Source organism: Vipera ursinii (genome assembly GCF_947247035.1).
Source record: "Vipera ursinii genome assembly, chromosome: Z".
NCBI classification, from domain to species: domain Eukaryota; kingdom Metazoa; phylum Chordata; class Lepidosauria; order Squamata; family Viperidae; genus Vipera; species Vipera ursinii.
The window spans coordinates 28,336,182-28,405,610 of NC_139517.1; the positions used below are offsets into that span (position 1 = coordinate 28,336,182).

Here is a 69,429-nt window from a genome sequence, read left to right on the forward strand (position 1 = left end):
GCGTTCACTCTGTTACGCGGCACTCGGGATTCGACCCGCCAAACTGCCAACCTTCTGATCGACAAACTCAGCGTTCTAGCCCACTGAGGCACCGCGTCCCTTTTAATTGTGATCATACATCGATTCAAAATTTGTTGCAATATCCTCCATGGCAAGATTAGATGGCAAATAATTTAACAAACAAACAAACAAATAATATTTTGTCCGATTGAAGGTTAAACGGGTTCTAGTAGCATATAAATAAATAATAACAACTTCACTATTTCACTCACAGGCTGAACGAAAAGATGGCAGACCAGGAGGAAAAATTCTATTGTCAGGCCATGATGACACCATGGTCACTTGCAACTGCGGGCAAGTTGTCTTTTCTTAAAGCCAGCACACTCTCATTCTTTCAGCACTGAATTTAATTCCCAGATTTTGGATTCTACTAGTGTGAACTGACCTAAGTCCTTTTGCTACTTCAGATGGAGCAGTAATTGACCAGTAAGTTTCAAACCGAGGTGCTCTAGGATCAATCTTACCAAGCAAACTGGACACACAAGGGAGAAAATTCAACAAGTATTTCACCTCACTAGCAAAAACCAGTACAATAATGATCCATTTTATTTCACTGTTACAACTCTTGAAATCAAGGCCTCCCAATGACTAATGACAGGATAAAGTCAGCTTACTGGCGGATACTTTAACCATGATTTACTTAATCCTGATGGTGTTTTATTTATTTATTTTGCACAACACACAAAATGATAAAACCACACAGGCCACATTTACATATGGTAAGATGTGATTAAAACACATCAAAAAACGTGTGAGAAAATCGGTGAGTCAAACTCTCCTGAGTCCCTTAAGGAAGCCAGTGTTCCTCGGATATGATGGAAGAACTTCAAATGCTCCACAGTTGCTTGACTGTGGATAGGAGAGAAGGATGTCACATCTCCTTTCCCTTAAACAGCAACATTATTTGAGCACCTTCACGGAAATATAAACACTGGGAGGCAATTGAAACGATGGAAGGCAATTCCCGTGTCTAAAATCCCGAATCAAAATTAATGAAATACTTCATACAGAATCAGGATCCCCTTTCCCTTTTCACAATCCTGGGAGGCCACGAGGTTTTTTTGGCAGCCATGCATTTCATTTAATTCTAGCATGACTGCCAAAAAAGGGGTGGAGGTAGATTATTGAAGCACGCCGGGGTGGAAGCAGACAGAGGTGTCCTTCTGTAGTTGGCCGATGCGAAGAGGGGAACATGGACGACCCCAAAACGAGCCCGCCCCGCTGGCCTCGCCTTCAAGCTGCTGAGGGAAAACGTGGGAAGAAGGGAGCTTTGTGTCAACGTGGCGCAGACGGACCAGTCTACGAGCGCTCGGCCACGCCCATCATCCCACCACAGACCCGGATTGGATATTGCAGAGATGAGGGGCGTGCCCTGGGGGGGGTGAAGATACTACAGGAGTGAAGAGATGTACTGGGGAAGCATTCCGAGAGTGGTTTTCGTGGTCGCTGCAGCTCCTTTCGGAAAGAGGTAAACGGCGGGAAGAATCAGCAGGAAGAATCGATACTGGCCTGGGGAGAATTAATGGAAAGGGGTTATGGATGGGCAGAATAGAGATGAGGTGAACGAAATGAGGTCCTCGGGGGAGTCGGCTGGCCGTGGAGAACTTAATCGGGAAAGGAAACCTTTTCCTTTGTTAAGCATTGCAATTGGGGCCAAGTCGGGATGCTCTTGATTCGCCTTGCAAGAAATATGAATGGTGAGCGGACCCGATTGTCGGGAGCCACAGAGTAGATCAAAGCATTCAAGAGGGGTGCTGAAGTATCTGGCGCATTGTGGATGGAGCAGAGTGTTGTGGTTAAGAATTGGGAGGAGGGCATCTAAAAAACGGAGCAACGTGGCCACATGCGAGATTTTAGGGGCAAACTCCCGGGGAACATTAAAACCCTCTTTGAAACGGATAGCAGTAACTACCTCCTGCTGAGAAAGTTATTAATTCATCCCCGAGTTCTGCATCCTGCCCTGGTTTTTATTTAATTTGTGTCATCTAGCAGTTTTTTTTATTCCTACCTACTGCCGTCAGATTTTCTCCATGATATTTTATGATATGGAATATCAGTTCTTCCCCGCCCCCCCCTTTCTTTTTTCATTTGATTCCTGAATGAAAGATGCATTTTCCACCATAAGCAATTATAGAGATAATGTTTAAGCTTTGAATTCCACAGATTGTGTCTTCCTGGAGTAGGAACTCCTGTGCTTCCTTCTATCTTGAACCAGGTTCATTTGTCTTGCATCCTTTGCTCTTTCCACCGTGATCTGAAAACCTACTTATTTGAACAGGCCGGCCTGGTCTAAGGGTTTGGGGTATTTTTAATTATTTATTGTTAGGGCTTAATTAATTTAATCTTACTTTTAGCTTTTGTTGTAGCTTTTATTGCCCTGTACACCGCCCTGAGTCCTTCAGGAGAAGGGCGGTATAGAAATTCAATTAAATAAATAAATAAAAATAAATAAATTTGGAGACAATCATATGGGGAGAGGAGATGAAATATGCATTATTTTTTTCTTGAGAGTAAATATATCAGTTTGTTTCACCACAATCCAGTATAAAGTCAGTAGATGTCTATAGGCAAAGACTTCCTAGCTCTAGTTTTCTGTTTCAGCAATTTAACATTATTATTCTGAGTAAAGAAAGAGGCTAAAGGAAAATGAAATGCAGAAAGTGCAGTTATCTGAATAACACTGACCATTCACAAAACAATAGTTGGGTGGTAGTGAATGGTCAGTGTTAATGAGATTGTTATCACTATCTCCACTGTTTCTTCTCAACCTCTTTGTCCCTTTGCCTCTTCACCTTTCTACTGAGGAAATTAATAAATGAAGACTTGCATTTTGGGGGGAGGGATAGGCACCAGTATGGAAGTGCTTCTTCCAGAATGTTTTTTTTCTTTTAAAACTCTGTGATCTTGTCTATGCCTCTAGGAATTCTTGTGTTTTCTTTATCCAAAGTTCAGACAGGTTAACCAAACCTGGCCCTATCTGGCCTTAGCCATCACTTAAGCTGTGCCACTTGCCATAACTGAGCAGAAAGGTTTCCACCATAATAGTTTTGATATTCTTTAAGATGTGGAATTCTTAATCTCTGAGCTTGGTTATTTGCTTGCAGACATTTCATTATCCAAGTAGGAAACATCATCAGAGTAAGTACCCAATCCAAACGAGAGTTGCATTGATGATGTTACCTAATCGGGTACTGAAACATCTGCAAGCTCAGGGAACACCAAGAACTCCCCACATTCAACCTTGGGCTACACATATTCTCTTCTGTCGGTATTCTTCAAAATGCCACAAGACCTAATTGGTTTTTCAGTTTTTATTGTAGTGAAATTACTTGTTAAGCTGACTTTGTGCAATGGCAGAAGGCTGTTGGGTTTCATTCAGTCCAGGATCTGCCATAGTACAAAGAAGTTGGCAATGGAAGTGTCCTTGTTTTACTACAGTCTCAGATGCAAAGCTGTGTTCCCTTTCTGTGTCACTTTGTTCTTCAGTGGCTTTGTTCTGGACAGAGCAGGAACAGTGTTCATTGCTTCAGGAATTGAGCATTTTGTATTCTGGGCTGCAAACTGAGAACTGGCCTAATTTGTTTCTGCTGCTGTGATCTGCTGATGTTTTCCCCCCTTGAAAGCTGCAGCCCTTTTTCCTAATGCCCACCTCCAACAAAGCCTTAGAGCAGTGTTTTTCAACCACTGTTCCGCGGCACACTAGTGTGCCGCGAGATGTTGCCTGGTGTGCCGTGGGAAAAATTGAAAAGTAATTATAAAATACTTTCTTTGTGTTTATTTGATTCCTATTCAAGAGAATTACTTTATATATAGTCAATATAGGCACAGAGTTAAATTTTTTAACATTTTCTAATGGTGGAGTGCCTCGTGATTTTTTTCATGAAACAAGTGTGCCTTTGCCCAAAAAAGGTTGAAAAACACTGCCTTAGAGAATGGTAGAGCTTTATGTCTGAATTAATGGAGTAGGATGAAAGGAAGTAGAATGATTAAATAGAGAATATAGCTGAGAATGGGGACGATGATCTTTGGTAGGGAGAGAGGCCCCAGGACAAAATCAGGTGATTGGCAACTTATCTGTAGCATGTTACTTCAATCCTACATGGCAAGACTATGATTGGAAGGTAAAAAAAATCAGTCAGAACGGGAAAAATTCCAGTGCTGAGAACAAGTAACAAGTTGCCGGATTATATGAGACTTGGAGACCCTGCATCCAACTTCTTGCTCAGACATGGAGTTCATTTGATAACTGGGCCAATCTTTTTAAAATCAGTTGTTTTACAGAAAGATAGTCATGATTCCCTAGAATGGAGTAGAGAACTACCATATAGGTAAAGCATAAAATGGGAGAAAACAGGCTTCGACTCAACCCGGCCAAGACTGAGTGGCTGTACATACTGTCATCTCGTTTAGTCCAAGAGGTTCCATCTCTGACTATAGGAGGAGAGATGTTACCTTCCATTGATAAAGCACGCAATCTGGGCGTCCTCCTAGATTCACGACTCAGTTTTGAAGATCACATTGGAACCGTGGCTAGGGGGGCATTTACACAGGTTCGTCTTATATACCAATTGCGCCCCTTTTTGGACCGAGATGCCCTACGTACAGTCACCCACGCACTCGTTACCTCCTGTATTGATTACTGTAATGCTCTCTACATGGGGCTGCCCTTGAAGACCACCCGGAGGCTTCAGCTGGTGCATAATGCAGCTGCACGGGTTGTGATGGGAGCTCCCCGATACTCCCATATTACACCCCTCCTGCGTGAGCTGCATTGGCTACCAGTTGCCCTCCGGGTGAGATTTAAGGTGCTGGTACTTACCTTTAAAGCCCTACATGGCTTAGGTCCGGGATACTTGCAGGACCATCTGCTGCCGGGAACAAATTCCCATCGTCCAGTACGCTCACACAGAGAAGGCCTCCTCAGGGTACCGTCAGCTAGGCAATGTCGGCTGGCCACCCCCAGGGGGAGGGCCTTCTCTGTGGGAGCGCCAACCCTATGGAATCAGCTCCCCCCTGAGCTTCGGATAGCCCAAAACCTCCAATCCTTTCGCCGCGGCCTCAAAACACACCTGTTCCACCAGGCTGACCTAGACTGACAGGCATTTTAATTAATTTATATTTAGTATTTTTAATTCATTTTTAAATTCTCTAATTTTTTTATTGCACTGATGTTCTCAATTTCATTTTATCTTGATTTATGTACTTATTATATGTTTTGTTGTTAGCCGCCCTGAGTCCTTCGGGAGATAGGGCGGGATATAAATCCCATCAATAAATAAATAAAAATAAATAAACATAATATACAATTTTTAAAAATGGGGGGAAAGCAAATAAAAATATGGAAGCAAGATATTGGACTCTGGTATCTTGGCAAAGAGAAGAACAAAATTATCATGTTAATAGCATCATTAGAATTTGTAGAACTTTACCAAGTACAAAAGATCAAGTACAACTCCAAGGATCTCACAATGTAAAATGTGATAAAAAGAATGGTGGGGAGGAGGAAGGTTTGGCAAAAAGGATAAGCAGAGCATGATGATATGGACCGAGTTATAGCAGGTTAGCTCTCTTGATGTTTAGAGATCCATAATTTCAGATCATGGTAAGACATCTATCTTCAGATCATGTCTAAGACATCTAAAGGGCACCAGTTTGGATATGGACATGATGGGGTATAATCCACAGAATGGTGGATTATACCTTACTCTAAGGTAGCCTTAGAAGAAGGATTTGAAGGAAATTAGGTAGTATTCTCTAAACTCTGGGCAGCATAGGAAAATGGATGTCATATTTTTTGAAAGCAGGAGTTCTCAAAAACAGTAAAGATGGATGGGTATGAGGAGCAAATTTTTCAAAGCCTGATATATCAGGATATGTATATAATGTATGTATTATGTGTTTTCCTTATTCATCATTTATTTATTTTTCCAAGAGGTGTACAATGGCTTGGCACAATACACTTTGCTACTATTATCTGTTGACCGTATGCCTCGTCTGGGCCCAGGCCAAGCCACCCCCTGACAAGAAGGATCGTGTCCACCATGGTCAAGACCTCAGTGATCACCCCCATGATGACAGTCAAGACTTCCGTTATGATCATGAAGCTTTTTTAGGCAAAGAAGACGCCAAGACATTTGACCAACTAACTCCTGAAGAGAGCAAAGAGAGGCTGGGGTAAAGATGCATTGGTGAAACTGAACAAAAAATTTTGCATTCCAAAACTGGGAGAGGAAAATCAAATGTCTAGTTCTGTAGGGTGCAGGTTTCTTAGAAGACAAAGGGTAGATTGTAGCGACTTGCCTGTCCCTACAACTTATAGCAAAACTATAAATTTTTGCAAAAATAATACAATATATACTGTAGATTTGTTTAATGTATTTGAGCATAGGCAGATTACAGAAATCAGTTATTTCTTTTAGTGAGCTAATTGAATATCACATCAAAGAATAAAAAAACAAGTTGCCTAATTTGCAGAGCTAAATGAATCAAGAAACGTGTTTTCCTGATTCCCACTGGCTAATGAAACCACCTGAGAATAGTGATATATTAAGGACAAGAATTGTAAGGTTGTTTCTCTAAGGGGGGATTCTAAGTATGCTGGCTTATTGTGTGCAAATCTGATTAAGGTTTGGTGAAAATGGTTACAAGCATATTTGAAACAGCTGAATTCCCTGTCCTCTAAGCTTTATATCCATTCTTGACATGGCGTTTAGCCATTTCAACTATATCACCAAAAGAAAACCTAACTAAAAAAACAAACCTCATCATAAAGGTTTTTTTCTTCAGGAAGCTATTCTTTTGGTCAAACGCAAAGAAAGAGTGCTATGAATCCAGATAGTATAATCCATCCATTTGATAATTATTTCTCTAAAATGATGTTTCTCAACCCTCATAAAATGTACAGAGTTCAATTTCCAGAATTCTCAGGCACCATTTTGTCAAGGTTGAAAAACACTGCTTAACAGCATCAAGTTCTCATTAGAAAACTGCTCAAGGAAAGAGGCTTTTTTTCTGGAACTATTAAATACTAATAAGGTATAGAAGGAAGTTTTCTATTTTCTGCTTTAAGTCACCCTTTATAAAATGGTGACTGCCTAGAGCAGGGGTGTAAAACTGCCGGCCTGCGGGCCAGACACATGACATGGAAGCCACACCCACCCCATTGCCAGCCATGGCAAAACTGTCCTGATACGTCGTGCGACATCACGTGACATCTCGAGTTTGACATGTCTGACCTAGAGGATACCAAGAAATAAGGCATCATTGATAGTAACTAACCAGACCTTGACTAAAGATCTCTAGTGAGAGAGAGAGACCCTTGTTCTCGTATTACTTCTAGGTAATTGGTTTTTTTGTTCTAACTTCATCTTTACTAAGGAAATACACCTGTGTGGTTCAATTTTTTTTACATATGTTCCAGAATCAAGTGCATAATTAAGATAGAGCTCTAAACCAGTCTTTAAATCATTGGTCTATCGGATCTTAATACCACCCCAAATAATATACTATAGATCACAGGTGTCAAACTCGATCGCATCACATGACATATCACGTTTTTTGCCTTTGTGGAGTCAGGGCGGGCATGGCCGCGGGCCACCAATTTGACACCCCAGCTAGAGATCCTCCATAATTCTCAGTGGTTCTCTCCAGTAACATTAGCACTTCACTTCTCAGAAATCTTAGCCTCCACTCCCAATGTGTTCCACAAATGGGTTATGGGTGGTTTGTTTCTTTATAGCATAGACTAGAGTTGAGCAGTCCTGACAGTTTCTGTAAGCCACTTTCCTGAGTTTTTAGGCTTATTTTTGCAGGAAGATTGTGGACCGAATTGACCGAGATGGGGATGGTTTTGTGACTCAGCCTGAATTGAAGGATTGGATCAAGCATACTCAGAACCGCTATATCTATGAGAGTGTGAACAAGAACTGGAAGGACTATGACAAGGATAATGATGGCCAAATCACTTGGAATGAGTTGAAAAGCACTGCTTATGGGCACTATGAAGGTAAAAGGGTGGGGGAGAAAGGGAAAAATCATGTTTATGTGGGAGAGAGAGAGAGAGATGTTATGCTGGAGGACAGGAGAGCAGAAGGTACTGTAGCCACCTAGCCTGAAAAAAAGCAGATTAAAAGGATAGACAGTATTTTGAGAAGTCAATAAGACTAATCAATAACATTTACTTCCTCATGATGTGCACTTTGCTGTAGATTGCTCAAATTAGTTTCCTCTGTTACAGCAGTTGCTCCAGAAAGGGCCCCAAAGTCAGCATTCTAATACATATTTTAATTTCCTAATGACTACTTCACATGATGAAGACCTCACCTTGCACTTAATATAGAGAGAGGTTTGGTTATTAATCAAGATGTAAGCTCATTCTGAGTAACTGTTTCACGGGCATCAGCTTTTTTCTGTGAGTGATTATGGTCAACCAAACCTGGAAATCCTTTTCTTGTAGAAAAATAAGTGTTAATTATATGCTCAGGTATATTGGGGGCTTCACTGATGCTCATGCTTTTGCTTTCTTCAGGAGAAGAGTTTGGTGATCTTGAGGACAAGAATTCGTACCGAAAAATGTTGGCCAGGGATGAGCGACGATTCAAAGCTGCTGACAAAAATGGAGACATGAGTATGACAAAAGAGGAATTCACAGCCTTCCTTCATCCTGAAGAGTTTGACCACATGAGGGACATTATAGTGATGGTGAGGCTGGATATACTAACATTAAACAGTGCAAATTGCACTGGTTTATCAGGCTGTATGAATCTAATCATTGTGGCTTAGTCAGCAACAGAGCTCAGGATAGCATGTCACAGCAGATTGTGTGGATTTTTCCTAGTCAAGGGAGATTTCTACTTCCTACCTAAATTGCTTTCCCATAACTGTATTTGCATAGAATTAGAATTTCAAATTCAAATAGAATCATCTCCATTTGTTTATTTATCACATTTATATGGCTGTCCATCTCATAAGAAGCAGTTCTGGGCAGCATGCAACAATCGGTAAAAATAAAATGATTATAAAAATCAAAAAAAGTGAAAATACTAAAATTCATAGGTTATGGATCTTATATACACCTACAATGAATGAATTGGAAATTCTATTGAAAACGGAGGATTTATACATATAATAAAAGCAACACTAAATGGTTGCTTAGTGAATCCATGTCTGGATCCACATTCTGTTTTTTTGCCATAGGTGATTTTAATATAGTTTAACCACAGTGTTCTCATTCACGTGATATTCTCTTTTTTGCCAGTTGATTTTAATATAGTTTAACCACCAAGTGTTCTCATTCACGTGATATTTCAGCCATAAACCATGATTTACGAACTCTATTACTCCCAGCATGCTAAGCCAAAACCAAGCAAATTGCAGCTTTTAATATAAAGATCAACAACTTTTTCACTTGGTGGGTATCACTGTTTTTTTATAGTGTATCAGGTAGGCCAAAATATTTTAATATATAAATAATGTGTGTATTTTAAAGACTTAAAAATGTCCACAATGTGAGCATGTAGAGATGTTGTGAGATTTACTTTATCTTATTTTTTTATTATTCAGTGGATGCCATCTACTGGTATTATGGGTTCATCTTCAACTTAACATGTAAATCCAAATACCATATAAAAAGCAATGCTTAGTCAGGTGAGTTTTTCTCAACCATAGCAACCAGAAGATGTGTAGACTTCAGTTCCTAGTCAGCAAACTGGCTGAAGAATTCTGGGAGTTGAATTTTACAAATCTTCAAATTACTATGTTTGAGAAACACTAGCCTAGATTCTTGCCAACCTGACTAGCGGCAAGGGATCAGAGAAACTTTGTTTCAAAACCTCTCAAAAATATAAAGTAGACAATTATACCAAGACTTTCAAATAGTACTTAGACTTATAAAATTTAGGGGGTTGGGATTTATCAAGTTGAAGCAAAGTTCAAAGACCAAGAATTATCTGAATCAGAATAATCTAATTGCGTGCTTCAGAACAGGATTGTCTTGATCTTCCCAGCTCATAGCAGCTATATTTGTGACAGCCCCTTAAGATACTTTGCCATTAAAAAAATCCTGTTTTTTGTGATGGATGGTGTATATATATCGGTTGGGTGGAAAACAAACTTATTAGTTAGCAGATAGATGTCACTTGGGTGACTCATAAAAGAAAGGAGCTGAAACTGCTGCAAGAAATTTTGTGCCAGCTTCAGCAGCTGTTCTTCAAAGTTTATTTTATTAAAACTTCTATTCCTGCCTTTTAGTTTCCATTTATACTGTATTCTCTTTTTCCCCTTTCCTTTAACTGTACCTTACCTCTCTTGTGAAATATTAGATTTTTCCTCTAGAAAGTATTTCAGATGGTGTAAAGGATCTTTCTCTAAAGGATTTCGTAATTACCAAATGAAGATGTAACACTATTCTAGCATCCTATTTTTGAATCCTGAAAAATCTGGAGCTCATTTTTTACATGGTAAAAGGTAGCAATAATCTGCTTTATGCTTGTAATATGATAAGCAAGAATGAAATGTGGCTACTGCTTACCTCAAAAGCTGAAGTGAGATGCTGATTTAAAATGCTCCCTATGTTGTTTTTTTTTTAAAAAAGGAACAAAAAAAATCCTTCTAATATTCTGTCTGCTGTCTAAACTATGTTTATGAGTTTCAGGTAAAAAACTGAGTATTTTCTCCTCAATGTTTAAGAAAGTAGTCCAGTATATTGTATTGCATTCAGCATCTCCTTTCTCCCAGATGCAAAGCTGACTATAAGAGAAGTCCTTCCCAATTTTCTCCAAGATGATAGCACACATGGGAACAGCTGTGTGTTACAGTAGCTGCTTTGCAAGTAGAAGGGATCATACTCAATTCAGACAAATCTGGGGAAAATCTCATCTGAGACCCTGGAGAACCATTGTTGATTAAGAGTACAGGTGCTCCTTTGAGTAATCAAGGCCCAAGCTTAGAAAGCAATTATGACCCACCCATATTTTCCAACAGACATATACTACCAAGCATCTAGGAACAGAAATTGCCTTTTATTACAGGCACGATTTCTTGAGGTTTTGGTATCTTTTTGGCACATCTCTCTGTGGGAAGATGTACTCTCTGTACCATTAAGAGTTACCCTTCTCACTTTTTCAGGAAACCCTGGAGGACATAGATAAGAATGGTGATGGCTTTGTAGAAGTTGATGAATATCTTGGTAAGAATATAAGAATTTCTGCCTGAATGGCAATGGATTACCCCCTATTAAGATGTAGGCTGGTTTGGGGCAGAGCCACAAGCCTTTTTTGAGTGCAGAGGGAGGAGATACTGAAGACTCAATACCCCTCCTATCCCATTCCTTCATTGACTTGGCTTGATTAGAAGATACGTTCTACTTTAGTCCAGCACCTGGGGTTAAAGGGGACTTTTGGTATCTTACTTATTCTTATTGATCAGGTGACATATATGCCCCTGAAACTGGGGAGCCAGAACCTAGCTGGGTGACAAGTGAACGTCAACAATTCTTGGAACACCGAGATATCAACAAAGATGGGAAAATGGATCGGCAGGAAATCGGGCACTGGATCCTACCCACAGATTATGATCATGCTGAAGTGGAATCCAAGCATCTCCTTGTTCAGTCGGACAAAGATCTGGTAAGAACGATCCAGGCATAGGGAAGGAGCTGCAATGCCAGGGGAAGGCAGGAGTTGAGATATGTGGACTGTGTGTGACCCACTAGCACTTTTTTTTTGGACAGAGCCCAGATTGGGTGAGTCCCCAGGAATTAAACTTGATTTGAAGATTTTACTTTAGGTAATTTTAGCTCCAGGCTTCTTGACCTGGATATTAAAGTAGAAGTAAAAGATTTTGATTCTCCCTCAAATCATGCTGGGTATCAATGCATTCCTTAAAGACTTCTGTCCTAGTTTGCTTGTAATTGGAAATTATTACCGAGTCCAATGCAAATTCATGAAATGAAGAAATAGGTCATTTTTTAATTATGAAAGAAAACTATTTTTGGGAAAGGAATATAATTTAAAACAGAGCCGATTCTTTCCTTACTTTTTCCTCACTATCTGTTTCGAAAACTCTGCTTATACTCTACTTTCAAAAAGCTAGTGCAATCCGGTCAAATCTCTGGCAGAAGCTACTTTAGTTAACCTACAAATGGAGGAAGAAAAAAAAGCATGTAGCTCACCAAGCTTTCATTACAGGATTGTCTACTAATATTAGGCAGGATCTGACCAGTACTACCACAGTCACCGTAAAATTTAATACTTGAAGCTCATCTTTATTTATTCATTTGTTCATCCATCTTTTTGTTTATTAAATTTATATGCAGCCATCTCTTAGTCTGAGGTGACTCTGGGTGGCAGCTGCACCTCTAATCTATCCACATATTCAGTTTTAACACAATTTCAAATGAATACTTGAAAACTTGCCCTTGACCATCTCATCTCAATTAAGTGGCACAAGGCTATAAACACATCCGGCTTCTAGGACACTAAATGTATTTTCAGCTCCGCAATATCAGTCAAGACCCAAATTTCATCCTCAGGGAAGCTTTTCTAAAATATTGGTCATTAATGAGAGCATTAGCCTAAGGATTAACCTTGTCTGTCCTCTAATGAAAAACTTCCTTTCCTGTCCCTGAGAATAGAAAGCTGAGTTTCCAAGGTATGCTTTGTTACTGCTAAATTTCTTAAAAGAAAGCAAACTTAAAATTAAAGCAAAATACTCTCTCATTTAAAGGAAGGAGTATGTGTACAATGTCAAGATCCCATAGACATTTGGTTCAGGATGGTGACTTGTGGGTGGCTTTGTGTCACACACTGCCAATTTCTAAGATATGCAACTTCCACTATTTGGCTCCAGTTGTCTATCTTTGTGTTTTGAAATAGCAAAATAGAAAGCGAGCAATTCAGAATGTACTACTGTAGATCTTTTTTTCTTTTTTAAAAATCATTCTGGGGGGAAAGATGGAGCAATCTCTGTAGTGCCACTAAGAACTGTAGCCCTCAAAATGAGGGAAAATAATATTTAATAATATTTAAACCAACTGCCTCCTCTAATGATCTATTGCCGCATGAACTGTTCTAAGAAGCTGGAAACACTCATATTTTAAAACAGTTTTCCTTCTCCCTGAAAAATTAATATAAGTGGCTTTTAAGTTTTATATATAATTCACTAATAAGAATGTTAAAAAATAAATGATTGGGATGTAATTGGGTTGTAATTATGCTCTTCTCTCCTTGCTTTTCTATCTCTTCTCCTACTGCTTCTCCTCCTCCCCATATCGCAGGACGATAAAATAACCAAGCAAGAGATTTTGGACAATTGGAACATGTTTGTGGGGAGCCAGGCTACCAACTATGGTGAAGATTTAACAAAGAAGCATGATGAACTGTGATTGGAGTGGGAGGGGGATATACAATAGCGGGTTCTCCCTTATATGGGAGTGGGAGAAGCACACTCCAGAAGGAATTGCTGTCTATTTATTGTTGGAAGGGCCTGCTTAAACTTTCTTCAAAAAATAGTGTAGCTGGCATACTTGGGTGGTTTTCCCTAGGATCCATTCCTGTTCTTCTGCAGCCTCTATCTCCCCCAAAGCACACTTGAGCCCTTGTCATGTTATGAAGATCTCCATGTTACAGAGGCATTTGGGAAGAAGGAGATTAAATACACCTACACCTTTTTTCATCAGTGCATCTAATCTCTTCTGTAATGTTTTTAATGCATTTCAATTCTTCCCTTCCCTTCCCTTCCACACTCTAGCTCCTTCAAATGTTTCCCTTGTTTTAAGAAGACAAATACAGCTGTTTTCTTTTCAAACACTTGTCTGGGACCAGTTGGGAATAATGAAAAAAATCACTTGGGTTCAAAATTACCTCCAATGTCTGTTTTATATAGATTTTAAAAAAGTTGAATGCAAGTTGAATATATTTTTAAGCATCTTAATGGTAACCAGTACCTTGGATAAATATTGCTTATCTAGGCTTGTAGTTCCTTCTCTGTACCCCTTCCTTCTCCAGGATAACAGGCTTTCCCGGGATGAAGTCATAGAGATGATGAAGCACAGCATTCAAAGCGCCAAAGAGTATAAAAACACAGTTGATCATCTGGGGGGCCGCCAGGAGTTGTGACCTCTTAAATTGTAAAATTTTGGATTACTAATAAAACCATTTCCCAACCTCTAAAAGATATTGTGCCATAGATTGGAAAACAGAAGAAGCAGCAAAATTTTAGGGGGGGGGAGTTGATCCAACAGAACAACATGTCACTTTTTTTAATAGCAATCAATTTAAATGATACACTGAGCCTTTGACTGCATGAACTGCACCCTCTATTTTCCTTTCCAAGGTAGAAAAACTTGACAATTAAAAACTTAACTCCTAAAAATAAGCTACTGATCACATATAACCCAAGTTAACAAATTCTTTCAAAAAATTTTAAGCAAGCCTGGTTCACAAAATTACAGGATACTTCTGTCTTTCTTTATATGCAATATTAGCTTTTTTTTAAGCTAGCAGATGGCAGTTTGCATCAGGTGGAGAATCATCTCTTTCTTTTCCACCTGAATGTATTAAGCTTGCATCACAGGGCGAGATTTCTTGGCTTCCAGCTCCACGCCTGACCCTGCAAATCCTGTGCCACCCTGGAAAAAAGAGAAAGCCCAAGTAAGGGAAGAGGAATGGCATGATGAAGTAAAGGACCACATCTATCATGTCCTTGATGGTTAGGGAGTTTATGTTCTGCTCAGCACTTGGGCTGGGCAACGTTATAATTGAAGCCCAAACTGCTTTGCTTGATAGCTAATCTCAGGGCATGTGATTGTCCTGGGAGGAGGAAATTTTCTGCAAGTGTTCAGAGTCAGTATGTAGTTCCCTGCCCTCAAATTTGCATATCATACTTTGCTCTAAATGTGGGTTAATGAAACATGACTGATGCATTCATGAGACTTGCTATTTTAAAACCACCTGTATCATAGTGATGTACATAAGATATGCTTTATAGAACATGCTAATAGTTTTCTACAACCACAAACTTCAATAGGTGACCAAGAGGTAACATTCACAATCCAAACAATCCCAGAGAAATTATTTCTATATATATCTGTACAGATCTTTGAAGCACTAGAATGTTTCCAAACATCACACGATACAGAAATTACTTCAAAACATAACTGAAGAACTGCAGGATGGTTATCTTTTACAACAAAATGATAGGGAGTCATTGCTTAGAAGGCTAAAGGGAAGCCATCTACCTTACTGAGAAACTTCCCAATAATTAGATCAACGTAAAGATGTTAAGATTGATTTCAGATCAACTCTCCCTCCACCCTTCAGATGTATTGGACCTATACCTGCTAAAACTGCCTATTCTGGAAGCCCAAAGGACATGTGCTTTAATAGTCAATCTCACCCGTTGTAAAACTATGATGTCTTTGTCAGTCAACTTCTCTCCATTCATTGGATCAACCATATCCTTCTTGATAAGTTTTTCCACACATTCCAGAGTCACAACAGAGCCTCTTGAAGAAGAAGAAAAAAAGAGTGTCTCTTTTACATATTAAATGTAAGACAGATTCCCATGCTTGGATCCAACTAGAGATTTCATCTAGTAAATCCCTTTCCTCACTCCAGAAAAGCCCCATCTCATTACTCACGATGGACGGAGCACAGCACAAGGGACAGAGTTTCCAAGCATGTCTCGTGTGACAGCACACACATAGCGGTCCTGCCGGTTGATTAGTCCAACACGATCTACACTAGGATCTACAGGGGTGAAGTGCACTGGGATCAAATCTTTCAGCTTCAGTGGATTCCTACTCATGGGGCAGTACACGCACTTGTCCTAGAAAAAATGACATGAATAAGATAAACTGGGATAAGATAAAATCATCCTAGAAACTGCAGGACTGGGAATTCTAGCCCTACCTTAGGTACAAAGGTAGGTACATCATAAATAAATTTTAAGAGTATCTTCCAGGTAACCTGACATTCTATTCCCCCCATAGGTAATCTTTAATCAGCAAATAAGGAACTTTAAATATCCAGATCATTTAAACATGGATACAATTTTTAAAACATTAGGTGAGCAGTCATTCTGACTAGTTATGGGATTTATGGTTCAATAGTTCTGGACTGGACCAGTTTGGAAAAGACAGCATAAGCTTTTTCAACCAACAGCCATGAACAAAGAAAAACCAGACTAACAGAACAGCCATTAAGTAAATGAATTAAGTAAATTTAAATCATTAGGACTGCTAAGAACTATGAAACTAAAAAAACTTTACTTTTTAGTTTCACAAAAGCTTTGTGAATACAGCACCATATTAATCCAAGATTAAGAGGTTTTATAGTTCTTTATAGACATGGCAGTTAAGCTAGTTTAGTTTTATGTTGTACACAAACTGCACAATGTACATATCCTTACAGAAGGCAATAGAATCTTGAAAAGGAATGACAAAATAAAAACCATATTGATTCAAGCTTAAGAGTTTTTGTTCTTTATAGAAACCATGGCAGTTAAGCTGATTTAGCTTTATAATGTAGCCAAACTGTAAGACAGTTTGGTGAATCTTGAAAAGGAATGACAAAACTGCTCACTGGTTTTGGAATGGCTTTGGTCTTGGCCTCAGGTGTCAGCGAAGGGATCCAAAAACTTGGTAACTGTTTGGCCTTTTCTCCACTGCTGGGCCCAGGTTGAGAGTCTCCTATAATACAGAGAAGAACACTTTAATAAGAAAAAAGGACAATAATAATTAAATTTGATAATTCCATAATTAATATATTAATTAATAATACATTTCTTTGATCTTCCCTTCTTCCATTTGTATTTTCCTTCTTCAACCTTAGCCAAAATATAATTCTTGATATTTTCAATAAATAAATGATAAAGTATAGGCATTTTTTATATTTATACAAATAATAATCTTTATATATCATTTTTTCAGCTTATATTGTCATAACCATCATCTCATTAGTTCAGCATACATCCTATTTTTATAATTTTTGTTCACAGATTCCCTTATATTCAAATCTTATCAGTCATAATTTCTTCATATTAGTCATCTCATTGTCCAAATTTTCCCATTTAGGTACATCATCCCAATATTTTATGTCATGCATTATAAAAATACTATACATTTTATCTGTTTACAGTATCTAGATATAACATCCTTTTTAATCAGTTTATATTTTACTTATATATTAATAAAAGTTACATCAACCTATTATTTTAACATTTAATACATTATAAAAGATACTATATTACTTAAATCTCATTATCCTTCTTGTTATAAAGACCCTTTATGTTCAAAATTCTCTGTTCTTTTAGCCATATTCAAACAAATGTTTATTCACATAATAGTCCATCTGGTAGGGCGAGTCAAATCTCTTGTATCTGTCTCTGATCTTCTTTTGCCAAGTAATTTTACAAATTGATGTAATCCTCTTGCCCAACAGTTCTTGTATTTTTACAAATGTTGTTGGGAATACAAAAGATGAAATAAGTAAGATAAATTCTTTCTGCCCCCAACTTTAATAGTTCTCCTAATAATTCCATTTTCTTGTTGTATCAGAATCTTGTAGGTTTTTTTCCTGTTTGTGTCAAATTGTAATTCTTTTCCTTTGTTATTTCATCAATTTGATCATACTCTTCTAGTTTGTAATCAGCTGTCTGATTTGTTTGTTCCTTTATTGTGATTTCCTGGATATTTTTTAATTGTAGATTTAAAATGGAAATATGCTTATTTAAATCCTCAAAGTTGTTTCGAATTTCGTCATGGTTTGAATCTATTGTCATTTGTATTTCTCCTAATATTACGTATTTTTCCTCCAAGAAAGTATTTACCTTGCCTTGAAGTATTGCTTCTGGAGGCCCTTCATTTTCCAAGCTAAGTCCTTCAGAAGAAAATATTGAACGTGGCATCCTGTCATTTTTTTATTACGTATGTGATATCCATGTTGTCTCCCCGCTTCAAATAATCTTTCATCAGTGTTTTAATTTAAAAGTCAATTTATCAGTCAATCAAAATTACAGATTCAGTATATTAAGCCACTTTAAATCCTTCCAGCAAATTCTCCTCTAATAGATTAGCCAAAAAGCCAAGGTTTTTTCCCCCCCATAAACAGTTCTTAGTTTAAGCAACAGTCCAGGTGTGTTTTTTTCTTTTCTTTAAAACACTTTTTAATCTTATAGCTGGCTCTTCCTTTGTTCCCAGCTATCTTCAAGGTTATTTGCAATTCAAAGGAACAACTTTTGCTTTGTTTCTGGGCATTCGGCCAATTTCTGGGTCCTTATTGTTAGTGCTCTATTCTCTGATTCTCCACAAGATGTCAGCAGTTATTTCTTTTTTCAGTTTTTCTTTCTATCAAAAAGTTATTTTTGTTATATATTTTTATAATTCCATCAGAAATTTTTTAGGGTATAATCTTGACAGTTTTTTAGTTCCTAGATTTGTCCAGACTGAAATATTTTAAATCAATTTTTAGTATATCTCTTTGCACCTTTTATGTTAATTCACCGCTTTCGTCTGTAAGGGAATGGGAATATAGTCCCCTCCCTTCACTTCTGGAGGTTTTCTTGCTTTGGGGATCTTTCCAAGGATTTAAATAGTAGATAGAAGAAAGAAGATCAGTACTCTCACCAATTCTAAGCACACTTTTAACTGATGTTTAGATTCATGCTCTGGAATTTCGGCTCCAAGCAGCTTGTGCTGGATGCTGATCTCACACTATCCTTTCTCCTGTTGGGTTTGGAGGGCTTTCCCCGGATCAAACAAAGCAATTGCCGCCGCTTCGTGATTGACAGGGTGCCCCTCCTTCACAGTCACCTCTCCGGGGCAACTTTGGACCCATCTAGGGTCCCACAAGCAGGAAGAAACTAGCCATGGGGAGCGGAGGACCGCACTCACGCGGCCATGCACTGCAGACGCAAAAACCGGAAGTCCCAGATTTCCAAACATTCATTGTATGTGGGTGGGTGAGCTGGGAAAACACTGTACATCTAGCAGCACTGAAATTAATCTACGTGCTCAGGGATGCAGCTGTAATACCTAGTGTCCTTGTGCATAATTTTATATGCACTCATGTGCTGCTAAAAACATTTTTTAAAATATTCCAGAAGCATGCATACACATTCACACACCGTTAAAAACAATTTTTACCTTACAATTGGTGACATAATCGCCCCCTCCCTTACACGGTGCTTTTGTTTGACATACCATTTGCACACTGGATTACAGTGGCCCTGTGCATGCTTAAGTCTAGAACATGTAAAAGGATCCAAAAGTATTTTCTTGTGCATTCCAAAATGTGTCCCTCATCATTACTGTAGTGCCATCAAGCTCAACAAAGATGGGAATAATACAGGCATTGTTACTCCATGCTCGAAGAGAAGGTTCACTTCTTGTAGCAACTGCTCACATTTCTCCTGGGTAATTCGATTTCAGATTGATGCAAAGAGAATAGTACCAGGAGAGCTAACTTGAAAAGAGGTGATGGTGAGTAGGCAATGAAAGTGAAAACTGAAATGAGGGTAGGAAAAAGCTTTAAGAGAAAGAGACAGAAACTTGATGGTAAGCTAAAGGCCTATTTACAGAATGGAACGGCTGATAAAAAATAATGCCTCACCTCCCCAGGTTTAGTTTATATAGGGATATTTAAATAAATATCTAGATATTTAAATGATCTCTGGCGGGCTTGGGACAGGGGTTGTTTCTCTGTCCTAGTCCTATTAGACCTCTCAGTGGCTTTTGATACCATCGACCATGGTATCCTACTGCGGCGTCTCAGGGAGTTGGGAGTGGGAGGCACCATTTTACGGTGGTTCTCCTCCTATCTCCTGGGCCACTCGCAGTTGGTGTTGATGGAGGGCAGAGATCCGCCCCGAGGCCTCTCGTTTGTGGAGTTCCTCAGGGGTCGGTTCTCTCTCCCCTCCTGTTCAACATCTATATGAAGCCGCTGGGCGAGATCATTCGTGGTTTCGGGGTGGGATATCATCAGTATGCTGATGATACCCAACTTTTTTTCTCCACCCCGAACCAACCCAGTGATGCCCTCGCCGTGATGTCCCATTGCCTGGAGGCAGTCCAGGTCTGGATGGGAAGAAACAGGCTTCATCTCAATCCTGCCAAGACTGAGTGGCTATGCATACCGGCATCTCGGGTTAACCAGACTATTTCATCTTTAACGATGGGGGGGTGAGGTGTTACCCCCCATTGATAGGGCTCGCAACTTGGGCATCCTCCTGGATTCACGACTCAATTTTGAAGATCACATAGGATCCGTGACCAGAGGGGCTTTTGCCCAGGTCCGCCTGGTGCGCCAGTTGCGACCCTATCTGGACCGAGATACCCTATGCACAGTCACCCATGCGCTCATGACCTCCCGGTTAGACTACTGCAACGCTCTCTACATGGGGCTGCCCTCGAGAACCACTCAGAGGCTTCAGCTGGTGCAGAATGCTGCTGCGCAAGTTGTGATGGGGGTTTCCCGATACTCCCATGTAACACCTCTACTCCGCGAGCTGCATTGGCTTCCGGTTGCCCTTCAGGTGAGATTCAAGGTGCTGGTGATGACCTATAAAGCCCTAAATGGCTTGGGTCCGGGATATTTGAGGGAACACCTGCTGCCAGCATCAAGTTCCCTTCGTCCTGTGCGCTCCCACATGGAGGGCCTTCTCAGGGTGCCGGCGGTAAAAGACTGCCGGCGGATAACACCCAGGGGGAGGGCCTTCTCAGTGGGTGCGCCTGCCCTTTGGAACCAGCTGCCCATGGAGCTTAGGATTGCCCCTGACCTTCGGTCATTCCGCCGGGACCTGAAGACCTGGCTCTTTGAGCTTTCTGGCCCAGGCTGAGAATTTTTAATTGGGGTTTTATATTTTTCAGGGATCAAATTTAATTATTTTAACTGTTTTTAACTTTTGTATTGTACTGACGTTTTTAAATACTTTGTAAACCGCCCTGAGTCATACAGGAAAAGGGCAGTATATAAATTCAATAAAATTAAACTTAAATAAACCAGAAAATAATCCTTGAGATCAGCCCTTTTATTACCTATATTTACTTCTCTACATAATTTTCATTTGAAACACACTTCTTCCAACCAAGGATAAGCTTCTTAAAGCTGTTGTGAAAGAACTCCATACTTTATCTCTTCAACTTCACAACCTCTTGAGTGGCTCACAAGGTGTGACGCCCAGGCTTGTCATGTTGCAGCAAATATCTTTCTTGTGCTTTCAAACTTATCTTAATTATTTGTTGACTGTTGCAATTAAGTATTGCAAAAAACAAAACAAAACTCAAGGTTCATCTGGAGACATCACTTTTTATTCAACCCTTGTAAGAAGAGACTGCTCCCCTAACTCTGGTTTCCAACGTTGCTCAAGCCACTGCACCATGAATTACAAACATTGCCAAAAGGCAAAGAAAATTATTGAATGAATAGGAGCTTTGTGAATACTTTGCTTCTGCAGGAGAAGCAGCACCAGAACAGGGAAAATGGGAGCAATTCTTATTAAATCTGGTAGCATCTTTAAAATTTACACAAGACAATGCATAGCAGTAAGACGAATCCATTCTTGTTATTCCTGTCCAGAGATGGCAAATTAGATATTTCCCCCTTTCACCACCAGTTGCTTAGTATTGCTTGCCTTCCTGATTTACCTGACTGACGATCAAAGGGATTGAGGGGTTTGCTCACAATGCTCAGCTCTTTGTCAAGGAAACTCTTCACCTGGGACTCTTTGGCAGCCTTGCTCAACTCTGCCATTTCTGCTTTCTTTTCATTCTTCTGTTTTTCATAGGCCTGCAGGTGCCAAAAAGAAGGCATTTACTAAGGAACCATTCTACTGTTGTTCTACTTTTCAGCATTTCAATTGTAAAGCAAATGCAGGGCAAATAAGAGGTGGAGATAAATTTATTTATTTATTATTGGGACTTATATGCCACCCTATCTCCGAAAGGACTCAGGGCGGCTAACAACAATAAAACACAATAATACAAATGTTAAAAAAAAGATTAAACTAACAAGCCCCAGTGATAAAATATTAAAAACATTTTAATAAATGTGCTCATTAAAGGCAAAAGAGTAGTCTAAAGTAAAAAAAAAGCAATTGGCTTCATGATTTCTTTTAAATAGAAAAGAGCTTGAGCAAAAAATGAAAAGTTTGATGACAATTAGACGAAGAAACTAGACTGCAGCTATGGAATGCCCAGCCAACAGCAAAACAAATACATTTAATGGATCCCAATAACCCAGCCTTATAACAGCAGCACTGAGGAGACAAGATACTAGATTCCCAAACAATACATAAACATAAACCAAAGATTGATTTCTAGGTTAGTAGAGATGTAGTCTTGCTAAAAAGTGCTGATTTTTTTTGCCTACATTCCTGTAATGTAGCACTATCACCTGAAAAGGGAAAAAGAGGAACCATTCCCATGAATAGCCTCCAGAATGGGACTTCAAGATATGCCAACTAGAATATATGAGAATTGGACTTCTGGTTTCGGTAGCTGGTGGGACGGGTGGAAGAAGCCGGGGCTCCGGCTATCCAGCCCGATTTTGTTTTGCCCAGCAACCCAAAAAGGGTTAGAAAGTTGCCCTGGAGGGGCAACGAAGGAGGGACACTCCAGGAGCTCAGATCAGGCGGCGGCCGATCAGAACAGACTGAAGAAATGCTCTGAAAGGACGGAGGAAAGGCTGCCGGGTGAGCCAAGGTAGCCCAAGTCGACTCCAACCGGAAGGAAAGCGAGGAGCCACAGTGCTCTCCCAAACAGCTGGTTCTCAACAGCGTGTTGAAACTGGGTGAGCCAGTGTTTTCCTTCCTTTTCCTTGTGGATTACAAGTCCTTGACTCCCTGACGGGGAAGAGCTAAAGAACAAAGACTCCAGAAAGATTGCAATCTAACAGTGGCAAGTAACTACAAAAGGGGAGAATCTTTAAAATAACATTTAAAATTGAATCCAGATTGATTCAAAGAAGGATTATCTAATTTATAGAGGTGAAAACTTTCTAGATATAATCTTAAGGATAAAGAACTTATAAAGAACTTTAAAAGAAGAATTTTGTAAGAATTTTCTAAATTCAGGCATTGATAAATGAGTGTATGAGGACACCTAGTGGCAAAAGAAGAAATTACTGCACTATTATACTATATATATATATATCCCGAGTGCCACGTAACAGAGTGAGCGCCTGTTACTCGTCCCAGCTTCTGCCAACCTAGCAGTTCGAAAGCACATAAAAATGCAAGTAGAAAATTAGGGACCACTACGGTGGGAAGGTAACAGCGTTCCGTGCGCCTTTGGCGTTTAGTCATGCCGGCCACATGACCACAGAGATGTCCTCGGACAAGCGCTGGCTCTTTGGCTTTGAAACGGAGATGAGCACAGGCCCCTAGAGTTGGAAACGACTAGTATATGTATATGTTTTAAATGTTTGTTAAGCATTCAGAATACACTTGCTTGGTCCCAGACCTGGGACAAATCTTATTTCCTGTTTCAGCCTAGCCCAAGGCCATCTACAGGCAGTAGCCACAGCAGTGGCAGCTCATATTTGTGTAAAAAAATTTTTGGCTTGCTAACAAAGAATAAAGGGAGACCGATATGATCATTTCAAACTTATTTGTTCTCATCAGTCAGCAGATTTGTTGACTCTGGATATAATTAAACAGGAACTATTTAGAGACAGTGAATGTTTCACAGTGAACGTTTTACATCTGAGACTCGACTGGAGGAGATGGATTTGGCCTACAATAGCTGGCTCCTTTTTACACTCTGGATTTTATATGAAGATTGTTGGTTGAAAAATGAATACATCGACATTTCCAAACTTATGAAGAAGACTTCCTCTGCATCCTCTGTTGGAAAACCCAGCCCAACAACCCAAGGATCTATTGAAAAAATGCTGCAACATGAGAAAACAAGCACTGCCCAAAGTGAAATACAGACCACATTAAATTGATGCAAGAGTCAATGCAAAGAAACCACGAACAAACACAAAGCAATTTTGAGAAATTAAGTGGAGAAATTTGGGATATAAAGTTCATCATCAAACGATTGTTAAAAATGAAAAAAGAATTCAGAAAATGGAAGATAAATCAGATGAGGTGGATAAAAAAATGGAAATACTATTGCAAGAGAATGAAAAATTAGAAGGGGTGCTCGCGATTCTAGAAACGGACAAAGCGGAACATTACTTGAGATTTCAAAACATCCCTGAGGACAGAGAAGAAAATATAGCAGTTGTGATCATTTGAGCTTCTGGTGGAAGCCTTGAAAGCAGATAGAGCAGAGATGCAAATGGAAATAGATGAAATATTCCAAATGAATTTAAGCTATGCAAGGAAAAGTAGATTGCCTAGAGAAGTACATGTGAGATTTCATAAAAAAAAACAAGAGATGAAGTACTAAGAAAAGTGAGAGATGAACCATTACAATATAAGAATAAAGAAATTGTGGTCTTACAAGCAGGTATCTAAGAGTGAGAGATACTCAAAGATATTATCACTTTTTAACTACAAAGCTGATTGCAAAAGGTGTAAATTTTAGATGGCTAATGCCAGAAGGCATTCTAATCCAAGGCTTTTCAACCAGTGGTACGGGTACCACCTGTGGTACATTGGCACCTGGCAGGTGGTATGCGACCATCCTAGAAAAGTGGTAGCGGGGGAGGGGAACGGTAGCACTGCACAAGCCTGAGCGAGAGATGGCTGGAGCTGCAGGGCTGTCAGGACTCAGCGGAAGTCCCAGGATCAGTGCTTCTTCGGGACTATCAGGGCTCAGTGGAAACTCCAGGATCAGTGCCAGGCTCCAGCTGGAGCTCAGCGCTGATCCTGATGCTTCTGCTGAGCCGAAAAGAAGCGCCAATCAGCTGGAATGTTGGAGCATCCCAGCGTCTTGTGATTTGCATTCAGATGCTTGGCAACTGATTCATATTTATGACGGTCACAGTGTCTCAGGGTCATGTGAAGTGACCAAAACCTGTTGCAACCACCCAGAAGATGGGGGGAATAAAAACCAAACACACCCCCACCCCACCCCCGCTGCCAATCCTTGAAAGAAATGCTCACAACAATGAAAACCTCGGACAGGAGGAAGAGCGCCACCAGGAGGGCAGGCAGGTGTCTTGCTCGGCTGTGGCTTGGGGGGCACTTTTTTCAGTACCATTGTAACTTCGAACCGTCACTAAGAGAACTGCTGTAAGTTGAGGACTACTTGTACTTCATCACTTTTTTCCTTTTTTTTTTTTGGTCATCAAGTTTTTGACACCTTGCTAGGCAACTGGTGGTACTCGGATGTTGCCGTACCCTAAAAGTGGTACAATAAGTGAAAAGGTAGAAAAGCCCTGTTCTAATCAACTGAAATAATACAAGGTATCAGCTGGATTCAATCTGAAAAGCAGAAGACTTCAAAGTCAGACATCAAGCGGTTTAGATGAAGGAGTGCAACAACAACAAGAGGAAACCATGGAACAGAAATAAACGGAAGAGACAATTTAAGATGAAATTACACAAACAGGAGAACAGAAAGAGAAGTCTGAACAAGAGAGCGAAGGAATTGCTAGAGAGCAGAGGACTACGAGAGCAACTAGATCTAAATATAAAATAATGGAAATGGAGAAAGAAAAAGGATTTTTTTCAGTGAATGTAAATGGACTAAACTCCCCATCAAAAAAAAATAAATTTTTTAGGAAACTACAGAAATTAAATATAGGCATAATCTCCTTGCAAGAGACACAGATAAAAAAACAACACTATAAACTGCTGGAACACCCCAAAATTGGGAAACTTTACTATGCATCAGCACATCAGAAAAAAAAGAGGTGTTGCTGTATATATTAAAGAGAAAATAAGATTCTAAAATGATTTATTCAGATGAAGAAGAATTGTGATGGTAGACATATGTTTACACCAAAACCAAACACTGTTAGTAGCAATTTATGCACCAAACAATAACCACAAAGAATTCTATCAAAGCCTCCATAGAAAAATAACAGAAATATCTGCTTAGTAGGAGTCTTTAATTCGATAGTAGATGGAACAATGGACTATAAAAGCAGTAAAATAGGGAAATCTGGAAGAAGAAGACTACCTAACACATTCTTCAATATGATAGATGAAATTGGAATACAAGATATTTGGAGGGAAATCAATCCAGAAAAACTATAATATACTTTTTACTCAAATAGTCAAAAATCCTGGTCAAGAACTGATATGATTTGGCTGACATCTGAATTGAGGTTGAATATACAGGAAATTGAGATTGAAATAGGCACATGGGCAGAACGTAACCCTTTAAAATTAACATGGAAAGGAATTCAAAAAAGACCAAGATGGACTTTAAACCAATCTATACTAAAAGAAAGAGAATTTGTAGAATTAGCAAGAAAGGAAATAGAGTTCTTTTTAGAGAAAACAAAAAAGACAACACAACATTACAAAATGTTTGGGATACAGCTGAAACATGTTTTAGAGCAGGGGTGTCAAGTTCAATTTCATTGAGGGCCGCATCAGCATTGCGGTTGCCCTCAGGGGGCCGGGTGGGTATGGCCAGGGTGGGCGTGGCCTACTGGGTGGGCGTGGCTTGAGTGTGTATGGCCTACTGGGTGGGCGTGGCCAGCTCTACATTGTTCGCATCAAGGGTGCCTATGGGGCCTGGGCAGGAGTGGGACAGATCTGAGGGTCTCTGGCAGAAGGAGGGTCTCTGGGCCAGGGCCAAGGCAGTGGGGGCCGTTCCCTCACTGTTTCCAGGATGGCTTCACGGGCCACATGAAACCACTTCGCAGGCCGGATCCAGCCCCTGGGCCTTGTGTTTGACATGTCTGTTTTAGAGGTATAGCTATAACATATGGCAAAGAAAAATAAACAGAGAAGAAAGCAATATGTACTATTAAAAGAAAAATTTGGAAAGTTAGAATCAGAATTACAAAAAAATCCACAGAAAAAGACTTTGAAAAGAGAAATGGAACTAGTAAAACATAAAGTAAATTTGCTGGATTCAAAAAAATTGGCACAGCAGATAAAAAGAGCTAAACAATTTTTTTTTTGAAAATGTGAATAAACCAGGAAGGTGGTTAGCTTAGAAACTTAAAAAACAGAAAGAGAAGAAAATGATACACAACTTAGTAGATGAAAAACGTAGTCTACAATTTAAAAATAAAGAAATAAAAAAATAATTAAAGATTATTACAAGAAACTGTATGACAAAGAAGAAACTCCAAGAGAGAATGATTCAATATCTAGAAGAAAACAATCTTCCAAAAATTCCAGAGACATTTAAGAGTACGTTAGAAGGAAAAATTACAATGATGGAAATATCAGAAGCCATAAGAAGGCAAAAAAATGAAAAAACACCAGGTCCAGATGGATTACCGGCAGAGTTATATAAAACTTTACAAGACATACTAAGTGAATCATTGAAAGACATTTGTAATGGACTTTTATTGGAGGCTAAACTTCCAGCCACATGGATTGAAGCAACCATTACTTTAACTACCAAAAGAAGATTCAGATTTGACAAGATTAAAAATTACAAACCGAAATTGTTGCTCAATGTGCATTATAAAAAATTTACTTCGATAATGGCAGAGATTTAAAAAATATTTAATGGAATTTATACATCCAGATCAAAATGGCTTTCTACCAAAGAGACAAATTAAAAACAATTTAAGAGTGATAATGGACGTATTAGAATACTATGAACTACACCCAGGGAAACAATTTGCACTAATATTTCTAGATGCTCAAAAGTCATTTGATAATGTTTCCTGGCAATTTATGACTCAGCAACTACAAATAATGGACTTTGGATAGAACTTTATAAATATGATAAAAACAATTTATAATACACAAACAGCGAAAGTGATTGTGAATGGAGACTACATTGAGAACTTTGAGATAAGAAAAGGTACAAGGCAAGGATGTCCATTATCTCCACTGTTATTCATTTTCACTCTGGAAGTTTTAAATAGAAATATTAGACAAGATATAGAAATTACAGGACTGGAAATAAAAGGCAAAACATATAAATTACATGCATTTGGTGTTTATCATAGAAGAACCTTTGGAAATGATTCCTAAATTACTGGGAAAGATAGAACAGTATGGAGAAATGGCAGGATTGAAAAAGAGAAAAACTAAAGTAATAGTTAAAAATCTTACAGATAAACAAAAAAAACAATTGTCAGAAAAAACAGAATTACAGATAGTGAGAAAGATTAAAACTTTGTACATTTAACAGCAAGATGCTCAACAATAAAAGAAGATAATTACAAAAAATTATTGAATCAAATAAAATTGGGCTTGGAAAAATAGAAAAATTTACAACTGTCAATACTAGGAAGAATTTCTACAGTAAAAATGAACATATCGCCAAAAATCTTATTTCTATTTCAAACAATTCCTATAAAACTAGAGAAAAACTTTTTTCGAGATTTAAAGTCATTAATTTTGAAACTTGTTTGGCAAGGAAAGAAGATGAAAGTGTTACAAGATCCTAAGGAAAATGGAGGATTTGGACTACCGGAGTGGGCTTTGTACTATCAAGCATCTGTTTTAACATGGGTAAAAGAATGGAAAACTCTTAGAAATAAAAGGTTGTTATATCTGGAGGGACATGAGTTACAATTGTGGTGGTATGCTTTTTTATGGTATGGAAAAAATAAGATTCATAAGTATTTCCAAAACCATTATATAAGAAATGCATTGTTAATAGTATGGGGAAAAATAGAAAGTAAAATATATTTGAAAATTCCAGGGTGGTTGTCAACTATGGAAGCATCTGTATGCCCAAATTTGGTGGATTTTGAAAAAATCTGGACATATAAAGATATTCTAAATTCTGAAGGGAATTTAAAAACTAAACAAGAAATGGAAAATCAGGGCATCAACTTGTCATGATGGACATATTTACAAATGCATACTAGATATGAAAAAGACATTAAATTGTATGGATTTTATAAAGAACAGATGGTATTATCAGACTGTTCTTCAGATGAGATATTAATTAAGAAAATGTATAATCTCTTATTAATTTTGAAAATGGAAAGTGAACAAGTTAAAGAAACAATGATAAGATGGGCAAAATACTTGGGATATAATACAGAATTAGAAAAATGGCAAAATTTATAGGAAATAAATTATAAACTGACAATGTCAACTACTTATAAAGAAATTTATATAAAATGTTTTATAGATGGCACTTGCCACCAGCAAGATTAGCAAAAATGTTTAAAAATATGTCAGACAGATGTTGGAAATGTAAACATAATTCAGGCAGGTATTATCACGTTTGGTGGACATGTGACAAAGCAAAGAATTATTGGAAAAAGATACATAATTGGTTAGAAAAGATGTTGGGAGAATATGTAGATTTTAAACCTGAACTTTTTTTACTAGGTAAAATGCCAGAAAAGATTAACAAACAAAACCTATATCTGATCTTACACATCTCTACATGGGGCTGCCCTTGAAGTCCACTCGGAGACTCCAACTGGAGCAGAATGCAGCCGCGCGAGTTGTGCTGAGGGCTTCCCGATACTCCCATGCTACACCTTTGCTCCGCGAGCTGCATTGGCTGCCGGTTGCTCTCCGGGTGAGGTTCAAGGTGTTAGTGATGACTTACAAAGCCCTACATGACATGGGTCCGGATTACCTACGGCAACACCTGCGTCAACAACTTCCCTCCGTCCAGTGCGCTCCCACAGAGAGGGCCTCCTCAGGGTGCCTCCGATCAAGGAATGTCAATTGGTGGCCCCCAGGGGGAGAGCGTTCTCTGTGGGCGTGCCAGACCTTTGGAACCGCTTGCCGGTTGAGCTCCAGACGGCCCCCGACCTTCGCTCCTTTCGGCGCGATCTCAAAACCTTTCTTTTTGAACAAGCTGGCCTGGTCTGATGGGTTGGGGCTGGGTTTTATAATCGGTTTTAACTTTTAATATGTATTAATTTATTACGGGCATTGTAGTTTAATTACTTTTTAATTTTTGTATCCTGGTTTTTTATTATGTATTGCCCTGTTCACCGCCCTGAGTCCTTCGGGAGAAGGGCGGTATACAAATTAAATTATTATTATTATTATTATTATTATTATTATTATTATTATTATTATTATTATTATTATTATTATCTCAACAGCGGCAAGAGTAATATTTGCTCAATACTGGAAAAATGAAGGAATACCACCAGGTGAAGAAATAATTTAAAAAATATTGGAATGTGCTGAGATGGATAGATTGACCATGAGACTGAAAGAAAAAGAAGAAACAGAATATTATCAAACTTGGGACTTACTTAATTGATGGTTACAAGAAAGAATAAAGGATTAGGAATTTAATTTGTATTAACGTATTAAAACTCAGACAGTACGCTGGTTGAAAAATTATTATTATATGTATGGGGAAAAACCAAAATCTTATGAAGAAAAAAAATAGAATATATGAGAATCACTGTGTGTCCTTTGTATTTTTGATACACCGAATCCAAGTCTGCCCAAAAGACATAACAGATAAATCTCTTTTTTACCTCCTGTTCACTGATCAGGAATCAATGGTCAATAAGGTCCATATCAACTTTTACTAAAGAGGGTTAGTCTCAGTCACCCCCTGTGCTATAAATTTATCTTCCAGTTCTACGAAAAGAATTTATTTCTTTATTTGTATCCCACCTTTATTATTTTCATAAAAAAAAACTCAAGACAGCAAGCACATCCAGTACACACTTTTCCTTCTCCTTTTTTCCCCACAACCACCTCACGTGAGGAGAAATGGGTTGAGAGAAGAGTGAATAGCCCAAGTCTCCTAACTGGTTTACACAGCTAAGGTGGAACTTCAATCTTGTTTTCTACCCTGGTGCCTTAATCGGTAAACCAAAGCAAGAGAAACCAAATCTGGCCACAGATATGGAGTTCATCTGTGGTTTTGAGTCAAATCCTAAATTTATTATTCCATAATGTTTATATATTAATTCTAGGAAAAAAGTTCTCAAAGCTATTTATAGAACAAAACTGAATAACCACTAAAAATCTTTCTTGTTTCTACATCAACTTCCACATCCTTTCTTGAACAGACTGTTCCTTAAATCTTGCAGCCTCATTGGTCAGATAGTATCAGCCCCTCCTGGCCATTAGGCAATGATTGTCAGAGGCATTAGAAATCTTTCTGCCTCAAACTGAGCCTGCAGTGAATTACAAGCAAAGGATAAAGGCTTTTGATCTGGATAAATGCTACTCAAGAAAACAGGCCTATGAAAAGAAGACTAAAATAATTCATGTGAATTAATACAAAGATAAAGCATCAGTAAGTCCTTATAAAAAATGCAGAACACCCACTAAAGAAACCATACTAAGCTTACTTCAGCTAAGTCAAGTTTACTGGGTTAATGTTCATGTTATAAAGCACAGATATTTTATGCTACTGGGATTCAGTTCTTTTCCACATCTTCTTTCATTTGCTAGCTTTTTAGACAAAGTCTTCCAATATATCTATTAAAGTTGACATTCAGGTATAAAACCAACCACCCTTGTAGTTCTCCATATTGGCATACCTTCATTTGACGGGCAATTTCCTTTTTCTGATGTAAGATATACTCCAGGATAGCTTCTTTTTCATAGAGGTATCCATCAGGGCTGGAAAGGAAAGGGGGGGGAAGCAAGATAAATAACACTTGTAAACCCACCAGTTCCTAAAGTCCCCGTGCCTCTTTGACTACAGTGATAACTTCAGAATATAACTATACTTAGTTATTGGTTCCTGTATTCTAGGATACATCTGAAAAGTAATAACATATGTAATTGAATGGCAAAATGGGGCACATTTTTAACATCCAGGATGACTCTTAACCCTTTTGAGACAGCTACAGAGAAGAAGTAAATAGCTAGACTACGGAGTTTATTTTTCTGAGTTTGGGACAGGAAGTTGGGGGGGTTTAATTTTTAAATACAGTAATCCTATTTTGAGGCTTTTTAGTTTGTGTGCCAAAATATCAAGAAACCATGCCACTGCAATTAGAGGGTGTTTTATGGACTGCAAAAAAGTGGCTCAGAAAAATACATGGTAAAATTGCAGGGTCAGGGAAGAGAGATGAAACCAACAGAATTCAAGAAGTCTAATATCTTTGCATGCACAGATATCCTCACTTAAAGACTGCAAGTAAGACCTGCAACTCCTTCACTAAATGTCATGTTTAAGTGAAATATCATACGACTATCCAGGATTTAAGATGTCACTCCCACGACATTCATTAAGCAAATTATCCTAGGTCATTAAGTACAATGTCATGAAATCACAACTTGCAACTTACTGTCAGCTTCTCCACTGACTTAGCTTTTCAGAAACTGGTTGTGAAGCTCACAAACGATAATCACATGACTGTGGGATACTGTGACCACTATAAATGCAGGCCATTTGTCAAGAGCCCAAATTGCGATCCTGAGATCATGGAGATACTGTGACTGTCATAAGTTCCAGGGTGGCTATACAACTATTTTTTTTCAGTGCAGTTCTAAATTTGAACAGTCACTAAACAGGGCAGTTAACAGTGGACTACCTCTACAGATAACAGTTTGACAGAAAGAGTGTTTTTACAGAATTGCAGACAAAAGCCAGGGCTACTAATGGAGCTATGTCCCATTTCTCACTGGTCTTTGTTGCTTTAAATCTTGTCTACATCACTCCCAATTCTGTAACAGTTCCCATATTCTGCTCCATCACTGACCTACTACCCTCCAAAAATAATTTTTCTTGCACCAATGATAATCAGAAATAGCAATCTGTGGATCACAACGCATAAAATAGTTCTCATAAAACATTTTATGTTTAACAACGGTTACATGAAGTACATGATCTGTGTTCCATGGATGGACTTAAATTTCTAGGGGGAGGGAGCATTGTGGCACAGAGACATATTGAATTCTTGTTCCAGATTTCAATTCCTCTATGAAACAGAAGGTAATTATTTTCTAAGCAGAAGAAAGAGGATGGCACCAACAAAATTAAGATTGTGCAGGAAGGGTACAAAAGAGATAAAGGCATCCCTTTGTGATTCTTCCCCCTAACCCTGTAAAAAGTTAAAAACTGTACCCTTTTTTAAATGGGTGATTCAAAAGGCAAAGTGCATCTATTTCACCCTTAAATTTTCTTCCAAAACAAAGCTTGGGCCAGTACTAAATGTGTCATACAAATAATAAAGTACTGTCAAGCGGCAAAAGGTGCACATTACTTCATCTATACAAATATACATTAAAAAGGCCACTACATTTGTAAAAAAAAATCAAGAGGCATATGTAGCAAATGAACAAATAAATTAATGATACTGGACAAGGGTAATTATCTTTTCTTTTTAGAGATTAAACTATTGTTAAAGTTTAAAAAAAAGACATGAGGCAGAATTTCAAGATAAGACTGAAGTATTTCAGATGGATCCTGTCTGATAATTACGTTACAACAGGGTCCTTGCAAGGCTGCAGGGAGAGACAGCAGCAGTCAAAATCCTTGACAGCATCTTTGCTCAAACGGACGTTCTGTGTCCCATAACCAGAGGCAGCTGAAAAAACAGAGAAAGGTCATGGTAAGAGTGCAGTGTTGAAAAAAGCTATCCAAATGGCTGCTCTGGACTGCTGCTTAGATCTGGCAAAAGATAACAACTGATGACACTCTACCCAGGAAAGCAGAGTTTGCCAAGAATGCTCAGCTTGTTCCAAAGCTTGCAGTGTGAATTAGTTTAGTCTGAGTTTCAATGAAATACTGGAGCGTATTAATCACACTGCAGGGGTGTGACCCAAACTCTGGACTGGCCTAGAAATTTTCCAATATCCAGCTAGTCATAACCAGCACAAAGGTAACTGCCTCCCAGGCCTTCTTTATTTCACTATATTATGTCTAAAAATGTGAGCAAGCCAAGGGGTGGGGAGAAATTACTCCCAAATGTTGTGACAATCCTCTGAACCTTTTTTCTACAAAGCAAGGGTCCCCAACCCTTGGTCCGTGGACCAGTACTGGGCTGCAGCAGCAACCAATCCACACAAACAAGCAAAACCCCATCCGCGAGATGCACAGTACATGAAACCACACCCCTCCGGTTCACAGAAAAACCTCTCTCCATGGAACTGGTCCCTGGTCCCTAAAAGGTTGGGGGCCTCTGCTATAAAGCAATAGGAAGAGGGGACCATTTAACTACACACAGAGGATGCCAGATAACAAGACCTAGGTACCTCATGAAAAACTTTTCTTTTCACTGAATAAATGAAAAGAAAATGTTTGTAACTATTCCCATTTTACCAATATATCTCTCCTATCCCACTTAAAACATCCTCTTCACATAGGATTAAGGATTGCTTTTCCTCAGTATGATTTCCTGTCATCCCTAGCCAGCATGCCAATATGCTAGCAGCACAAAAATGAAGATTGTAGTTCAACACACACAGCAGACACAGGTTAAGAAAAATTGCTTTGAATTTCCAAATGCAATTTCACTATTGCAATGAGAGGCAAAATTTTCCTCACTCCTTAACTAAGGAAGCACTGCATTTACGCTTCAGTTTGCGACCTCCTCACCTGTGTCTTTTTTCTTTTCATGGTAGGTGTAGACAGCTCCTGCTGTACAGTTCTTGCCATGACGTGTCATGTAGGTGTGTAGCTGGGCAATCCAGGACAAAACCAACTCTCTTGTAACAAGAAGATATCAAATTAAGTCTAGCTAATGAAATACAATGCCAGATGCAAAGCAGCTGATATTATTACACAAGAAGCACATTAAATAAACCCCATGACTAGTGGTGGAGAATTAAGGAGAGAGTAGACTACATAAAAAAAAAATATTTATAGGATGATTAAATAAGTATATATAGGCTAAGCCTATATTAAAGATTAAAGATATTAAAAACACGGAGATACAAATTAGCCAGGTATATGATGCGAACCTAGTCACAAGCCACACACTTTGACCACCGAAGCCTGCAGTCTCTGGCAGTTTTTCGGTAGGACCTTCCGGCTGTATCGAAAGCGATCGGCTGTGCCGACAGCAAGTGAAAATTTGAGAGATGCCTGGTTGGGGTTGCAGATCAAAACACCTTAAAAGGAGACAGCTGAAAGGTTGGCACTTTAACAACCATTCCTGGCCTGTAGGCACTATACTGTAACTTTCTTCTGCCGCTCCTGCCGTTTAAGAAATGCTCAAGAAGACCACAGTTCCGCCACACCCCCAACTCCACGAACAAGTTGTCCCCCAGAACCGGAAGCAGGAAGTCTATGAATCCGGAAGGGCTCCAAAGAACGATACTCCGGATGTGTTTCATATAAAGCGTCCCGCGAACAAAGCAAAAAGGGATTGAGGACGGAATAGCCTTCCAAGCCGACGTTCCTGGCGTTAAAGAAGCGTTCAAGCCTGTGGCTTTTGTCTTTGTGTGTTGTGGTCTTTTAAAAAACGTCCTCAAAGTCTTTTCTCCAAGATTCCTTTTCAGGTGTCGGGAGAGAGATTTTGGGAGGGAGAAGGAGCCTTTTCCTCTTAAAATATCTCCAAAGTATGAGTATATAGATTCTCTCTGCAGTTGCTGCTTCTTTGGATCAGCTGTTATTTTCTGATAATTGCACTTACTTAGCTGTAGTAGTATATGTCATACTATTCCAAAAGATATTTGGAGCAGAGTAGGCAACTTCTGTAGTACGAATATTTTGAGGGTTATTAATCCTGGTGGCTGAGACCGATGAAAATTATTTTCTAAACTATCCAGAATGTACTATGCCCTAAGCGCTGTCATCTCTTAAAAGAGTGATTTACCTAAACTTGCTATTTCCAATTAACTTTCCCCAATCTAATTGAAAGCTGTAGGTATTGTAGTTTGCACATCAGGTAGGGAAGGCTATTCTTGCGTTGTCAGTCTTTTGTAATGCTCTAAAATAAAAGTGGGAAATGCAATTGTGTTGTATTTACCTATATCACGGATATACATGTAGTCCCCAACTTACAACCACAACTGAACCCAAAATTTCCATTGCTAAGCAAAACAACTCTTAAGTGAGGTTTGCCCCATTTTATGACCTTCTTGCCACAGTTGTTAAGTAAATCACTGCAGTTGTTAGTTACACAGCTGTTAATTGAATCTGGCTTTCCCCATTGACTTTGCTTGTCAGAGAGTTACAAAATATGACCTTGGGACACGGCAACCGTCATAAATATATGCCAGTTGCCCAGTGTCTGAATTTTGATCATATGACCATGGGGATGCTGCAATAGTCATGTGAAAAAAATCATAGGTTACCTTTTTCAGTACTGTTATAATTTTGAATGGTCACTAAACTAACGTAAGTTGAGAACTATCTGTACACTCTCCTCTCTCAGGGTTTGCAATCCACCAAAGATCTTACATAAATCACCACTTCTTATCAAACCAGAGAGGAGAGAATTTTAATATCTCCTCCTCCCATTTTCTCTACAATAATATCCCTGTGAGGTGAGCTGAGCTGAGAGAGAGTGACTGGCCCAAGGTCACCCAGATGGCTTTCATAGCTAAGTTGGGATTTGAACTCTCAGTCTCTTGAGAGTTTCTAGCTTGGTGTCTTAATCACTAGAACAAACTAGCTCTCTGAAATTTCTCTTTCTTGCTGTATCCAGCACCTTCCCCAGGATTGCTAAGCATTCCTTGCTCATACATCCAATGGTCTCCAATAAATGGACCACCTAGAAAAAAACTAGGTGGTGAACCATAACAGAACTATTTGAGCATTGTTCTGGCTGAGAACTTCATAAAGAGAAATTGTCTCTTCCATGTTTGGTGGTGCATGTTGAATGGCTGCTGATTGTCTAGTATCTTCCATAATTTCATTAAATTTAGAGGTTATTGCATAGGGCAGACATGTCAAACACAAGGCCCGGGGGCCGGATGCGGCCCGCGAAGTGGTCTCGTGTGGCCCGCGAAGCCATCCTGGAAACAGTGAGGGAATGGCCCCTACCGCCTTGGCCCTGGCCCAGAGACCCTCCTTCTGCCAGAGACCCTCAGATCTGTCCCACTCCTACCCAGGCCCCCATAGGCACCCTTAATGCCAACGATGTAGAGCTGGCCACGCCCACCCAGTAGGCCTTATGCACTCTAGCCACGCCCACCCAGTAGGCCACGCCCACCCTGGCCATACCCACCCGGCCCCTTGAGGGCAACAGCAATGCTGATGCGGCCCTCAATGAAATTGAGTTTGACACCCCTGGCATAGGGAAATAAATAACTTCCCTATCTTCCTGTCTGCATAAAGAGGGATACATTGATTTTAGATATGCTATTGGTAATCCTAGTTATGCTGCAACCTCATAAGCCATGATCACAATGTTTGGATCCATTCTATATCAGGTGTTTCCAACTTTCAGAGCCTTTCCTATTTTCTCTATCAAAAGTATCCTGTGTCTCTACTGCCGTAATGAGACCATATCTTGCACATGCCACAGCCCTCACTCATATCGTGCTGTGCTCTTCCAGGGTATAAATCTGGGACTCAGCAACTGGATTCAGCAGGGCTATGAAGTTTTCCATAAAGAAATGCCTTATCTATCTATCTATCTATCTATCTATCTATCTATCTATCTATCTATCTATCTATCTATCCAACTCATACAGAGGTAACTGGGTGGCTTACAACAATAAAAATCCAAAATCAACCTCCATCTCCATTTGTGGTCTCCAGGCCTGCTGTCAAAAACCACATTTTTAGGGCTTTTAGAAAAGCAACAGTGTGGGGAAACAATTGTACCGGGCGGGGGGGGGGGGGGAAACCAACACGATTTTCCTTAGAGAGGGCCATCATCAAAAAGATCCTTTTTCTTCATGCTCTCACCAGATGTACATCTTTGATAGATGGAACCCACAATACAACCTTCCTTCCTGTCCTGGTGCATGCAGCTCTTTCAGCCGTCTCCTGCGGCTCCCAGTCCTCTGCCATGTGCAGTCCAAAAAAAAAAAAAAGTGGGACTAAAAAAGTTCAACCAATCAATTCAAATATGCAGGGTAGGTGCATATCTCGCCTTGGCTACACTCTTCAGTCAAACCCTGTTCTGCACATGCGGACACATTTTTTGCAGCTTCCAGTTTTTCCTTTTGTGAGGGAACCGGTTCCGAGTGCCTCTTTCACTGTTTCAGGTTGCTGACCCCTGCTCTAGACCAAAACCCCTGAGGGGCCTACAAATGGGTGATTGGGTTTGGGCCAGAAACTATGGGCCTGGAAATTTGTGGGTTCCTGGTCAGGTGACCAAAGCATCCGGACCCCTATCTTACGAAGTGGGGTTGGAGGGAGGGTAACTGGTCAGAAGACACATTGACCAACTTAGGAAGAGGTTTCCAGAATGGTCACTAAGTGAGGATTATGGCATGTCCCTCCCGAAGTCCTCAAACTGGCACCCAAGCCAGCCCACACCAGAACCACCAGGGTTTTCCCTTCTCAGCTGAAGTTGATTCCGAGGAAGAACAATGAAGCTCGGAAGTGCAACATGGGACCCCTGACCAGGCGAACCAGCCGAATCTCAGCAACCGCTGTGCCTACTCTGCAGAACAGACTGACTCTGGGGTGGGCCAACCTGGTGAGGCCAGCCAGAGCGTTTCAATTCCCCTGGACGATGGAGCACAAGGGGACATGGGTCTACCCAGCCACCTGGGTAAGCTGGTAGACCACAAAGTGAGTGGAACTCCAAGGCGTTCCTCCAGGCCACACAAACCTCCAGCATATCTTACAGACTATATTGTAAAATAAAGTGATGTATAATGTTTTGACAATTGTACCACTACCTACAGAAATTGGGGCAATTTGTAACTGCTGGCAAGCACGTTCATTGAGACGTTGTTTCATTTCTTTGTAGTCCTTACTGCATTGACTAGCCATTTAACTGTTGTTTAATCTTATTGTAGTCCATACTACAAGGCACGTCTGTAAAGGTCACGTAATGTCATTCTAACCACCTTGAATTAACAAGCATTATTTTTTTTATTATTTTGTTATTATGTATTTTGGTTGTTGGAGTGATTCATAAGTCTTGACTATTGTCAAGTTTATTAAGGGGATTATAGCCTGATCTTAGGAGGGAGGGGTGTTATGTACTGGGCTTTTGGTACCACACCACATGCGTTGCTGGAGAGCTAACGGCTCTCCAGCAACCCAGACAGGATGTCTCCGGTCCTGCAATTGGTCATCCTTGGGCGGCAAGCACGGGTTCAATCTGATTGGTTGCTACCATAAGGTTTGGCTATATATTGTGGCGGGGTGCGCCCCAAGTCCTAGTACAGTTCCAGCTTGAATAAAAGAATGAGTTTCTCTGTACTCAGCTGTGTGTCTTCATTCCTGCTCACCAGAGCCCACGACTTAACATAATAAATAACCGAACACTTCCCTGTGGCTGCATATTAAGATTACAAGTATAGAGCAACCTGTCTTTCAGGAAACTGAGTTGTAAACCATTACAGTACTGATCTTGTGATAAAGGACCAAACTAGGCAGGAAACACCAGGGCTGTGTTGACATAGTGGTTTACTGAATTAGCTCAATTATCTAGGTTTGCAAAATAAATTGAAACATATTGTTGGATTTGTCCAATACAAAAGCCACAAATTTGCCAACTCTAAAGATTACCATGCCACAGCTATTTTTACCCTTCTCCTTTAAAAACAGTTTGAAGACAACTTTGATAGTCTTCATTGCTGTCAGCCTTGAAATACTAGAGAAAAATGGGGTATTAAAACTCCATTTAGTTGATGCTATACCTGCTGAGACCACAGCATGTAGAAAAAAACAAAAACCCTCCAATTTATACTACTACAACAGAATAAAACATACTGCTAATGACATTCCTCTGCATTTTCTCGATACTGCCATTTCTCTGGCCCTTTGCAAAAACATCTGAATGGTATTTATAAAAGCCGTCTGGGAGACCTTAGGTCAGTCATTTTCTCAGCCCATCCCACCTCACAAGTTTGTTGTTGGGGAAAAATAGGTTTGCTCACTGCCTTGAATTATTTATAAAATAAAGGCAAGAAATAGAAGGTTTTAAAAGGTACTGCAAGCAAAACAGTACCTTATTATTTATGCAACCAAGCGTTGTTCATGGTAGTTCCTACCTAGCATAACTAGGAAAACAGCAGATTATGGATTCAAGCTGTAAAGTCGCATGCTTCACAGAGAGGCGGACACAGAGCTGGATAATGATGAGTTTATTCAGAACAGAAGGAACTGGGGAAACAGGGGAACGTGGCGTCTATCTTTACCTGCCCAGGTGGATGGCATCCAATCAGTTCAAACCTGGGCTTCCCACCAGTGCAGGTGACCAATGGGTTTAAATCCTGGCTTCCCGCCAGGCTGACCATGCCTGGGGCTGTCAACAGCTTAAGTCATTAGGCTTATCCCATGTGAGATAAGGAGCTGTCCAACCCCCCTGCTGATCTGCACCATCAGCCTCCTGCTGTGCTGTCCTTTGTGTATGCTGGGAGGCATACACTGCACAAGCTACTTTAATAGTTTGCAGATCTTTACTAATTTCCTAGATATACAGTAGGTCTTTAGAAAGGCACTTAAGAAAGGATCTTTCCTTAGGCACTTAAGTCAGGATGCAATTCCTAATTAGTACGAGAGAGTGTGTTTTAGTTCTGTTTGTGCTTTAATTGGAGGGCGTGGCTTTGGAGATATGAGTCGTTTTTCTTTTGAGTTTTTGATTATTTTGTGCTCTGACTAGATTCATGTTGTTTGAGATGGACAGCCATACAGTATAAATGTTCTAAATACAGTTCATAAATAATCAGAGGGAGCCAGGGGAAGATTGACCGAAATTATGTTTGTTTTTCTCTTTCCCCAGAACCAATCAGAGGCAAAATGCTATTCTAGCCTGAGATTTGGAGATGGGGTTGCCTTCAGCTCTCAAACTCAAGGGGAAACAGGTTAAAGGCAAGATACCTTACCAAAAGAAAAGCTTATTCCTCCACAGGTTCAGAATGTAAATAAAACAATGACCTTGCTGAAATTTTAAATTCAGCAAAGGCCAGAAATAAAGTGATCCTGCTTCTGCATTGCCTTGCTCTCATGAGGTCACTGAAGTCTAGCATTTTGGAGGTGCCTTCCACAGCCTCCTCAAAAATGCTATTAGGATTGTAAGTAGTCCTGGAGAGAAGAACAGGGCAAAGCATTTAAATAGGTCAACTTTCAGATCTCTACAATCATGTGATGTTATGACACTGAATTAAATTGGGAGTAGGAAGGACATCACCCCAAACAAAATAAAAGTTTCAAAGGGGAAGAAATGTTTCACCCTTGTTTAGCAGATCCATTGTACAGGGAACTAAAGAGTAATATGTGGTTTTAGTGACACAAAAATGAGGAAATGCATCTAATACAGGCATGTCAAACTCGCAACATCACATGACGTCGCGCGACGTATCAGAACTTTTTCCCATTGCCGAAAATGGGATGGGCGCAGTTTCTTCGTGACACTCTGGCCCGCGGGCCGGCAGCTTGACACCCCTGATCTAATACATATTTTTAGTAACGGTGTGATTCTTGATACGTAGCTAGCTGGGAAGGATTGGTAAGCAATGGTTTAGAAAATATATAGTTATGGCAAGAAAGTGGCTTTTCCCAGTCATTTGCCCACAATTTCTCTTTTATATTGCTTGAATATTTCTAACTTTAATATATAATATTAATTTGGCATATAAATTGTTATTTATATATATATATATAACAAACTGTATTTTATATATATATATATATATATATATATATATATATATATATATATATATATATATATATATATATATATATATATATATATATATATGTGTGTAAATTACTAACAAATATAGGAATTGTCCGGTGTGACTACTGCCTGTTCGATAGCCTTCAAGATAGGCTGAAAACAGGAAATAAAGATTTGCCCCATGTTTGGGGCCTAGCAAGGTAATCTAAAGAGTTAACATTTGAAACATATATATATATATATATATATATATATATATATATATATATATATATATATATATAAAATACTTCAGCTGGTGCAGAATGCGGCTGCACGGGTAGTGATGGGAGCTCCCCAATACTCCCATATAACACCTCTGCTCCATGAGCTGCATTGGTTACCAGTTGCCCTCCGGGTGAGATTTAAGGTGCTGGTACTTACCTTTAAAGCCCTACATGGCTTAGGCCCGGGATATTTGCAGGACCATCTGCTACCGGGAACGAGTTCCCATCGCCCAGTACGCTCACACAGAGAAGGCCTCCTCAGGGTACCGTCGGCTAGACAATGTCGGCTGGCGAACCCCAGGGGAAGGGCCTTCTCTGTGGGAGCGCCAGTCCTATGGAATCAGCTCCCCCCTGAGCTTTGGATGGCCCAAGATCTCCAGTCCTTTCGCCGCGGCCTCAAAACACTCCTTTTCCACCTGGCTGACCTGGACTGACAGGCATTTTAATTATGTTTACAATTTTAAATTTATTTTTAATTTTTAATTTTAATTTATTGCACAGATGACTTTAATTTTAATTTTATCTTAATTTCTGTACTTATTATATGTTATTGTTGTTAGCCGCCCTGAGTCCTTCAGGAGATAGGGCGGGATATAAATCATATATATATATATATATATATATATATATATATATATATATATATATATATATATATATATATATATATAACGTCAAAAAAATCTTGCAACAATGAGTATAGAAAAACTAATAATAACAAGGAAACCTTAATTGGTGGTTTAAACTTGAACAGTTAGTAGTCAAACTGTGTCCATATCTATTTTTTAAATAAAAATCATTACTCTTATTCCCCGTATAAAATGGATTTATAGAGGTAATCCTCAGTGCTTTTTTTGTTTTTTTGTTTTTAAAAAAGGGTGCCAGAACTCACACACATCATACAACTTGCCTTTTCTACCATACAAGATTCCATCCAAAAAAGGTGCTGGAACTCCGTTCTGGGCGTTCTGTGACAAAAAAAGCCCTGGTAATCCCTATTCAGATGACTGATGAACTGGGGGAGCAGGATTGGGCTGGAACTTGCTATCTTTTCTTATTATCAGTGCACCTTACCTTTTGTTCAAAGGTTATAAAAAAATACGTTCTACATGCCCACAAACTTGATTCAGAAGATCATTAACAAATAAAGAAAGGAATGGGAGCCTGAGACTGTGTATTGATTTAAATGTGGTTGACATAGTAACAATTGACTGGATACACACATCTTCTCCAACTTGGCAGCTACAGATGTGGAAGGATTTTCCAAACAGAATGGCCATTAATTGTAAGCTTAAATATTATTTATAAACTCCAATCCCTGAGTTCGCACAACACACTGAGCCAAACTGAATAAAACACATATAATGGCTTAGCATGCATGATCTGTAAACCAGTAACTAGAATTTCTCAAATCTATTTTCATGGGACTATTAAGGGAACAGTCTATCCAGCAACTATCCCCAAAAACCTTTGGGGGGAAAATACAGAAAATTCACCCACAAACCCCAACAAACAATTTTTTCAGAGTTCAGTGTTGTTTCCAAGTTCTGGATCATTAACATTATTTCCTAATATCTCCCCTATTAAACTTTTCCATACTGACATTGGAAGCTATCAGTTCTCAACTCTAGATCCATGGTATTCCTGCTCTACCTCTTTGGTTAAGTAAGTTATGTATATTTATCACTTATGTATGGTTCCTATTTAACTGTACTTGCAAATGATTGCAAAAGCAGACATCAAACAAAGGCCACCAGAAAACCAATGGATTAGGATCACTGAAGCAGACCACTTGCTCTCTGGAATGTTGTTTTAAAACCCTAGGAGCCCTGTGCAATACAAGAAAGAATAATTGTCGACGCTACAGTTGTGGACTCCAAGTTGATGTTGAACTTAGTTACGGCAGCAAGACTTTTGATAGGTCAATATTGGAAGAAAGAGGAACTGCCGACTATACAAGAGTGGATTTTAAAGGTTTCCGACCTGGCAGAGATGGCGAAGATTTCGGCCTATTTGAAAGATCATTCGCAAGAACATTATATTATGGAATGGAGAAAATGGATTGAGTTTATCCAGAACAAGTATAGGGTTAAGAAGTTTTACGTAGCATTCGAATAAGTCTTCCTTCGCTTTGTTTTTTCTTTTTTCTATTTTAGTTTTTTATATATATTTAATATTGCTAAGGCTTTTTTTATCCTATACAAGCTAGAGAGTAATGGATTTTAGAACTTGTAATTGCTAGTATATGGTTGTCTATGATTGCTTTTTTATATATATATATACCTTGTATTTAGCTCTGGGAAGTCGGGGGGGGGGGAGGGGGGGGAGGGGGGGAGGTAGGGGGGCCAGGAGGGAGGGGGGGGAGGGGGGGAGGTAGGGGGGAGGTAGGGGGGGAGGAGGGTGGGGGAAGGGGGGTTCTTTAAAGGAAAACTGTATTGTAAAACTTTTCAATAAAAAAAAAAGAAAGAATAAATGCATTGGCTCATGTGGGAGTTCTCTGGACTGACTGAAGCAATACTTTCAGGAAATTTGACTGCTGGACATTTACCTAGAAGAGGCACACCCAGGAATGCTGCTGGCTGCAGTGGGAGTTCCCCTTCCTCCATTACCTGCGTCTCCTACTCCATGTGATGTTTTTAGTCACACCCACTTTCAGACCTGAACTTTTGGTAGCATCTGCTTCCACTCAGAAGACGCTTGCTCTTATTCTAACATTTCGTCTCTGCCCTGCTCCCTTACATGAGGATGTATTTATGCCTTTATTTATCCCCCTATCACCCACTAAAGCTTAGCTTGCCTTTGAACAGTTCAGATCTGGCTTTCTAATGTGAACAAGCGAGTGGAATCTAAGAAGAACTGACGTTTTCCACCCATTCCACACAGGTGAGTTGGGCAGCTAGTTGGGGGGGAAAAAGGCTGGCTTTCCTTTTTAACAGTTTGTTTTCCAAAACTATGTATACCTTCCTTTTTATTCCTTTCCTGTTTGGATCTGGCTTTCTCTAGAAAAGTGTTATAAACTGGGAGTAATTATTAGGAGGGTAATTTAGGCATATTCTGGGTGTAATGGAGCAATTTGTAATTGCTTGGTTTGTGAGTTGAGGATCCTATTTGTGACTGCCATTGCTGAGGCACATGTCTAAAATAACAGTCTTTTTTTTTAGGGGATAGTATAATTTATACCAGGGAAAGTGGTAATAAGATCAAAGGGTTTCTACTTTAAAATTTATAGCAGGGAAAGAATTTTTATTCTTTTATATTTTCCTTCTTAGCTGCAGCTTGTTTAGTTCCAATCTGACAGCGAAATACTTGGTGAAGTTTTGTGCAACAAAATAATGTTTGTATCAAGATCCTGTCAACTTAATATTTTAAAATACTCTAGTAACAAAAATCACATCTGTTCTTATTTTCCTCCTCTTCCAGACTTCATAGGTAAGTCCTGTTGCTTTTTAGGCAGCCATTTAAGTGTTTATGTGATATTTCATCTTATTTAAAAAAAAATGAATAGCTCACTAGACTGTAACTAATTCATTAAGAACAGTTTTCAAATCCATTAACTATTTTATAGTTCATGGAAATGGAAAGAAGTTGGACCTGTGTAGAAAACTGAATTGGAAGGGCAATCCAATAAAACAAATAAATAAATAAATAAATAAATAAATAAATAAATATGTGATTTAGAACATGCATGAGAACCCAAATAACCCCTGGTAGAAAATTGTAAAGTAGCCATACCTTTTACGGAATAATAATGCTTCCTTTCTACCGGTATCTTTTATCCAAGCTGCTTAATGATCAAGAATGAGGAAATCAGTATCAGTTTCATTTCATTCTTGTGTTGGAGTTATTTTTATTACAGTGAATACACAGGTTTATTTGTATGTGTACTTTATATATCAATTAGGCAAACAGATGCATTTCACTGGCAAAAGCCAATGGTCTCTTTCTTAAGTCTGCCTATTGTTTTTTCTTCACATATCTTCCTTCCAGTTTCTATCAAGATACCTTAAGTTTTAAAGTATTAATTACATATAGTTACAAAGTTACCTGAAGACGATAGTTTTCATATCTTAGGGGAAGGGTCCTCAGTCTTTTCGATCTGGGTGACCACATTGATTGGGAATGTTGAGAACATGATATAACAACTTCCACCCAATTGCTGCCATTGTGGGCATGGTGGTAATAATGTAGATTGGTGAGATTTGCTCCACATCACTGTTTCTCGAACTTGGCAATTTTTGGATACATTATGTGGACTTTAATTCCCAGAATTTCCCAGCTAGTCACACTGGCTGAGGAATTCTGGGAGTTGAAGTTTACAGATCTCAAAGTTGTTGTCAAGGTTGAAAAACGCTTCTCTACATCATCCCCACTACCTTCTGAAAATGCTCCCTCACCCCTTAAGCCTATTTTTGCCTTTCCTTTAGGGCAGATGGATGCCCTTCCAACCAAAGCTAATATTTTAGTTTTCCAGTTCTATTTCTATAGTCTATGTAAGACCCATATACATTTTGGAGAAAAATGTATATCCTGGTTTATCCTGGTGATCGCAGTGAAAACAAAAGTTATAGGATCTTTGTAAGATTTATAGCTACAATTTGCAACTTTGCCCAATTTCAGAAAAGTAGAAGGCCAGGGCAAAAATTTAATTTACTATTATTGTTCTTTACACACAGTCCACTAGATAGTATTAATGAATTTTCTAGCTTCGACTATCAGACTATTGAATCTTTCTCAAGGATCTTGGATAATTAATGATATCAGAATATATATGCCATTCTAAGTAATACAACTTCCTGTAATTGAAGAATTGAGGTACATTTGTTCTCATTATGAATTTCCAGGAATAATAATAATACAACTAACAATAATAATGTATTTTAAATTGAAGTAAATAATTCTTTTGCTACATTCTGAAAGACATACAAGCCCATTGTGGCATACGGTAGTTATAAGTGGTGCTTGACTTATAACCATATGTTCAGTGACTAATCAAAGTTACGTTTGAAAAAAGTGACTTAACAACCACTGCAGTATCGCCATGGTCACATTATGAAAATTCGGGTGCCTCTCATTAGCCATGAAAGCCAGCTGGGTGACCTTGTGATTCATTTATCAAATGTAGTGATGCATTTAACAACGGTGGCAAAAAGGTTTGTAAAATTGAGTACAACTTGCTTAACAACCAACTTACTTAGCAATGGAGATTCTGGTCCCAAATGTGGTCATAAACCTTTATACAGTTTATACCTGCATAAATAAATAACACTTAGGGGTTTAATGGTTTTACATCTGTCATATGAAAATTATCATTTGGTGGCAGATTTTTGGAGGAGTTATTGTGTGTGCACTGAAAAATGGTTGGTTCCTCTCAGAGAGCACATCTCAGATCTAAAACATGACACAATAATATCTGAAGCACAGATGATTTGAAAGGACTCTAGCAATGTTTTCATATAATTCTGAGCTCTTTTAGCAAAAAAATAGTATAGCATATCATGAGGGATGCTGGGAATTGTAGTGCAGAAAGATCTGGAATTCTGTATCCCCATATTTAGTTTTTTATTGTATGGGAGGAGGTTAACTCTTTGAGATAAATCATTGGGAATCATTTAAACAGAAAGTGGAAGTATTCTTCAGTTTTAATTCCGCTGTGATTATTCCTTAAATTGCAATCCTATACACATTTGGTCAGAATTATGTTGGGGCAGTGTTATAGTTCCAAGGGCTTTCATAAGGAAATATGCAGTTTGAAAATTACTGCATTCTCATCATGATATTGCAAAGAATTCTGTTGACTTAGATCATGCAGGGCTTGATAATCAGAAAATGGCACGGGAGAGGCTCCAATTTCACTGAGACTGTCATGTATGTAACCATGCATGGACAGAATGGCAAATTATTAACTTCTTTTATAAATATGTGAGGTAAATTCCAAAAGGCTAAAGATCATCCTGGCTCAATTTCAATTAATAAGACTTTTTGTATGAACTCCAAAACAAGATAACTTGTTCTGCTAATTATCCTTATTTAAGAATAAGGATGAGAGAGCCACTTGTAGTGATTAAGGCTATAAACTAGGAGGCTATGAGTTCTCATTCTGTTTTAAGCACAAAGCCAGCTAAGTGACCTTGGGCTAGTCACTTTTTTTCGGCCCTACAAAGAAGATAATGGCAACCACTTCTGAAAACCTTCCCAAGAAAACTTCAGGAACAAGGAGTCTCCAAGAACTGGACATGAAAAAATTAGGATTAATTGAATCTATGGAATATAATACCCAAGCCTCTTTGGTTGTGCAAAAAACTCACTTTTTTTCTTTAAGACTTTACAAGACATTATAGTAATGTTATTTTAAAATATAATTAAAAAGATTTTTAAAAATACAAACTAAAAAGAAAAAGAAAAAAATAGAAAGCATAGAAAAGAAAAAATAGAATAGGAAAGAAAAAAAAGAATCTAGTTTAAAAAGGGAAAGAAATGATGTATATAAAATGGCTTTGGCCCATCATCACTACAAGTATAAGCAGTGCTTTTTTTGTAAAAGAAAAAGGTGCTGGAACTCATACATGTCATACAACCCGCCTTGCCTACCCTACAAGGTTCCATCCAAAAAAGGTGCCGGAACACCGTTCTAAGCGTTCTATGAGGAAAAAAGCCCTGAGTATAAGCAATTTTAGCAATTTATCACCTCTTAAAATACAACAAATGATCCCTTAATCCCATATCCCAACTCTAATCTATAACAAATCTCCAAAACTTTATTGTTCAATCCTAATCAGCAAAAATCTATTAAGGGTTACCAGAGATAACAATATATCTATTTTAACCTTGATCAAATAATCAACTTTATTTTCCTTCTTTTTACTTTTAATATCATTGATCTTCAACCTCTTAAATAATATTCTAGAACTTAATTTCATTTTTTCTTTGTCCCTTCTCCCAACATTCCTCAAGGATTTAACAAGTCTTCTTTGTAAATCCATTGTAGGAAAGCTACCCAAGTCACTTTTGATTTGTTATTTGCAAATTCTTTTTCATTATTAAGACATCAGCATATTTTATTAGTATGTCCAATATAGCATCTTTTTCCATATCATTTTTGTGGCCTATCATTTTTAGATCAATTTCAGTCTTGTCTTGAGTAAAACCTATTTTACTACCATAACATCTTTTAAATGTAGTCTATCTATTGAGGCAGATATTCTTAAAATTATCTTGGATTAATTGTCAAAAATATCCTTTAGTAAGTGATCTTCTCCTTTAATTATAATTTTTGGTTCCTTTTGGTTCTCTGTACTGTCCAACCTTCAAAGTCTCATCCTATCATGCTTTTAAAAAGAGAATTCAAAACAAAAGTTGTTTTCCATGGGAAACTTTCTTAGAATTAATTTGAATTCTTATAATATTCTAATTAATTAGAGTACAAATTTTATTTGAAATCCATCTGGACCCTTAGTCTATTTATAACTTTGCAAAAGCAAAGGTATAATTACTCTTTAGTTATTTATTCCAAAAGGAAAAAAGTAATAAGTTCTTAAACTTGTATTTAAAATTTCTTTTGCTAAGGATTGAAGGAAACCTGTAGGAGATAACAAGACTGAGCCTGAGGAAGGAGTCAAATGTGTTATCAGTCTCAAATCCTGTTGTGATTACAAGAGATCTAAGTCCAGCTCACCTTGAACCGTTGACTCTTATCTACTGCCAACTTACTTCGACCATTAGTCAGTCAGATTCTTCTAGAAAACTTTAGCATACAGTAAACCTATATATTCATTTGAATTTCCTGGAGTCCTGATTTCCTGCTGACAAAACCTCACTTGATACTGTAAAACCTGTTGATCCAAAGGTTCCTAATAGCTGAAAAGCAATCAACAAGCAATTAAATTTGCAAACATAGTGTCCTTTTTGAAGATGACAACAGTGGTTAGGGCAAAAAAACCCAGTTATTCCCTTGTCTTCCAGAGCTCTAAACCTGCAGGAGATAACTTTTTTTAGCCATTGTGGTTTAGCATGTCTAAGGAGATTCACAATCATCCAGGTCATTGTTGTTCCAAAGTTGATTTTTGAAAAGGTAACAGATTTTTCTCCAGGTTTACAAAGGCAACAATTAGATTTGCCTTTGTCGATAAGCAACAATTAGATTTGCCTTTGTCGATAAGCCATTCTCAAACAAGCTATATTACAACTTCCTACTCTATCCATAATGTCCTTAGCTTAACTTGCTTCCCAGAGAATGCAAGAGTCAAGTTTCAAGCATTTTAGGTTTCATGTGGTCTTCTGAGCACATGTTAATAAATAATAGTAAAATCATCTAGGAGGAAGTTAGGTTTAGGTTTAGGTTTTATTTAATTTATATACCGCCCTTCTCCCTGGGGACTCAGGGCGGTTCACAGGGCATATATAATTACGATATAAAAGTTAAAATAAGATTAAACCAATGCCCAAATAAAAACAATAATACAATAATAAAAACAACTATTTTAAAAACCCATATTCCCCCATCAGGCCAGACCAGCTAATTCAAATAAATGGGTCTTCAGGCCGCGACGGAAGGTTCGGAGGTCTGATGTCATCCGGAGCTCCACCGGCAGTTGATTCCAAAGTGCCGGAGCGCCCACAGAGAAGGCCCTCCCCCTGGGGGCCACCAGTCGGCATTCTCTGACCGGAGGCACCCTGAGGAGGCCCTCTCTGTGGGAACGCACAGGGCGGAGGGGAGTTGACGCCGGCAGCAGGTGGTCCCTGAGGTAACCCGGACCCATGCCATGTAAGGACTTGAAGATCATAACCAAGACCTTGAACCTCACCCGAAAGACAACTGGTAGCCAATGCAGCTCGCGGAGCAAAGGTGTAACATGGGAGTACCGGGAAACTCCCAAGACAACTCTCGCGGCCGCATTCTGTACCAGTTGGAGCCTCCGAGTGGTCTTCAAGGGAAGCCCCATGTAGAGAGCATTACAGTAGTCAAGGCGAGAGGTCACGAGCGCATGAGTGACCGTGCACAGGGCATCCCGGTCCAGATAGGGCCGCAACTGGTGCACCAGGCGAACCTGGGCAAAAGCCCCCCTAGTCACGGCCACTATATGGTCTTCCAGGGTTAGCCGTGAATCTAGGAGGACTCCCAAGTTGCGAGCCCCATCCACGGGGGGTAAGAGCTCACCCCCCATAGACAGAGATGGAACATTTTGAATGTCCCGGGATGCCGGAATGCACAGCCACTCAGTCTTGTCAGGGTTGAGTTGAAGTCTGTTCCTCCCCATCCAGTTGGCTTTGACAAAAATCAAGCTCTTTGTGTGGCTATTATTACAACATGGTTCTGCTGCTCCTATTTTGGTAGGATACAGAAGGAAATTTCAACAGGTGTAATTTTTCTTAAATCTGTATTATAAATCTGCTCTTAACAATAACATGAACATATTTACATTAGGTTTTTTTAGTTGGCCAAAATGTCTCGAAGTGTGTCAGAGACCTGGGAGCACTGAGAAGCTTTGACATCCTCAGTCTTCCCCGTTTTCCATCTTCAGTCCTATCTCTTTGAGTCTTCTTGACCTTGCAGTTTCTGGTTCTGGAAACTGGTTCCAGAGAATACCAAGGGGAGGGAGTGCAGGAAAGGATGGCAAAAAGGAGAAAGCGGCAAAAAAAGGAGTAGAACTTTAATTGCATGTTTACCACTGCCATCTTGACTCCTTTTTAACCCTCTTCCCTAGTTGTATCCTTAGCTGGATCCTGGCTTCAGAAAAGGAAAACTGAGGATTCTTTTGCTCTAGAGTTAGCATACAACTTAGTGTGGGCCTGCAAATCAGGTCCATCCATTCTAGCACTTAACCGATCAGTAAACAAGAAGATAACTAGCAAAGAATGCACGTACATCCATTAGTAGAGTAGGGATAACCATGGCCCATTTAGAAAGGACCATTGCAATTGAACATCCATTTGGCACTAGATGAAGTGGCAGTTATCTACAGGGTTACACACATGAAAAACAGCTGAGCTGTCAGCTTCACATTTCTGGCAATACCTTGCAGGCATCCTGGTAGCCACTCTATTTAGATGTATTAGGAATTAGCTATATAGTACAGACTGACTTCTGCTTAAACATGCTTTAGCTCACTTGCCTGAGAAGGCCTTTTTAAATCATTCATCTCTGTATATTTAAAACTTTCAAGGGAGCCTGTCTTGATAAGGAAAGGATGGGAGATTGCCCACATGTGCCCCTCACAGCTTCTCCTCATGTAAATACACAGAACAGAGGTTTTCTGTGGGTTGCAGTGTCAGAAGATAACAGGATTCAACACCTTGCTCACAACCATGGAGGAATCTTTTAAAGGACGCTAAGTTCACAAACCTCACTTTCTATTCACTTTCAAAAATTGCTAGCTAACTGCAGCACTTATAAGCTATTAGATACCTTTGGAACAAGTTTCAAAATGCTAGGTGAGTCATCCTGGATAAATGAAAAAATTAATCATGACCTTAAAAGTTTAAAGAATCTAAAATAGCAAAAAGCCAAATATGATCTTAGAAAATTATAAATGGACTACAAGTCTAGCTGAATTTGGAATACTGAAACTTTTTACAGTAAGACTTTGGAATTATGTATAAAGAACAAACAGCTTCTTGTGGGAAATAGATCTGTTTTGGTTTTTGGAAAATATAGCAGAGATAAATAATTTCATGATTTAAAAACTGGACATTAGAGGGAAATAAATATTTAGGTAATGGGGGAACCTATAAAATACAAAATGTCATAATGCTGAAAATACTGAAGAAAACTTCAAGAATGAAGTGAGAAATTAGCATCCACCATATCAACAATGTCAGTATGGATAGATTATGTCCAAAAAATATTACAAACATAGAACAATTTTTTTTGACCAGATGGTGACTGTATCAAAAGAAGATACTAAAGGCCAAGATAATGTCTTAGAAAAGGATTCTTAGTTGGATCTACAAAATAAACTGGCTAATTACTTTTTCCTTTTAAAATTTAAATGCAGTGGTAGGATTCAAATATGTGAACAACTGGTTCGTTGTGTGGATGCCGCTTCCAGAAGTCCATTCTGAGCCTGGGCGACAAAACATTAGGCTACTGGTTCTGCCGAAGTAGTGCAAACTGGCTGAATCCCACCACTGTTTAAATGGAAAATACAAACAATAAACCAAGAGATTGACCTGGCTTATTTTTTTCCTATTGAATTCACAAAAGAAACTTGAAAAACTATGTGCAATGTGACAAAGAAGAAATGAAATCAAACCCTTCCACAATATTTGAAGATGAAGACTGTTAAAAGTAAAAGGTAGGAAGGTAAAGTTGGTTTATCAAGTTTAAAATGGGGTTACTTCCGGCAATCCAAACCTATAAGCAAATCCACTTCATGGATTTCCCTATAGATAAAGCATGCAATATGGAATAATTGTTTGAAACTTTAGAGAGGGTGAAAAATTACTACATTTGTGTCTCTGTGTGTGTTTGTATGTTGACACATTTTTTTTCTTTCTTTTCCTTTTTTCTTTTTCATTTAGTCTTATATTTCTATTATTTTTTTCTTTAAGTTTAGTGTACTGAATTTTATTGTGATCAAAATTCTTAATAAGATTGTATATCCACATCTCTCTACATTAAAAACTATCCCAGCCTAAAACTATAACTAAATGTTAGTAACTTTTGAACATGCTTTCATAGCAATTTGCAGATGATAATGCTGAGCACCACGCTCATCAACTTTTTTTTAGAAGAATAGCAGCAGACCAGGCTACCTGCTAAATTGCAGTGCATTACAGCTCTATGGGAATGTTATTTTTTTTTAATAAAAAACAAGCACATAAACAAAGTGCAGGTTCTGCTAATTATCTGATTGTGGACCCTTGCAATGCTTTTTAATCACCTGGAGTCTTCCTTTTTCATCCTGTTCTCTTTATGGAATCTTAGCAAATTAAAAACACAATAATTGCTGCCTTGTTAAGTAGCAATTGTTCTTTCAGCTTGTTAAAAGAAAAATCTTCATCAGGGTCCAGTCCATAAGCAAAATGGATACTGCTTTAAAAATAAGGTTGTAGTTTATTGAAGAGCAGAGTCAGATAGAAATGTGGGTCTGGGAAAGCTGACCACATGTTGCTGGGAGTGGTGGGTTTTTATGCCTTCTTGGGCTTTCGTGTTCCTATGGCATGAACTTTGACCTGAGGTTCAGTGTGCCCTTTTGGTATTCTGATGGTGGTGGGTTAGTCCTATTATGTCCTAAAGGCAGTGGTGGGATTCAGCCAGTTCGTACCAGTTCGGCAGAACCGGTAGCTAATTTTTTGTTGGCCAGGCCCAGAATGGACCTCCGGAAGCTGCATCCACACAGAGAACCGGTTGTTCACATATTTGAATCCTACCACTGCCTAAAGGTCATGTCTTTAAAGCTTGGGCAGGGGATGTAGATTTTAGGGGTCTTTGTCTTTCTAATCTCACCAGCTCCAAGCTTCCTGGCCCAGGTCTTCCTGAATGAATCACCAAATCTGCATGTCTACAGAGCTGGTTTCTGCTGAGTTTCTGCTTGGGGTATTAAGAAAAACTGGGCCTGCTTTTCTGCCTTTATGATCCTTTGGGGAAATATATTCTGCCTTTTTAATATCCCACCAAATATTTCTTTCTTGGGTGGGGGGGTGGGGTGCTGTCCTCCCAGAAGCTGGCCAGAAAAAAAAACACCTGCTTTTCTCACCTCCAGTCACTAGCAAGCAGGAAAAGATTGGTTTAGCCAGATTCATGCATAACACAAACAAGGGCATGCTACATGAACTTCGTGTGGTCACTAGGAGTTTAAAATGTCTTGAGGGCATATAATCAGCCAATTAATGTTTCTTTTCCATCAGATTCCATGTTCTGCATGGCCTTATTTTTAAAGTTTAATTTTGAAAAGGTGAAATCTATAATTGTTCAACTCAAAACTCTCTCTGTCTGCAGCATTGTTAATTGACACAATCTGTTTTTGTTACAAGCAGTCTTTTAGGTCCCGCCCAGATCTCTGAGGCTCTGAAAAATAAAGAACCAATAATCACAATTCTTTGGTTCCCTTGAAAAATGGGGGAGGGACCAATTATAGGTAATCCTCAACATATGACATTTAGGGCTAGAATTTCAATTGCTAAACAAGGCAGTTATTAAGTAAACTCTGCCTGATTTAATGAGCTTTTTGCTATGATTGTTAAGCAAATCACTGCAGCTATTATGTGACTCATGTGGTTGTTCAGCAGACCTGGCTTCCCCTGTTGACTCTGCTTCTCGGAAGCCAGCTGGGAAGGTTGCAAATGGTAATCAGATGATCCCATGATGCTGCAACCATTATGAATACATGTCGTTTGCTACGTGCCCAAATTTTGATCACATGATCATGGGGATGCTGCAACAGACATAAGTGTGAGGACCAATTGTAAGTTACTTTTTTCAATGACTTTGTAACTTTGAATGGCTGCTAAATGAATAGTTGTAAGTCTACTTAGTTGTAAGTCTGGGATGGTTGAAAGCAGACCAGAGGACAACCTCCCATTTGCCTTTCAGTAACTAGGGGCTTTGCAGAAATCATGATCTGTCTTGCACACAAAAAAAAAATCTGTGTTGACCACAAGACAGCAGCAAATCAACAGAGACAGAAAACTCTTTGCTTTCACCTAGCGATTGCCTTTATTTTAACACACCAGAGCTAATAGATCAGAATTTCTCAACTTCAGCAACTTAGGTTGTGTGGGTTCCAACTCCCAGAATTCTCTAGACAAGCAGAAGTCTGGCAGGTGAAGTTCACACATCTTAAAAATTCCTGAAGTTGAGAAAAACTAACAGGTCACCTAAGTCAGGGGTGTCAAACTGCCGGCCCGTGGGCCAGATGCGTCACTGGGAAACCACGCCTACCCCATTGCCAGCAATGGTGAAAAAGCTCCAATATGTTGCACAATGTCACGTGACGTCGCGAGTTTGACATGTCTCATCTAAGTGAAGAGGCCCTCTATTTCCAAAATTTTCTAGGTACTCCAGGCCCCAAACTTTGCCAACTCCTCAATGTTCTATGGATAGTTTGTTTTTGATTCAGTCTGAACTGACTCTTGCACTGACCACTTTATTGATTAGGTCAAAGGTTACATTTATCTCTGCGTTTCAGCTAAAATGAGGGCTGGGAGGCTTTTTATCATTGTGTACATTGGTGGGAAGTGCTATATTTTAGCAGCTTTTTAATCCAGTCCTTTGGCAACTATCTCCTGTTCTCTCTCCAGGATCTACCATGCGGAGCTTTTTATGTCTTCTTTTCCTGTTCAAAATTCTAGTCCCTAGTTTTGCTGCCTCTCTCCATAGCCAACCTGACCAGCAACAGATTGAAGAAGGTAAAAGTAACTGGGAATTGGGGATTTGTTATCCAAATTTAGTGGCAGATTTAAGGAGAAGGATGCTTGCATGTTCTGCATATGGAGTATCAGAAGATGTTAAGAAGAGGCAATACAGCATGAGGGAAGTACTTTGGAGTCAAAGACAAAATATAGTTTTGTTTTGTTTTGAAGCACATGGGGACATTCAAGTAACTCCTACTTACAGAACCTGAAATCAAATGCCTCTTTTCCCAGGATTGCGTTATAGCTATAGAAGGTGGCCATACAGTGCTAGGAAAAGACAGAGCACTTCTAAGCACCTTTTTGCCTGTAATTCACAGAAATTCCAATTAATTTCCTTCAGTCTCCTTTGATATACTTTAGGTTCTGCAGCAAACAAAAAAAAGCACAGCCAGATTTCAACATTCCCAAGTAATAAGAAGCCAACATCCAGTTTCCTAGATGCAAATGCTCCTGAAAAATACAGGTCACGAGTTGCAGAATCAATGTCCTCTAAAAGAACCTTCGCTAAACCAATTTTATTTAAAGAGATTTAGATAGGACTGCTCTTTCTTTTTAAAAAATAATTTTATTAAAGATTATAATATAAAAAGGAAGGAAGGAAGGAAGGAAGGAAGGAAGGAAGGAAGGAAGGAAGGAAGGAAGGAAGGAAGGAAGGAAGGAAGGAAAACTGCTGTTCCTGAATGTTGAAGCTTAAGTAGAAATCCTGTAGAGTCATTTAACTAAAGAGATCATCATTCAAAATTGCCTAGTGGTGATCTCTTTAGTTGTCCCAAATTGCCCAATATTCCTGAGTCCCCATTCAGTATTCTAAAGAGAAGGATGTGTAACCCGCAAACTGATATTGCTTGCAGCCCTTGGCAACTAGCACAGGGAGTTAAGGGTTTGGTCCTAATTTCTAATCTCTGTCTAAGAGATTAATTCAGAATTTTAGCAAGAGTAGGTTGCCCTTGTCTACAACAGCTTGGCAAAGAGGAAAGGAAGTCAAAAACTGGGGAAGGGAGGAGGAAGGGGTGGATTTCTTCATCCATTTTTGCATCTGGAATGGCTTCAACCTGCCTGCCATAGCAGCCCAAGGTTGCCTGAACTGGGAACACCATTTGCCATCACCACACATACTTTCCCACACATCTTCTATCTGGGGCAAGATGCACTCCCTGGCCATTTCCTCCCCAATTGCTATATACAGTAAATGCCATTCTGATTGGACCTCTGAGCCACGACTGGGAAATTGCGGCAGTCGCATCCCTGGGCACCAGTCCGACAATCTCCCTGGAGCATGTATTTAAACATCTTTGTGAAGCAGTGCATTTGGGCAAAGTTAAGTGGGTGGACCATGGATCAGGAAGGCACCAGTTTTCAATCTGCTACCTGGCTTGTCCTGCCTCACAAACTCACTGCTTTATTTTATGTAGTAATACAGGTAGTCCTCCTTTAGTGATGGTAAATGGGATGAGAATTTCCATCACTAAGTGGTGCAGTCATAAAGCATGACACCATGTGATTGTGCCATTTAGCAATGGTAGTTTCAGCAATTCTAGTTACTGAAGTTAAGTGAATATCATAAAAGTTGTTAAGCAAAGACAGCTGCAACTTCTGACTTCCTGCCAGCTTCCAGGAAATGAGCAGAAAATGTCACAAATTGTGATCACATGACCATCAAGGTGACATAACTTTGAAGACTGATTGTAACTACCACTCAGCACCGTTGCAAGTTCAAACTGTCACTGAATGGACAGTATCACTGTAATTGTCATCATTAAGTGATAGCTTGCAGTTACAGTGGTGGTAGAAAAGTAACTTTACAACCAATCTTCACATTTAGAATCTTTGTAGATCTGTAAAAAAAAGAGGAAAGTTAAAGTGAGATTGTAAGCACAGTCACAATTTCATGCTGCACTGCTTCACTTACTGCTGTGTTGCTGGTTCCTATTTCAGTTGCTAAACGAAGACTACCTTATAGAGCCAGCCTATTTATTCTTGTAGGTTATCCTGAGGGGATGTGTCCCTCAGAGAAATTGTTTGTTTGTTTTTTGCTACTCTTCGCTCCATTTTCTATATTAACTGTTCTCTCCTGCTTTAAACATGAAATGTAGCTAAAACCAACAAGAGGCTGCACTCAGTAACTGCCACAGTACAGGCTGTCTGCACTTCCCCCCACAATGCTAATGATCCATTTACTTCACAAATAACCAGAAATAAATGCTTCTGTGAGTCTTGCAGAACCACATTCCATATGCAGCAGGGAATTCAGAATGAGGGGAAAATGCAAATAATGGCATCCGGCGCTCTCATTTCCTGACAAATAGATGGGGAAGAAATGGAGGTAGTGACAGATTTTATTTTCCCGGGCTCTAAGATCACTGCAGATGGGGACTGTAGCTAAGAAATTAAAAGACGCTTGCTCCTCGGGAGGAAAGCCATGGCAAATCCAAACAGCATACTAAAAAGCAGAGACATCACCCTGTCAACAAAAGTGCGTATAGTCAAGGCTATGGTCTTCCCAGTTGCAATGTATGGCAGTGAAAGCTGGACCATAAGAAAGCCTGAGCACCAAAGAATTGAGGCCTTTGAACTATGGTGCTGGAGAAGACTCCTGCGAGTCCCTTGGACTGCAAGGCAATCAAACCAGTCAGTCCTAGAGGAGATCAACCCAGACTGCTTTTTAGAAGGCCAGATCCTAAAGCTAAAACTCAAATACTTTGGCCACCTAATGAGAAGGAAGGACTCACTGGAGAAGAGCCTAATGCTGGGAAAGATTGAGGGCAAGAGAAGAAGGGGATAACAGAGAATGAGGTGGCTGGATGGAGTCACTGAAGCAGTAGGTGTGAGCTTAAATGCACTCTAGAAGATGGTAGAGGACAGGAAGGCCTGGAGGAACGTTGTCCATAGGGTCGCAATGGGTTGGACACGACTTCGCAGCTAACAACAACAAGCAAATAATAATCTGTTGAGTGGTTCAAAGCTCTTTCCTAAAGGGAAGGCTTGGAATTGTGACTGGAAGTAAACAACAAAGACTTATTCATGGTGTTTAGGATGGGATCATCTGGAAATATAATTGAGGAAGGAACAGAATCTTATAGGCAGAATAGTTAGCTCAGGGTTCTCTCTCAAACTCCCCCAAGTCTATGGTCTGTTTACGTATGAATGGGGATACCCCAAATTTATTTGGTTTATAACTGCTACTTGTAGCAAAGTCAAACAGGCATCAACCTATCCTCTCTCCTTCCTCATACTAGACTGTTCTCTTCCAACAATGGAACCTCACTTCAGAACTGTTGGTACTGGTATCTTCCAGACTTCAGGATTGTGAGACAGGCTGGTGGAACTGTTTTCCAGCAGAGTAAAATGGCTTGAGAATAGGAGAAAGGATTAAAAGGCAGCTGCTGATCCCGCAACAAATGCTTTCTTGAAAACAGTTTTTGATTACCTCCACTCCCTCCATTAAATTATGCAGCCAAACTTTGTTGGCAATTCATTGAGAAATGCTCGTGTGGCTTCCTGTCATATTTTTGCAAGAAAACTGCAAAACTGATGCGTAAACTTAGTTTAAACTTAATACCTGAAAACTATTCTGTAAACCCTGTTGGGAATAAAAAGTTCCATCCCTGACAATTTCATAAATGTCACTTATCAATTTCATAAATATCACTTGTCACTGTGGTACTTGGTCGCTAAAAAAAATAGAGAAGCATTTCATGGGAGAAATGTAACTTCTAGTGAATCAAAGTTTACCCATTTTTATAGTAATTTAACAGTATAGCTGGTCCTTTTGAAATTCTCCTCATGTTCCCTCTATTAGGGAGTAAAAGGGAATTGGATGGAAATAAAGTCTTCCTGCTAGACCAGAGGTCCCCGACCTTTTGGGCGCCAGGAACCAGTTCCGTGGAGAGATGTTTTTCCACGCACTGGAGGGTGTCTGGTTTTATGTGCTGCCTGCATCTCACGGATGGGGCTTTGCTTGTTTGTGGAGACCAGTTGCTGGCATGCCATGGCCCAGTACTGGTCCATGGACTGGGGGTTGGGGAACCCCTGTGCTAGACCACCAAGACTGCTAAATGGTATTCCCCTTTTAGATATTTTAGTAGTCCCTGGGTTTTTTTGCCTCCCTTATTTAACAGGCATCTAGATCTACAGCATAACAGTATAGATTATAGAACAATGTTTCTCAATCTTGGCAGCTTAAAGATGAATGGACTTCAAGTCCCAGATTTTTGCGAGAATTGAGGAATTCTGGGATATGAAGTATACACATCTTCAACACCGCTGTTGCAATGTTTGCAACCTGTGCAACTTCCAGATGCTTGAACTTCAACCCCTAGAATTCTGCAACAATGACCCTGCCAGCAGGGAATTCTGATTTCGAATCTTAAAGTTGCCCAAATTCAGAAGCATTGCTTTAGATCTTTTACCCTTTCTCTGAGAACCAAGGGTTATTGTTCATAGAACTTCATGCCTGCTCTGAACTCCAGGATAATATCTGCTGGTTCCTGTTCCTAGTGTTTCTGGAGGCCACTTCTGCAAACAAATTCTTGAGCCGTAAGATTCTTTATAACCACTGGGATTTTGAGCTGATTGTGCCAGACAACTTGGAGCGTGAATGCAGAGAAGAAGTTTGCAACTATGAAGAAGCTCGGGAAGTCTTTGAAGACGACTTACAAACAGCTGAGTATGGGGAACTGGACTGGATTAGGGTGGCCACTTAAATGTCACAAAAAGAGGACATGTCTCCCCAAAACAGATATTTATTTATTTGTTTGTTTGTTTATTCATTTATGTATTTATGTAGTGTACTTGCTACGCAATTCCAAAAAGACTCTGAATGGCCTACAGTAAAATAGAAAGTGTTAAACTAATTAAACTCCCCAACCAATTGACACCTAGCTACTAACACACCAAGGCAAACATTACTAACAATAAATGTTCCCTTCAGTGAGGGAACTCTCAGTATGATTTTTCTGAACTGTAGTAAGGCTGGTATTGACCTGAGCTTGGCTGGAGCATTGTTCCAAAGGATGTATAAATAATGATAAATGTAAAGGAAATGTATTAAAAGGAAGAGAGTAACCATCAATCTATTTCTTTGCTGTCCTGTTATTAGATATCTTTATGCTCTTTGTTTTTCTCCTCTTTTTTTATTTTCAAATTGGAGAGTCCATTAAAGAATGCAGGTTTTCAAGTGGAGGAAAATTCTTTGTAAAGTCGAAGAAATAACCATCTTAGCCTCTTCTGTTACCCTAAGGCACAGGTGTCAAATTTGATCACCTCACATGATATATCGTGACGTATTGCGATGTTTTTTGCCTTTGCGGAGCTGGGGTGAACATGGCCTGCACATGAGGCATCTGGTCTGCAGGCCACCAGTTTGACCCCCCCTTCCCTAAGGTAATAATAATAATAGTAATAGTAATAGTAATAGTAATAATAAAGTTGGAAGGGACCTTGAAGGTCATCTAGTCCAACCCCCTGCTCAGGCAGGAAACCCTATACCATTTCAGACAAATGGCTGTCCAATCTCTTCTTAAAAACTTCCAGTGTTAAAGCATTCACCGCTTCTAGAGGCAGGTTGTTCCACTAGTTAATTGTTCTAACTGTTGTGGGTTGCACAATAGTCTTGAATTGTGAGCTTATAAAGATGAATAGTGAGAAGATGAAAAATTATAGTAGACAAATCATTCTAAGCCATAATGAGCATAATCATGATTAGATGAGATGTCTGAATTGAACGGTAATTCTTTTGGCTTCTTAAATTTTAAGAAGTCCAAACATTTAAAGCTTTGTGGGGATTGTGGTTTGGTGGTTTTCTGGCAGATGCCTCCTTACCAAACTATGTAAAATCATCATCAAGTTTCAAATATCAGATTTCAAATATCAGATTTAAAGTTTTTTCTCTATTCCATGCATTGGCTGAGCAGAAAGTAATATTTATAGGAGAGAATTTGGATATTGAATATACTAAATTCTGTTCAATATATCCTGTTGAATACCCTGTTGAACAGGAGTGCTGATTTACCACCAGCTTATCAAATACTTAGGAGGCGAGGGCTTGACATCAGAAGCAAACAACAGCTAAGGACTTAATAGCCCCACCATAAACACCCCAATCAACATCTAAAAAGCCACAAACAACAGGCACCATATAAATACCACACACAGAACAGCCCCAAGCACACACACTCTGCTAGAGGGAGCTTACCTGAGGAAGGGCTCCAGTACAAATCCGAAAGCTCAGAAGACAAAACTGCTGGTCCTGGTGACTGACCCAGATTGCATTCTACAACATTATCCTGGGACCTATTATCCTATTCACCTTCATTTGTATTGGATATAGCGTTGTGTAAGATGTAACAATCACGTGAACAGTCATATTTAGGCAAGATACGATTATAAAAATGAGGTTCGATGCTTTTTCCTTTTCTTGAGCTTGAATGTAAAAAAAAATAGGGAAATTCTACTTGCATTTCAGATTAATAGCACTTAGCGCTTGGTCATTTGACCCCTAAATACAGGTTAATCATTACTGTGCTTTGTTGAAATAAGCCAGCTTCAGGACTTGTAGCTTTTTACAGTTGGCCATTTCAGATAGTCCATATTTAAAGATTACTATGCTCTGTCAGGTTCAGATTACATTGTAAATTTCTGTTCCTTTAACAAAGAGGTTTCAACTCTTCTTTCTGATTGTATGATAATAGCGAATAAACCAGAAGGTGCATAGAGAAATGATTAACCACAGTTTATCACTATTGCTGGCTGCCCCAAAGTTCCAAAGTTGTAAAGTAACTTAGTTCAGCATTCCCCATTTCCAGCTCAGTGGACTGGTGGATATGATGGTGGTAGGATGGTTTTGCACATGTGCGCATGCCACTTTCACAAATGCAGCTACCTGCGCATATGCCATACGCCCATGCGCTCCCCAACAAATGGGCTGTCGCTCAGCAAAAGGCTATGTTCAGGGGGTTGAGGACCCCTGACTTAGTTGATTAAGTCAGTTATCCTTGTCAGATTTTTGTGAAGAGTTCAGAAGAGATAGATTCATTGTGTAAGCCACAAGCAAGGTTTAACTGAGACCTTGATTCCTAGTTCCTAAACTATGTCAGGGAATCTCTGACCTGAAAAAGTGGGAAATGAAACCAGCAACTGTTTGAAATGGTTAGCAGAGAAACAAATTATAGTTGTCCCAGATTATTTTGCATGAATCAGGTCATTTGTGTGTCAGGATACAAGGAGAACAATTTGACCTGAATTTTTTGAGGTTTCTAGCATACTGTCTGCATATCTGGATTTCATTTATCTTATTTTAACAGGTTGGTAGGTCATCTATAACATAAGGGATAAATAAACAAAGTTTCACAAAACACAGCTGATGATTTCACCCATCCTAGTAACTCTTTACTAAACAAGCCACATTACAGTTTAACATAAAGTGTGGACTTAGCCATTAGATTTTCCTAGTGGAAAATGTACAATCCATCAATCTCTTCTTTAACTAAATAAGCCGCTATATTGGGAGTTTTTGATTCATGCCTACGTATGACACTCCACACCGGCCTCCATCTTCCCTTCAAATCTCTCTATGTTTTTACAAACTGATATTTGTGGAGACATACCACTTAACTAATAAAGGATATTCTCAATCAGTCTTCCCCAGCTTGCAGGAGCTTATATCTATACAATCTGGTGGGAAATGGACAAAGGAAATTTTCTAGGGACAGAGACTGATAGTATATAATTTGACTCAAATTAACTAACTCTGACTCTTTCAAGGCCAACTTTCCACGCAATTTTAGTCTTCAGGGAAATTCCAGTGCATGCAGATATGGATTTGAATGCATTCTTATTGGCCCCTAGAGAGTTAGATGTATCCAATAAAAATTATTTGAAGCTAATGTATTTGTTTACTTTAATTCTAGTTTGACACTAACTTTGTAAGTTAATGTTTGAAAGCCTCCCAGAGTCACCTCAGAAGAGATGAGTGACACACAAATTTAAGATAGGCAGGCAGGCAGGCAGACAGACACACAGACAGACATGCACAATAGAATCTTTGTGAGCATGAATAAAACAGTGACAATTGTCTTACTGATTGCTTTGTAGTGTTCAATTTTATGTTTTTAACTTAGTAAAATTTATTTTCTACTAACCGGTTTTCAAAAGCAAAGTGCAACTAGTTAACAATCATACTCCTGGTTAATAGATAAAAACATTTAAGAAATTTAAATTATAGTATGTAATTCATTAGCAACATGACATTTCCCATTATTTTTTGTGAATGAAGCATTGGTTTAGTTATGGGACGCTTGAAAAGTGCTGGGCCAATAGCCACATTAGACTTTTGTGGCAATAGAGGTTATGGTTCCTGCCCCAGTATATGTTTTAATTTAAGAATGTTAAGATGGTTATGTATTCTCTATGACTATTATATAGTTTTTCATTTAAATTTTAATTGTCAGATCTCAACTTAATTGTCATATTACTGCCATTTTTTGTATAGTAGCGAGCCTTATCTGTTGAAGATAATGATTTATGTATTCAAGGAAATTAGCTCTATTAAATCTAACAGTTTTTAAGGCACAGCTATAGAACCAAAGGGCCACATGCAGAATGCTTCTCCACCCCCATTTTTCTGTGGGTCTTGAATCTGAAATCCAGCATGGCAGAACACATATGAAAACAAGTGTGAGATATAAAACAGGTTTTAGAATAGATTTAAAATAATAATAAAAGGAAACATACTTGTAGTTGTGTGTTACAGCTTCAACCCTTATCTATCTATCTATCTATCTATCTGTCTGTCTGTCTGTCGGTCGGTCGGTCGGTCGGTCGGTCGGTCTGTCTGTCTGTCTGTCTGTCTGTCTGTCTATCTATCTATCTATCTATCTCATTCATTCATTCATTCATTCATTCATTCATTCATTCATTCATTCAATTTTATAACAATTTTTATTGTAAACCACCCAGAGTTGCTTTGCAGAATAAGATGGGAAGCGTATAATATAAACAAAAAAATCAATAAATAATACTGTTGATGCCTCTAGCCACTTTGATGTAGTGATTAAGTTGCTGGCCTACAAACCAGAAGCCTGTGAGTTCTAGGCCTGCCTTAGGCATGAAAGTCAGCTGGGTGACTTTGGGCCAGTCATTCTCTCTTAGCCCAACCCACCTCATAGGGTTGTTGTTATGGAGGAAACAGAAATCAGGTAATAGCTACCAAAGGATTCAGGTTAATATAGGAATCTGGTATTTCCAACAATGTAGGAACACATACAACTCTTCCATATGCTCAATATTATTTATAAAGAGCATGGAAATACCATTGAAAGTTGCATTTTTGAAGATATAAGATATATTTCTGTAGCGCCTTCAAGTTCATGTATAGTCAGGAAAGCTAAGCAGGCTTGTACTTGATTTGTATCTATAAGTTGAACAACTCATAAAGATACAGCAATACAATATCTAATGCAGTCTTTCATGTGTGTCAGGTAACTTATTTCATAATCCTTGCGTATAATTATATGGATTATGAAAGTTTAACTCTTGCACATTTACAAGACATGGAATTGGATAGGACTGCATTATCAAACAAATCTTCCTTATTTATAGTAATAAGTACAATTTATATATCTTATCATATCCCATAATATAATTTACTGTATATAATCTAGATAGGTTTCAGCAGCTAGTTGGAGAAAGAATGCCTCTTTGTGGATTTGTATTTATTTATTGCTGTTTTAAAAAATGGCAAGCTTTTTAACCAAACAGTAAAATATTTGCTTTTCAGACATTTGTGAGTTTATTATAAACTGATTACTGTAACTATTGAATCTTGCAGGTTTTATTTTCTTATAGGATGGTGCCCTCTAGTGTATTTCCTATGGATTACAAGTATTAGATTCTATTAGATTTCCTGAGAAATCTGGTCCTATATAGGTATAGTAGTATAGTATAGCAATTTACTACTGTGCTAAAATAGAGGTGTGGTCAGTACTTGGTCTTTTTGAACAGCTGACCAACCATGCTGCTGATCCTCTCCAATACCATTTTAATTTTCTATGTGTCTCTAACATTGTCATTTTGGGGTGGTGTACAATATTTAAAAGGGAGTTGCACATTCCAGTAGAGAGAAGTTCCCTGAGATGGGCTCTAGCACGAGTCCGAAAGCTCAGCAGACTAAATCTCTGGTCCTCGTGACCATCCCAGATTGGATCCTGCAATATTATTCTGGGACAGCTATATTTGTCTTTATTCTTTTTTTAAAAAATCCCATTTATATCCCGCCCTTCTCCGAAGACTCAGGGCGGCTTACAAGCTTAGCAATAGCCTTCATTCTATGTATATGCCTGCTTATTAGGGCTTTCAGCCCCGCCCCCCAAGCGGCATTATTACAAAGTCAGCTTAATTGCCCCCAACAATCTGGGTCCTCATTTTACCTACCTCGGGAGGATGGAAGGCTGAGTCAACCTTGAGCCTGGTGGGACTCGAACCTGCACTAATTGCAGGCAGCTGGTGTTACTTAAGGAGGCATTAGCCCACTGCTCCACCAAGGCTCTTCGTGAAAGTTGGCTAGGTCCAGATGCCCCAAATAGTATCACCACAGGCAAATAAGCCCTTCAAGACTTAATTTGATGTTTTGGAGCTAAAGCTGTGTTTTCCTCTTTAACAACCAGGAAGCTATTGTACAATATTATATTATGAGCTGAATAGGACATGCTTTATTCATTGTTTTATTAATGGTGCTATTGGGCGACTCCTAAGCAATGGGATCTGCTCAGTACATATTGGTTGCTTTAGTCTCCTATGGGCCTGTCTTCTCCCTCTGGCCCCTGGGTGTTGTTGCATTTTGCACAGTGGGAATTAGGTCTTATTTTGTTCCTGGAGGGCCTGGATCAATGCAAACAGCAGATGACCAACAATAGCAATAGGGAATCTATCCAGTGTAGAGAGAGAAAGATCTTATGCAAATCCCATCCTTCAACTTATGAACTGCTATTTGGACTGTCAAATGTTCAGGTTGATCCAGGTCTCCAACTCAGGCTTTGGCTCTGACATGTGAGGCTACATAGTGGTCCTCCTCTCCTGCATTATCTGTCTCTTCTTGCAGTGTCAACATTCCCCAGCTGGGTGAAGTGGCAGGTGAAGGGTTGGTTTGACAGAATGCTGAACTCGTGGGTCTGACCATCTGTCAAAAGCACAGCAGTTTCTGCTTCAAGTCAGAGCCCAGGCAATTGGGATTGGCAATGAAGAGAGCAAAACCTAGGCTGGTTTAGTTTCTGCTATCTCACATATACCGGCAGGAGGAGAAACTTTAAGCAAAGAGCCAAAGGACATTTGTGGAAGATACTGATTACTTTCTACAACAGAAGACAATGAAAATGACTTTTGTTTTGTTTTGTTTTTGAAACTATCAAGCAAGTCATTTAGAGTCAGGCAACATGAGATAAAATAAACAAACAAACAAACAATGACTTTTATTAATGTCCTATTAACATTATTCCCTATCTTGATATCCCTTCCAGAAAAAATTTTGGGAGACCTATCCAAACAATGGACGAGGAGGAGCAAGTGAGTACGGATACAAAACAGCAATGGGGAGTTCCATGTATTTGTGTTTTCCACTATCCTCCCTGAATCAAGTGTCACTTTTATAGACAGGATCCCAACTAATAATTTTAGGGACTTCTAGAATCTTCCAAGTCCAACCACTACTGTGCATATAATAGCAACAAGGCTGGGCATTCTGCCCCTTCAGCATTAGATGACAAAAGATCTTTCCAGTTTCCTGAGGTAATGCTGTCCCCACATCCTTTACTGAGGAGAAAACTGTAATAAGACATTTGCTTCCCCATTATTGATCCTTTTGCTGTCTCTGCTGCCTTTGCTTCAAGTCACTGCAGCCACCTGCCTTCCTTTCAAAGAAATGAGTTCCAAGGCCTAACAGTTTTTCCATGTTCTAAAGCAGAGGTCTCCAAACTTGGCAACTCTAAGACTTTAAGCATGGCTGGCTGAGGAATTCTGGGAGTTGAAGTCCACAAGTCTTAAAGATGACAGTTTGGAGATGCCAGTTCTAAAGCTCTGTTAGCCCTTAGACAAGAAGTTCAACTATTAATACTAACTCTATTTTATTGTAAGGCTACATTAACAAAATCTTACACAACAAAGTATTTCTCTTCTTCTCCCTGTTACTCTCCAGAAAACTAGAGAGGGTTCTTTCTGAAATTCTTTCAGTGCCTCTTCTCCTGCTGTGGGATGAGAAATCTTTTACATGCAGATGTCTTCAGCTTTTCCTCCTATTTCCCAAGGTCATTCTCAGATTCTATTAAAAGTTGCTTTTGGTTAGAGGCAGCATAAGCAGGAATACTTTGCTTTAACCCTGATATTTAAGTCATTAGCCTTCATGGTCTAAGGACAAGATGAAACCAGCACCATAGGAACATGGTAACACAAAAATGTTGCCACAGGTGTTTGTACTAGGTTAGACGCTAATGGGGAAAGACTATAAGATTTTATATGATGGCTTTACTGTAGTGGTTTCTAGCATCACCCAACCATTGCTGTGCTCAGAAATATCAACAAAAAAGAGAGGCTTTATATAGCTACAACAATGGCTGGGTAAATCTATAAATTACAACTTAGGAAGTAGCCTCAGTAGAATGAAAATGTTCCTCTACCCTCCATTCTCCTCGAATGGGATCTCAAAGAGTAGGGAGGACATACCCTTGAGCCATCCTTATACCCAGTGTTATGTTTCGGGTTCGGACGAGCAGGAAAGACGCCAGGCAGATGAGTACAGAAGAATAGTTGCTTTATTCATAACTTTAGCTGTACTGAAGGTTAGGGGTATCCATGCAGTCTTTATATAGTCTCCCATAGTCTGAACAACCAATCAGATTGAACCCATCTTTCCCGCCAAGTTGACGACAGCCTGGACTGGAAAGTCCTATCTGTGTTGCTGGAGAACCGTTAGCTTTCCAGCGAACACATGATAAGTTATTCCCAAAAGCTCAATACATAACACCCAGTCCTGTCCTCATACATTTGAACTGGAGCTAAAGCTTCTAACACAGCACTGT

The 69,429-nt window shown here is 39.1% G+C and overlaps 3 protein-coding genes across 6 annotated transcripts in view; 2 read left to right on the forward strand and 1 right to left on the reverse strand.

Annotated features, from left to right (window-relative positions):
* Positions 1-1,446: 1,446 nt before the first annotated feature.
* RCN3 (reticulocalbin 3) lies at positions 1,447-14,239 on the forward strand. Of its 3 annotated transcripts, none has more exons than XM_083376918.1 (7): positions 1,447-1,528; positions 5,993-6,234; positions 7,872-8,065; positions 8,588-8,760; positions 11,185-11,245; positions 11,485-11,684; positions 14,064-14,223. In XM_083376918.1, the coding sequence occupies exons 2-7, from the start codon at positions 6,002-6,004 to the stop codon at positions 14,172-14,174; spliced, it is 972 nt and encodes a 323-aa protein (XP_083233044.1). In that variant the 5' UTR covers positions 1,447-1,528; positions 5,993-6,001; the 3' UTR covers positions 14,175-14,223. The 3 variants fall into 3 exon arrangements, with proteins under 3 accessions (XP_083233044.1, XP_083233042.1, XP_083233043.1); XM_083376916.1 differs by lacking the exon at positions 1,447-1,528 and adding an exon at positions 1,605-1,757; XM_083376917.1 differs by lacking the exon at positions 1,447-1,528 and adding an exon at positions 1,609-1,757 and having other exon boundaries at positions 13,334-14,239.
* A 65-nt stretch (positions 14,240-14,304) lies between these two features.
* NOSIP (nitric oxide synthase interacting protein) lies at positions 14,305-35,248 on the reverse strand. Of its 2 annotated transcripts, none has more exons than XM_083376922.1 (9): positions 34,951-35,248; positions 34,586-34,695; positions 33,470-33,575; positions 31,578-31,659; positions 21,701-21,842; positions 16,641-16,747; positions 15,698-15,885; positions 15,454-15,562; positions 14,305-14,686 (listed from the first exon to the last, which is right to left on the reverse strand). In XM_083376922.1, exons 2-9 carry the CDS (start codon positions 34,653-34,655, stop codon positions 14,615-14,617), a joined length of 876 nt encoding a protein of 291 aa, XP_083233048.1. In that variant the 5' UTR covers positions 34,656-34,695; positions 34,951-35,248; the 3' UTR covers positions 14,305-14,614. The 2 variants fall into 2 exon arrangements, with proteins under 2 accessions (XP_083233048.1, XP_083233049.1); XM_083376923.1 differs by having other exon boundaries at positions 35,101-35,227.
* A 9,423-nt stretch (positions 35,249-44,671) lies between these two features.
* Positions 44,672-69,429, forward strand: part of PRRG2 (proline rich and Gla domain 2) — a gene marked incomplete at its 3' end in the record, with an annotated part of 26,102 nt that continues 1,344 nt past the window's right edge. Inside the window, exons 1-4 of the mRNA XM_083376798.1 lie at positions 44,672-44,896; positions 56,252-56,359; positions 60,863-61,026; positions 67,876-67,921. Coding sequence (XP_083232924.1) covers positions 56,260-56,359; positions 60,863-61,026; positions 67,876-67,921 — 310 coding nt within the window. The 5' untranslated portion in view covers positions 44,672-44,896; positions 56,252-56,259. The remainder of the gene's footprint in view (positions 44,897-56,251; positions 56,360-60,862; positions 61,027-67,875; positions 67,922-69,429) is intronic.

What these genes read in the sequence shown, in the direction of transcription:
- RCN3 (XM_083376916.1), top strand. An exon ending in TGCTTATGGGCACTATGAAG is followed by an intron (nt 8,066 to 8,587) that starts GTAAAAGGGTGG and finishes TGCTTTCTTCAG; the next exon opens with GAGAAGAGTTTGGTGATCTT. An exon ending in AGAAGTTGATGAATATCTTG is followed by an intron (nt 11,246 to 11,484) that starts GTAAGAATATAA and finishes CTTATTGATCAG; the next exon opens with GTGACATATATGCCCCTGAA.
- NOSIP (XM_083376922.1), bottom strand. Translation starts at nt 34,655, where the DNA reads ATGACACGTCATGGCAAGAACTGTACAGCAGGAGCTGTCTACACCTAC. An exon ending in AAATTGCCCGTCAAATGAAG is followed by an intron (nt 21,843 to 31,577) that starts GTATGCCAATAT and finishes TGGCACCTGCAG; the next exon opens with GCCTATGAAAAACAGAAGAA. An exon ending in CCAAAGCCATTCCAAAACCA is followed by an intron (nt 15,886 to 16,640) that starts GTGAGCAGTTTT and finishes CATTTTTTCTAG; the next exon opens with GACAAGTGCGTGTACTGCCC.